The sequence below is a fragment of the Coturnix japonica genome, chromosome 21 (assembly GCF_054131305.1).
Source record: "Coturnix japonica strain WE chromosome 21, WE-NBRP24, whole genome shotgun sequence".
In the NCBI taxonomy this organism is placed as follows: Eukaryota; Metazoa; Chordata; class Aves; order Galliformes; family Phasianidae; genus Coturnix; species Coturnix japonica.
Window position 1 is genome coordinate 2341443 of NC_140683.1, and position 72089 is coordinate 2413531.

At 56.1% G+C, this 72089-nt stretch overlaps 1 long non-coding RNA gene across 1 annotated transcript; it reads right to left on the reverse strand.

The window, feature by feature from the left end:
- Nucleotides 1-29604: 29604 nt before the first annotated feature.
- LOC146757434 (uncharacterized) lies at nt 29605-31643 on the reverse strand. The gene is made up of 3 exons (XR_014936348.1): nt 31430-31643; nt 31005-31128; nt 29605-30096 (listed from the first exon to the last, which is right to left on the reverse strand). It is a non-coding gene; the product is annotated as an uncharacterized LOC146757434 (long non-coding RNA).
- Nucleotides 31644-72089: the final 40446 nt, after the last annotated feature.

Sequence of the window (72089 nt, forward strand, 5' to 3'; positions counted from 1 at the left end):
ACTTCCCACCCAGCAATTGCCACCCCCTGCCCCACAAGTGCCTCCTCCCACCCCACAAGTGCCAACCCTTACCCCACAAGTGCTAACTCCTGCCCCACATCATCCACCAACCGCCCCACAAGTGTCACCTCCTGCCCCACAACTTCCATCTCCCACTCCACAAGTGCATCCTACTGCACAACAAATACCATCTCCTGCCCCATAAGTGCCACCTCCTGCCCCACAACCGCTACCTCCTGCCTCATATCATTCACCTCCTGCCCCACAATTTCCACCTCCTCCTCAACTAGTGCCACGTGCTGCCCCACAAGTTCCATTTCCCGCCCCACAAGTGCCGCCTCCCGCCCCACAAGTGCTAAATCGTGCCGCACAACTTCCACCTCCCGCCCCACAACTGCCACCTCCCGCCTTAAAAGTGCCACCTCCCGACACACAAGTGCCGCCTCCTGTCCCACAGTTGTCACCTCCCGCTCCACAAGTTACACCTCACCCCCCACAAGTTCTACCACCCACCCCACAAGTGCCACCTGCAGCCCCAGAAGTGTCAAATCCTGCCACATAACTTCCACATCCAGCCCCACAAGTGCCACCTCCCACCCCACAACTTCCACTTCCCGCCCAACAACAGCCTCCTCCTGCCCCACAAGTGCCTCCTCCTGCCACACAAGTGCCTCCTCCTGCCACACAAGTGCCACCTCCTGCCCCACAAGTGCTACCTACTTCCCCACAAGTGCCACCTCCTGCCGCACAAGTGCCACCTCCTGCCCCACATCATCCACCTCCTGCCTCACAAATGCCTCCTCCTGACCCACAATTGCCACCTGCCGCCCCACAACTTCCACCTCACGCCCCACAAGTGCCACCTCCCGCCCCACAATTGCCACAACCCGCCCCACAAATCCAACTCCTGACCCACAAGTTCCACCTCCCGCCCCACAAGTTCCACCTCCCGCCCCACAAGTTCCACCTCCCGCCTCACAAGTACCACCTCCTGACCCACATGTGCCACCTCCCGACCCACATGTGCCAACTTCTGCCCCACAAGTGCCAGTTCCTGCCCCTCAAGTGTCACCTCTTCCCCACAAGTGCCACCTTCTGCTCCACAAGTGCCACTTCCTGCCGCACAAGTGATACCTCCAGCCCCACAACTGCCACCACCCGCCCCACAACTTCCACCTCCCGCCTCACAAGTGCAACCTCCAGGCCCACAAGTGCCACCTCCTGTTCCACAAGAATTAACTCCTGCCCCACAAGTTCCAGCTCCTGCCCTTCAAGAGCCACTTCTTGCCCCACAAGTAACATTTCCTGCCCCACAAGTGCCAACCTCTGCCCAACAAGTGCTATGACCCAGCCCACAAGTGCCAACTCCTGCCCCACTAGTGCCACCTCCCGCCCCACAAGTGCCACCACCCTCCCCACAACTTCAACCTCCTTCCCCAAAACATCCACCTCCCGCCCCACAGGTGTCATCATCTGCCCCACAACTGCCACATCCCGCCCCACAAGTGCCACCTCCTGCCCCACAAGTGCCACCTCCCGCCCCTCAAGTGCCACACACTGCCCCAGAAGTGCCGCCCCCAGCCCCGCAACTGCCACCCCTTGCCCCACAACTTCCACATCCTGCCCCACAAGTGCCACCTCCTGCCCCACATAATCCACGTCCTGCTCCAAAATTGCCACCTCCTGCCCCACAAGTGCCACCTCCCACCCCACAAGTGCCACCTCCAGCCCCACCAGTTCCACCGCCCGCCCCACAAGTACCACCTCCTGACCCATAAGTGCCACTACGTGACCCACAATTGCCACCTCCCGTCTCACAATTGCAACTCTCGCCCAACAAGTGCCACCTCCTGCCCCACAATTGCCACCACCCCCCCAACAAGTGCCACCTCCCGCCCCACAAGTACCACATCCCACCCCACAAGTGCAACCTCCTGCCCCACAAGTGCCAACTCTCGCCCCACAAGTGCCAACTCCTGCCCCACAACATCCACCTCACGCTCCAAAAGTGCCACCTCCTGCCCCACAAGTGCTACTTCCTGCCTTACAAGTGCCACTTCCCGCTGCACAAGTGACACCTCCAGCCCCACAGCTGCCACAACCCGCCCCACAACTTCCACATCCCACCTCACAACTGCAAGCTCCTGCCCCACAATTGCCACCTCCTACCACACAAGTGCCAACTCCTGCCCCACAAGTGCCACCTCATGTCCCTCAATTTTCACCTTATGCCCCAAAAGTGCCACCTCCCGCCCAACAAGTGCAACATCTCGCCCCACTAGTGCCACGTCCCGGCCCAAAATTGCTACCTCCTGCCCCACATCATCCACCTCCTGTTCCACAAATGTCACCTCCTGACCCACAACTTCCACCTCCTGCCCCACAAGTGCCACCTCCTGACCCACAAGTGCCACCTTCTGCCTCACAAGTGCCACCCCTTGCCCCACAAGTGCCACATCCCACCGCACAATTTCCACCTCTTGTTACACAAGTCCCACCTCCCGCCCAACAACAGCCTCCTCCTGCCCCACAAGTGCCACCTCCTGCCCCACAAGTGCCACCTCCAGCCCCACAAGTGCCACCCTCTGCCCCACAATTGCCACTTCTTGCCCCACAATTGCCAATTCTTGCCCCACAACTTCCACCTCCACCCCATAACTTCCACCTCCCGTCCCACAGCTTCCACATCCTGCCCCACAAGTGCCCGATCCTGCCCCAGAAGTACCACCACCTGACCCACAAGTGCCAACTCCTGCCCCACAAGTGCCACCTCGCATCCCACAAGCGCCACATCCCGCCCCACAAGTTCCACCTCCTGCCCCACAAGTGCCAATTCCTGCCCCACAAGTGCCACCTCCTGCCCCACAAGTGCCAACTCCTGCCCCACATGTTCCACCTACCACCCCACAAATTCCAACTCCTGCCCCACAAGTGCCAGCTCCTGCCCGACAAGAGCCACTTCCTGCCCCACAAGTACCTCTTCCCTCCCAACAAGTTCCAATTTCCACCCCACAAGTGCCACCTCCTGCCCCACAAATGCAACCTCCTGCCCCACAAGTGCCACATTTCACCTCACAAATGCCACCTCCCGCTCCACAACTTCCACCTCCTGCCCCACAAGTGCCAGCTGCTGCTCCACATCATCCAACTCCCGCCCCACAAGTGCCATGTCCAGCCCCACAACATCTGCCTCCTGCCCCAAAAGTGTCAACTCCTGCCCCATAAGTTCCATATCCCGCCCCACAAGTGCCACCTCCCACCCCTCAAGTGCCACCTCCTGCCCCACAAGTTCCAACTCTCGTCTAACAAGTGCCACCTCCTGCCCAACATTTACCACCTCCCGCTCCACAAGTGCCACCTCCTGCCCAACAAGTGCCATTTCTTACCCCACATGATCCAACTCCTGCCCCACAGGTGCCATTTCCTGCCCCACAAGTACCACCTCCTGTCCCACATTTACCAACTCCTGCCCCACATCTGTTGCATACCACCCCACAAATTCCACCTCCCGCCACACAAGTGCCACCTCCCGCTTCACAACTTCCACATCCTGCCCTACAAGTGCCACCTCCCGCCAGAAAATGCCACCTCCCGTCCCTCTATCACCACCTCCTGCCCCACAAGTTACACCCCCACCCCACAGATACAAACACCTGCCCCACAAGTACAACCTCCTGCAAACAAATGCCATTTCTTAAACCACAGGTCCAAACTCCTGCCCCACAAGTGCCACCTCCTGCCCCACAAGTGCCACCTCCTGTCCCACAAGTGCCACCTCCCGACCGACAAATGCCATCTTCCGCCAAACAACTGACACCTCCTGCCCCACAAGTGTCACCTCCTGCCCAACAAGTTCCACCTCTTGAACTATAAGTGCCAACTCCTGCCCCATAATTTTCACCTCTCGCCCAACAAATGCCACCACCTCCCCCAAAAGCGCCACCTCCTGCTCCACAAGTGCCAAATACTTCCCCATAACTTCCACCTTCTGCCCCACTAGTGCCAACTCCAATTCCACAAGTGCCACCTCCAGCCCTACAACTGCCACTTCCAGCCCCACAAGTGCCACCTCCCGCCCAACAACTTCAACATCCCACCACACAAGTGCCAACTCCTGCCCGTGTGCCACATCCTGCCCCACAAGTGCCAACTCCTGCCGCACAACTGACAATTCCTGCCCCAAAAGTGACAGCTCATGCTTCACAATTGCCAGCTCCTGCCCCACATCAACCACCTTCTGCCCCACAAGTGCCACCTCTCGCCCCACAAGTGCCACATCCCGCCCCACAAGTGCCACCTCCTGCCAAACTAGTGCAACCTCCTGCCCCACAAGTGCCATATCTCGCCAGACAATTTACAGCTCCTGCCCCACAAGTGCTACATCCTGCACCACAACTTCAACCTCCTTCCCCACAAGTGCCACGTTCTGCCCCACAAGTGTAGGCTCCTGCTTCACAAGTGCCAGCTCCTGCACCACAAGTGCCAATTCCTGCTTCACAAGTGCCAGATCCTGCCCCACAAGTGCCAGATCCTGCCCCACAAGAGCCACTTCATTCACCACAGGTACCCCATCCCACCCCACAAGTTTCAATTCCTGCCATACAAGTGCCACCTCCTTCCCCACAAGTGCCACCTCCTGCCCAACAAGTGCCAGTTCATGCCCCACAAGTGCAAGGTCGTGTCCCACATCATCCATCTTCTGCCCCACAAGTGCCACCTCCTGCCCCACAACGACCACCTCCTGCCCCACAACGACCACCTCCTGCCCCACAACATCCACCCCCTGCCCCACAAGTGCCACCTCCTGCCCCACATCATACACTCCTGCCCCACAAGTGCCACCTCCTGCCCCACAACGACCACCCCCTGCACCACAAGTGCCAATTCCTGCCCTACAAGTGCCAGCTCATTCCCCTGAAGTGCCAGCTCCTGCCCCACAAGTGCCACATTTTGCCACACCACTGCCACCTCCCCCCCAAATAATCCACCTCCTGCCCCACAAGTGTCACTGACCACCCAGCTTCCTCCTCCTGACACACAACTGCAACCTCCTGCCCAACAAGAGCCACTTCCTGCCCCACAAGTACTTCTTCCCTCCCAACAAGTTCCAATTTCTGCCCCACAAGTGCCACCTCCTGCCCCACAAGTGCCACCTCCCGCCCTACAACTTCCATCTCCTGGCCCACAAGTGCCACCTCCTGCCTCAAAAGAGCCACCTCCTGCCCCACGACTTCCACGTAACGCCCCATAAGTTCCACCTCCTGCCCAACAAGTGCCACCTCCCGCCCCACAAGTGCCACGTCCAGCCCCACAACTTCCACCTCCTGCCCCAAAAGTGTAAACTCCTGCCCCATAAGTTCCATATCCCGCCCCACAAGTGCCACTACCTGCCCCACTAGTGCCATCTCCATTTCCACAGGTGCCACCTCCCGCCCCACAACTTCCACGTAACGCCCCATAAGTTCCACCTCCTGCCCAACAAGTGCCACCTCTCGTCCCACAAGGACCACCTCCTGCCCCACAAGTGCCACCTCTTGCCCCACAAGTGCCACCTCTTGCCCCACAAGTGCCAAACACTTCCCCACAACTTCCACCTTCTGCCGCACTAGTGCCAACTCCAATTCCACAAGTGCCACATCCCGCACCTCAAGTGCCACCACCTGACCCACAAGTGCCAACTCCTGCCCCACAAGTGCCACCTCCTGCCCCACAAGTGCCATTTCCTGCCCTACAACTTCCGCCTCCTGCCCCACAAGAGCCAGTTCCAGCCCCACAAATGCCACCTCCCGCCCCACAACTTCAACATCCCTCCATACAAGTGCCACCTCCAGCCCCACAACTTCCACCTCCCGCCCCACAAGTGCCACCTCCTATCTCACAAGTGCAACCTCCCGCCCCACTACTTCCACAACCTGCCCCACAAGTGCCACCTCCCGTCACTCAACTTCCAATTCCCGCCCCACAAGTGCCACCTCCCGTCCTACAATTTCCACCTCCCGCACCACAACTTCCACCTCCTGCCTCACAAGTTCCACATCCCGCCCCACAACTTCATTCTCCCGCCCCACAACTTCCAACTCCTGGCCCACAAGTGCGACCTCCTGCCCCACCATTACCACCTCCTGCCCCACCATTACCACATCCTGCCCCACCATTACCACCTCCTGCCCCACAATTTCCACCTCCTGCCCCACAAGTGCCACCTGCCGCCCCACAAGTGCCACATCCTGCCCTACAAGTGCCACCTCCGGCCAAACAACTGACACCTCCTGCCCAATAGTGTCACCTCCTGCCCAACAAGTTCCACCTCTTGACCTACAAGTGCCACCTCCTGCCCCATAAGTTTCACCCCTCGCCCAACAAATGCCACCACCTCCCCCAAAAGCGCCACCTCCTGCCCCACAGGTGCCATTTCCTGCCCCACAACATCCACCTCCCACGCACAAGTGCATTCTACCGCCCCACAACTTCCACCTCCTGCCCCACAAGTGCCAACACCTGCCCCACAAGTGCCACCTCCTGCCCCGCCAGTGCCACCTGTCACCCTGCAAGTCCTGCTCCTGCCCCACAAGTGCCAGCTCATGCTTCACAAGTGCCAGCTCCTGCCCCACATCATCAACTACCTGCCCCGCAAGTGCCACCTCCAACACCACAAATACAGCCTCCTGCCCCACATCATCCACATCCCGCCCCACAAGTGCCACCTCCTGCCAAACTAGTGCAACCTCCTGCCTCACAAGTGCCATATCTCGCCAGACAATTTACAGCTCCTGCCCCACAAGTGCTACATCCTGCACCACAACTTCAGCCTCCTGCCCCACAAGTGCCACGTTCTGCCCGACAAGTGTAGGCTCCTGCCCCACAACTGCCAATTCCTGCCCCACATGTGCCAGCTCATGCTTCACAAGTGCCAGCTCCTGCACCACATCATCCACTTCCTGCCCACAAGTGCCAATTCCTGCCCCACAAGTGCCAGTTCATGCCCCACAAGTGCCAGCTCCTGCCCCACAAGTGCCAGCTCCTTCACCACAGGTACCCCATCCCACCCCACAAGTTTCAATTCCTGCCATACAAGTGCCACCTCCTGCCCCACAAGTGCCACCTCCTGCCCCACAAGTGCCACCTCCTGCCCCACATCATCAACTTCCTGCCCCACAAGTGCCACCTCCAACCCCACAAAGACAGCCTCCTGCCCCACATCATCTACCTCCTGCCCCACAAGTGCCAATTCCTGCCCCACAATTGCCACCTCATGCCCCACATGTGCCACCTCTTGCCCAACAGGTGCCACCTCCTGCCCCACAAGTGCCAATTCCTGCCCCACAAGTGCCAGCACCTGCCCCACAATTGCCACCTCTCGCCCAACATGTGCCACCTCCTGCCCCACAAATGCCAAATCCAGCCCTGCAACTTCCACCTCCTGCCCCACAAGTGCCAATTCCTGCCTCACAATGCCAGCTCATGCTTCACAAGTGCCACCTCCTGCCCCACATCATCCACCCCCTGCACCACAAGTGCCAATTCCTGCCCTACAAGTGCCAGCTCCTGCCCCACAAGTGCCACAGTTTGACACACCACTGCCACCTCCCCCCCAAATAATCCACCTCCTGACCCACAAGTGTCACTGACCGCCCAACTTCATCCTCCTGACACACAACTGCAACCTCCTGCCCCACAAGTGCCAGCTCCTGCCCGACAAGAGCCACTTCCTGCCCCACAAGTACCTCTTCCCTCCCAACAAGTTCCAATTTCCGCCCCACAAGTGCCACCTCCTGCCCTACAACTGCAACCTCCTGCCCCACAAATGCCACCTTTCGCCCCACAAATGCCACCTCCCGCTCCACAACTTCCACCTCCTGCCCCAGTAGTGCCACCTCCTGACGCACAAGCGCCACCTAACGCCCAACATCTACCACCTCCCATCCCACAAGTGCCACCTCCCGCCCTACAACTTCCACCTCCTGCCCCACAAGTGCCACCTCCTGCTCCACAAGTGTCAACTCATGCTCCACAAATGCCACCTCCTGCTCCACAAGTGCCAAATACTTCCCCACAACTTCCACCTTCTGCCCCACTAGTGCCAACTCCAATTCCACAAGTTTCACCTCCAGCCCTACAACTGCCACTTCCAGCCCCTCAAGTGCCACCTCCCACCCAACAACTTCAACATCCCACCACACAAGTGCCAACTCCTGCCCGTGTGCCACATCCTGCCCCACAAGTGCCAACTCCTGCCGCACAACTGACAATTCCTGCCCCAAAAGTGACAGCTCATGCTTCACAATTGCCAGCTCCTGCCCCACATCATCCACCTTCTGCCCCACAAGTGCCACCTCCTGCCCAACAAGTGCCACCTCTCGCCCCACAAGTGCCACCTCCTGCCCCACAAGTGCCACATCCCGCCCAACAATTGTGGCCACATGACAAACAAGTTCCACTTCCGCCCCACAAGTGCCACCTCCTGGCCAACAAGTGCCATTTCTTACCCCACAGGTTCCAAATCCTACCCCACTGGTGCCATTTCCTGCCCCACAAGTGCCATTGCCCCCCCCACATGTGCCAACTCCTGCCTTACAAGTTTCACCTACCACCCCACAAATTCCACCTCCCACCCCACAAGTTCCACCTCCTGCCCCAAAAGTGCCAATTCCTGCTTCACAAGTGCCAGCTCATGCTTCACAAATGCCAGCTCATGTCCCACATCATCAACTTCCTGCCCCACAAGTGCCAGCTCATGCCCCATAAGTGCCACCTCTTGCCCCACAGGTGCCACCTCCTACCCCACATCATCCACCTCCTGCCCCACATCATCCACCTCCTGCCCCACATCATCCACCTCCAAACCCATAAGTGCCACCTTCTGCCCAACAAGTGCCATTTCTTACCCCACAGGTTCCAAATCCTACCCCACTGGTGCCATTTCCTGCCCCACAAGTGCCATTTCCCCCCCCACATGTGCCAACTCCTGCCTTACAAGTTTCACCTACCACCCCACAAATTCCACCTCCCACCCCACAAGTTCCACCTCTTGCCCCAAAAGTGCAATTCCTGCTTCACAAGTGCCAGCACATGTTTCACAAATGCCAGCTCATGCCCCACATCATCAACTTCCTGCCCCACAAGTGCCACCTCTAACCCCACAAAGACAGCCTCCTGCCACACATCATCCACCTCCTGCCCCACAAGTGCCAATTCCTGCCCCACAAGTGCCAGCTCATGCCCCACAAGTGCCACCTCTTGCCCCACAGGTGCCACCTCCTACCCCACATCATCCACCTCCTGCCCCACATCATCCACCTCCTCCCCCAAAAGTGACAATACCTGTTCCACAAGTGCCACCTCCCGCCCCACAACTTCAACATCCCGCCACACAAGTGCCGACTCCTGGCAACGTGTGCCATATCCTGCCCCACAAGTGCCAGCTCCTGCCCCACATGTTCCACCTACCATCCCACAAATTCCACCTCATGCCCCACAAGTGCCAACTCCCAACCCACAAATGCCAAATCCTGCAATGCAACTTCCACCTCCTGCTCCACAAGTGCCACCTCCTGCCCCACATCGTCCACCTCCCACCCAACAAGTGCCACCACCTGCCCCACAAGTGCCAATTCCTGCCCCACAAGTGCCAGTTCATGCCCCACAAGTGCCACATTTGTCCACACCACTGCCACCTCCCCCCCCAAATAATCCACCTCCTGCCCCACAAGTGCCAGCTCCTGCCCCACAAGAGCCACTTCCTGCCCCACAAGTACCTCTTCCCTCCAAACAAGTTCCAATTTCCGCCCCACAAGTGCCACCTCCCGCACCACAAGTGCCACCTCCTGCCCCATAAGTGCCAATTTCTGCCCCACAAGTGCCACTTCCCGCCTTACAAATGCCACCTCCTGCCCCACAACTTTCACCTCCTGCCCCACTAGTGCAACCTCCCTGCCCACGAGTGACACAATCTGCCCAAGTGCCACCTCCTGCCTCACAACTTCCACCTCCCGCCCCACAAGTGCCACCTCCTGTCTCACAAGTGCAACCTCCCACCCCACAACTTCCACAACCTGCCCCACAAGTGCCACCTCCTGTCTCACAAGTGCAACCTCCCACCCCACAACTTCCACCTCCCGCCCCACAAGTGCCACCTCCTGTCTCACAAGTGCAACCTCCCGCCCCACAACTTCCACAACCTGCCCCACAAGTGCCACCTCCCGTCACTCAACTTCCAACTCCCGCCCCACAAGTGCCACCTCCCGCCCTACAACTTCCACCTCCCGCACCACAACTTCCACATCCTGCCTCACAAGTTCCACATCCCGCCCCACAACTTCCAACTCCTGGCCCACAAGTGCGACCTCCTGCCCCACCATTACCACCTCCTGCCCCACAATTTCCACCTCCTGCCCCACAAGTGCCACAACCTGCTCCACAATTTCAACGTCCTGCCTTACAAGTGCCACATTCTGCCCCACAAGTGTAGGCTCCTGCTCCACAAGTGCCACCTCCCGAACCACAACCTCAACCTCAGGCCCCGCAAGTGCCACCACCCGCCCCACAAGTGCCACCTTCTGTTCCACAACTTCCACCTCCTGCCCCACAAGTTATAACTCCTGCCCCACAAGTGTTGCATTTTGCCCCACAAGTGCCACCTCTCGCCCCACAAGTGCCACCTCCCGACCCAAAAGTGCCAACTCCTGCCCCGCAACTTCCATCTCCTGCTCCACAAGTGCCACCTCCCGCCTCACAAGTGCCACCTCCTGACCCACAAGTGCCAATTCCAGCCCCACAAGTGCCAGCTCATGCTTCTCAAGTGCCAGCTCCTGCCCCTCATCATCCACCTCCCGCCCCACATGTACCACCTCCTGCATCACAACTTCCACCTCCCGCCCCACATGTACCACCTCCTGCATCACAACTTCCACCTCCCGCCCCACATGTACCACCTCCTGCATCACAACTTCCACCTCCCGCCCCACATGTACCACCTCCTGCATCACAACTTCCACCTCCCGCCCCACATGTACCACCTCCTGCATAACAACTTCCACCTCCCGCCCCACATGTACCACCTCCTGCATCACAACTTCCACCTCCCGCCCCACATGTACCACCTCCTGCATCACAACTTCCACCTCCCGCCCCACATGTACCACCTCCTGCCCTACAACTGCCACCTCCCGCCACACAAGCGCCACCTCCCGCCCCTCTATAGCCACCTCCTGCCCCACAAGTTACACTTCTTGCCCCACAAGTTACACCTCTTGCCCCACAACGTCGACCCCTGCCCCACATGTGCCACCACCTGACCCACAAGTGCCAACTCCTGCCCCACAAGTGCCATTTCCTGCACCACATTTGCCGCGTTCTGCCCCACAAGTGCCGGCTCCTGGCCCACAAGTGCTACCTCTCGCCCTACAACCTCAACCTCCAGCCACACAAGTGCCACCTCCCGCCCCACAAGTGCCACCTCCCGCCCCACTACTTCCACGTCACACCCCAAATCTTCTTACCTTCCACCCCACAAGTGCCACCTCCTGCCCCAAACCTTCAACCTACTGCCCCACAACTGCCACTTCCCACCCAGCAATTGCCACCCCCCGCCCCACAAGTGCCTCCTCCCACCCCACAAGTGCCAACCCTTACCCCACAAGTGCCAACTCCTGCCCCACATCATCCACCAACCGCCCCACAAGTGCCACCTCCTGCACCACAAGTGCCACCTCCCGACCCACAACTTCCAGCTCCTGCCCCAATAGTGCCAGCTCCCGGCCCACAATTGCCACCACCTGCCCCACAACTTCCATCTCCCACTCCACAAGTGCTACCTACTGCACAACAAATACCATCTCCTGCCCCACAATTGCCATCTCCTGCTCCACAGGTGCCACCTACTGTTCCACATCATCCACCTCCTTCCCCACATCATCCACCTTCTGTTCCACAAATGTCACCTCCTAACCCTCAACTTCCACATCATGCCCCATAAGTGCCACCTCCTGCCCCACATAATCCACGTCCTGCTCCAAAATTGCCACCTCCTGCCCCACAAGTGCCTCCTCCTGCCACACAAGTGCCACCTCCTGCCCCACAAGTGCCACTTCCTGCCCCACAAGTGCTACCTACTTCCCCACAAGTGCCACCTCCTGCCCCACATCATCCAACTCCTGCCTCACAAATGCCTCCTCCTGACCAACAATTGCCACCTGCCGCCCCACAACTTCCACCTCCCGCCCCACAACTGCCACCTCCCGCCTTAAAAGTGCCACCTCCCGACCCACAAGTGCCTCCTCCTGTCCCACAGTTGTCACCTCCCGCTCCACAAGTTACACCTCACCCCCCACAAGTTCTACCACCCACCCCACAAGTGCCACCTGCAGCCCCAGAAGTGTCAAATCCTGCCACACAACTTCCACATCCAGCACCACAAGTGCCACCTCCCACCCCACAACTTCCACCTCCCGCCCCACAAGTGCCTCCTCCTGCCCCACAAGTGCCTCCTCCTGCCACACAAGTGCCTCCTCCTGCCCCACAAGTGCCTCCTCCTGCCACACAAGTGCCACCTCCTGCCCCACAAGTGCTACCTACTTCCCCACAAGTGCCACCTCCTGCCGCACTAGTGCCACCTCCTGCCCCACATCATCCACCTCCTGCCTCACAAATGCCTCCTCCTGACCCACAATTGCCACCTGCCACCCCACAACTTCCACCTCACACCCCACAAGTGCCACCTCCCGCCCCACAAGTGCCACAACCCGCCCCACAAATCCAACTCCTGACCCACAAGTGCCACCTCCCGCACCACAAGTTCCACCTCTCGCACCACAAGTGCCACCTCCCGACCCACATGTGCCAACTTCTGCCCCACAAGTTCCAGCTCCTGCCCCTCAAGTGTCACCTCTTCCCCACAAGTGACACCTTCTGCTCCACAAGTGCCACTTCCTGCCGCACAAGAGATACCTCCAGCCCCACAACTGCCACCACCCGCCCCACAACCTCCACCTCCCGCCTCACAAGTGCAACCTCCAGGCCCACAAGTGCCACCTCCCGATCCACAAGAATTATCCCCTGCCCCACAAGTGCCACCTCCTGCCCTTCAAGAGCCACTTCTTGCCCCACAAGTAACATTTCCTGCCCCACAAGTGCCAACCCCTGCCCAACAATTGCTATGACCCAGCCCACAAGTGCCAACTCCTGCCCCACTAGTGCCACCTCCCGCCCCACAAGTGCCACCACCCTCCCCACAACTTCAACCTCCTTCCCCAAAACATCCACCTCCCGCCCCACAGGTGTCATCATCTGCCCCACAACTGCCACATCCCGCCCCACAAGTGCCACCTCCCGCCCCTCAGGTGCCACACACTGCCCCACAAGTGCCGCCCCCAACCCCGCAACTGCCACCCCTTGCCCCACAATTTCCACCTCCCACCCCACAATTTTTACCTCCCGCCCCACAAGTGCCATCTCCTGCCCCACAGGTGCCACCTACTGTTCCACATCATCCACCTCCTTCCCCACATCATCCACCTCCTGTTCCGCAAATGTCACCTCCTGCCCCACAACTTCCACATCCTGCCCCACAAGTGCCACCTCCTGCCCCACATAATCCACGTCCTGCTCCAAAATTGCCACCTACTGCCCCACAAGTGCCACCTCCCACCCAACAAGTGCCACCTCCAGCCCCACCAGTTCCACCGCCCGCCCCACAAGTACCACCTCCTGACCCACAAGTGCCACTACGTGACCCACAATTGCCACCTCCCGTCTCACAATTGCAACTCTCGCCCAACAAGTGCCACCTCCTGCCCCACAATTGCCACCACCCCCCCAACAAGTGCCACCTCCCGCCCCACAAGTACCACATCCCGCCCCACAAGTGCCAACTCTCGCCCCACAAGTGCCAACTCTCGCCCCACAAGTGCCAACTCTCGCCCCACAAGTGCCACCTCCCACCCCACAAGTACCACATCCCGCCCCACAAGTACCACATCCCGCCCCACAAGTGCCACGTCCTTCCCAATTGCCACGTCCTGTCCCACAAGTGCCACCACCTGCCGTAGAAGTGCCACCCTCTGCCCCACAATTGCCACTTCTTGCCCCACAATTGCCAATTCTTGCCCCACAACTTCCACCTCCCACCCCATAACTTCCACCTCCCGTCCCACAGCTTCCACATCCTGCCCCACAAGTGCCCGATCCTGCCCCAGAAGTACCACCACCTGACCCACAAGTGCCAACTCCTGCCCCACAAGTGCCACCTCGCATCCCACAAGTGCCACATCCCGCCCAACAAGTTCCACCTCCTGCCCCACAAGTGCCAGCTCATGCCCCACAAGTGCCACCTCCTGCCCCACAAGTGCCACCTCCTGCCCCACAAGTGCCACCTCCTGCCCCACAAGTGCCACCTCCTGCCCCACATGTTCCACCTACCACCCCACAAATTCCAACTCCTGCCCCACAAGTGCCAGCTCCTGCCCGACAAGAGCCACTTCCTGCCCCACAAGTACCTCTTCCCTCCCAACAAGTTCCAATTTCCGCCCCACAAGTGCCACCTCCTGCCCCACAAATGCAACCTCCTGCCCCACAAGTGCCACATTTCACCCCACAAATGCCACCTCCCGCTCCACAACTTCCACCTCCTGCCTCACAAGTGCAAACTCCAGGCCCACAAGTGCCACCTCCTGTTCCACAAGAAATAACTCCTGCCCCACAAGTGCCACCTCCTGCCCTTCAAGAGCCACTTCTTGCCCCACAAGTGCCACCTCCTGCCCCACAAGTGCCACCTCCCACCCCACAAGTGCCACGTCCTTCCCAATTGCCAAGTCCTGTCCCACAAGTGCCACCTCCTGCCGTACAAGTGCCATCCTCTGCCCCACAATTGCCACTTCTTGCCCCACAATTGCCAATTCTTGCCCCACAACTTCCACCTCCCACCCCATAACTTCCACCTCCCATCCCACAGCTTCCACATCCTGCCCCACAAGTGCCCGATCCTGCCCCAGAAGTACCACCACCTGACCCACAAGTGCCAACTCCTGCCCCACAAGTGCCACATCCCGCCCCACAAGTGCTACCTCCTGCCTTACAAGTGCCAATTCCTGCCCTACAAGTGCCAGCTCATGCTTCACAAATGCCAGCTCCAGCCCCACATCATCAAATTCCTGCCCCACAAGTGCCACCTCCAACCCCACAAAGACAGCCTCCTGCCCCACATCATCCAGCTCCTGCCCCACAAGTGCCAGCTCCTGCCCCACATTTTCCACCTACCACCCCACAAATTACAACTCCTGCCCCACAAGTGCCACCTCCCAACCCCCAAATGCCACCTCCTGCCCTGCAACTTCCACCTCCTGCTCCACAAGGGCCATCTCCTGCCCCACATCGTCCACCTCCCACCCAACAAGTGCCAATTCCTGCCCCACAAGTGCCAGTTCATGCCCCACAAGTGCCAGTTCATGCCCCACAACGACCACCTCCTGCCCCACAACGACCACCTCCTGCCCCAGAAGTGCCAGCTCATTCCCCTGAAGTGCCAGCTCCTGCCCCACAAGTGCCACATTTTGCCACACCACTGCCACCTCCCCCCCAAATAATCCACCTCCTGCCCCACAAGTGCCACTGACCGCCCAACTTCCTCCTCCTGACGCACAACTGCAACCTCCTGCCCCACAAGTGCCAGCTCCTGTCCGACAAGAGCCACTTCCTGCCCCACAAGTACCACTTCCCTCCCAACAAGTTCCAATTTCCGCCCCACAAGTGCCACCTCCTGCCCCACAAGTGCAACCTCCTGCCCCACAAATGCCACCTTTCGCCCCACAAATGCCACCTCCCGCTCCACAACTTCCATCTCCTGGCCCACAAGTGCCACCTCCTGCCTCAAAAGAGCCACCTCCCGCCCCACAACTTCCACGTAACGCCCCATAAGTTCCACCTCCTGCCCCACAAGTTCCACCTCTTGCCCCACAAGTGCCAAATACTTCCCCACAACTTCCACCTTCTGCCCCACTAGTGCCAACTCCAATTCCACAAGTGCCACCTCCAGCCCTACAACTGCCACTTCCAGCCCCACAAGTGCCACCTCCCGCCCAACAACTTCAACATCCCACCACACAAGTGCCAACTCCTGCCCGTGTGCCACATCCTGCCCCACAAGTGCCAACTCCTGCCGCACAACTGACAGCTCATGCTTCACAATTGCCAGCTCCTGCCCCACATCATCCACCTTCTGCCCCACAAGTGCCACCTCCTGCCCCACAAGTGCCACATCCCGCCCCACAAGTGCCACCTCCTGCCAAACTAGTGCAACCTCCTGCCCCACAAGTGCCATATCTCGCCAGACAATTTACAGCTCCTGCCCCACAAGTGCTACATCCTGCACCACAACTTCAACCTCCTTCCCCACAAGTGCCACGTTCTGCCCCACAAGTGTAGGCTCCTGCCCCACAAGTGCCAGCTCCTGCCCCACATGTGCCAGCTCATGCTTCACAAGTGCCAGCTCCTGCACCACATCATCCACTTCCTGCCCACAAGTGCCAGTTCATGCCCCACAAGTGCCAGCTCCTGCCCCACAAGAGCCACTTCATTCACCACAGGTACCCCATCCCAACCCACAAGTTTCAATTCCTGCCATACAAGTGCCACCTCCTTCCCCACAGGTGCCACCTCCTGCCCCACAAGTGCCACCTCCTGCCCAACAAGTGCCAGTTCATGCCCCACAAGTGCAAGGTCGTGTCCCACATCATCCATCTTCTGCCCCACAAGTGCCACCTCCTGCCCCACAACGACCACCTCCTGCCCCACATCATCCACCCCCTGCCCCACAAGTGCCACCTCCTGCCCCACATCATCCACCCCTGCCCCACAAGTGCCACCTCCTGCCCCACAACGACCACCCCCTGCTAACACAAGTGCCAATTCCTGCCCTACAAGTGCCAGCTCATTCCCCTGAATTGCCAGCTCCTGCCCCACAAGTGCCACATTTTGCCACACCACTGCCACCTCCCCCCCAAAATAATCCACCTCCTGCCCCACAAGTGTCACTGACCGCCCAACTTCCTCCTCCTGACACACAACTGCAACCTCCTGCCCCACAAGTGCCAGATCCTGCCCGACAAGAGCCACTTCCTGCCCCACAAGTACCTCTTCCGTCCCAACAAGTTCCAATTTCCACCCCACAAGTGCCACCTCCTGCCCCACAAGTGCAACCTCCTGCCACACAAGTGTCACCTTTCGCCCCACAAATGCCACCTCCCACTCCACAACTTCCACCTCCAGCCCCACAACTTCCACCTCCCGACCCACAAGTGCCACCTCACGCCCAACATCTACCACCTCCCACCCCACAAGTGCCACCTCCCGCCCTACAACTTCCATCTCCTGGCTAACAAGTTCCACCTCCTGCCTCAAAAGAGCCAACTCCTGCACCACAACTTCCACATAACGCCCCATAAGTTCCACCTCCTGCCCAACAAGTGCCACCTCTCGTCCCACAAGGACCACCTCCTGCCCCACAAGTGCTACCTCCTGCCCAACAAGTGTCACCTCCTGCCCAACAAGTGCCACCACCCTCCCCACAAGTGCCACGTCCAGCCCCACAACTTCCACCTCCTGCCCCAAAAGTGTCAACTCCTGCCCCATAAGTTCCATATCCCACCCCACAAGTGCCACTACCTGCCCCACTAGTGCCATCTCCATTTCCACATGTGCCACCTCCCGCCCCACAACTTCCACGTAACGCCCCATAAGTTCCACCTCCTGCCCAACAAGTGCCACCTCTCGTCCCACAAGGACCACCTCCTGCCCCACAAGTTCCACCTCTTGCCCCACAAGTGCCAAATACTTCCCCACAACTTCCACCTTCTGCCGCACTAGTGCCAACTCCAATTCCACAAGTGCCACCTCCCGCACAAGTGCCACCACCTGACCCACAAGTGCCAACTCCTGCCCCACAAGTGCCATTTCTTGCCACACAAGTGCCACCTCCTGCCCCACAAGTGCCATTTCCTGCCCTACAACTTCCACCTCCTGCCCCACAAGAGCCAGTTCCAGCCCCACAAATGCCACCTCCCGCCCCACAACTTCAACAACCCGCCATACAAGTGCCAACTCCTGCCCAACGTGTGCCACATCCTGCCCCACAAGTTCCAAATCCTGCCCCACAAGTGCCACCTCCCACCCCACAAGTGCCAAATCCTGCCACGCAACGTCCACATCCTGCTCCACAAGTGCCACCTCGAACCGCACAATTGTCACCTCCTTCCTCATATCAACCACCTCCCATCCAACAAGTGCCACCTCCTGCCGCACAAGTGCCACATCATAACATTATGTGCAGTGTGGATCATTAGAAGCTTCATACTCCAGTTCCATGGAATAACAACGTTCCAAATACTCATCTCTCAGAAGAAAACTACATATCCCAGAGGACTTCGCGGCCAAAGGTAAGTCATGGGAGGTGGACATATGTATAATCTCCTCCCAGGCTGGAGCTCTCTTTTTTGGGCTCGGGACCCTACAGGGCAGCTGCCCCCTGTCATTCGCAAAGGTAAATCTAGGTAACCTGTGACAGATTTTGGTGGAGATGGCGGGCATAAGCTGCTGCTTTTTAGCTTTTAGAACAAATCTCTCTTTGCTCTCAGAGAGCTTCGTTAGGGATGTGATATCTTTTCATAGCTGCTCACTGAGAACGTGACCTTGAAAGTCCAGGCAAACTGTCAAAATTCAGGGGTAGCTGTAAACTCTGAGCATTGTTATCTTGCTTTTGTAAAGAAAACAAAGGGATTTCTTTCTCTCCCAGAGCACAGCTAGCTAGCTCTGACTTTTACAGTGCCTGCCAGCTACTGCCAGCTATGAGTCTGCTCTTTATTTTAGGAGCACTGCATAGGGGATTCAAAGCCATCATGTTCTTTGAAACTTACTGGCCCCTCTTAATTTATTGATTTCTTGTTATAGAATATATGCATTATACGACCAAGTAAGGGCCTGGTACTTCTACGCAATGTGGTATGATGTGAATTTTGACACTTGCATCCCAGATGAAATAGTTAATTTTAGAATGACTAATTTCACAATTGCTAATTTCACAGCAGCTAGTTTTACAAACACCACGATGTTCAATCCGGTTTCCAGGCTGCCTTATCAGATTGCCGCACAGTTTTTGAAAACCGAGTTAGTGTTCATCCTTGTGTTCATACTCATGTTCATGTTATCAGTATCAATATATATGAATGTACTCCTCTCCATTCGTTCTATGCGGAAGTCCCCTCCAAAACCAGAAAATGCTGACTGGCAGGGAATATGGAAAGGTTTAGGAAAAATCTTAGAAGCGTGGGGACCCGCAGTGTCATGGGATTTCACTCTTGAACACCTGAGGGACCCTGAGAAATTGAGTATTTGAGTCAGAGATCTAAGGAGGTAAACCACACTTGGGGTTTGGCTTATGCTTACCGTGCTCTATATACTACTACCCTGGAGAGGGAGAGTTTCCGATCTGAGGTTCAAGCCTCAAAAAAAAAAAAAATCCCCAAGTCAACTCTGATCAGTCACAGGAGGCACCAGTAACAATATCAGTTGCCCCTGTGGAAGGAAGAAATGGAAACAGGCGTCCTTGTGTCTAGGATGAGAAGAAGGAGAAGCAGAGGAGGAGGCAGCAGAAGATCCAGGTAGGGGGTCTGGATTGGCACTGAGAAATGCAAAAAAAAAAAAACAAAAAAAAAACAAAAAAAAAAAACTAAGAGGCATGAAGAAGAGAGTGATGAGGAGGAAATCTCTATTACCATTCATCAATCTCTGAAGATGAATGAATTCCAAGGCTCAAGAAAGGAGTTTACATGGCATCAAAATGAAGGTCTCTTGCCTGATTGATTTGCTGCTGGGACAACGGGGCCAACAGCCTGTCTCTAGCTGGTAATGAATCTCACCAACTAGGAAGCATTGCCAGAGACCCAGCTATCGACAGAGAGATTAGCAGATGTTTGGATGGAGCTGGCACCCTCTGGACTGTTAACAGCCGTGAGGGAAATGTAACCCTTCAAGGATGCTTTGAAGCCTCAGACTATTAAGTGGGATACCATCGAAAAAGGTATCCAGTACCTGAGGGAAATGACCGTGGTGGAAATGTTGTATGACCCTGATCCACAAGACCGTGATCCTGAGAGAGTGAGGACCAAGCCTAGCATGTGGCAGAAACTCACAAGTACAGCACCAGAAAGATATGCACAGACACTGGCAACAACATTTGGAAGATCTGAGGAACAAGAGAGAAGACCCCGAGTTTTTGAACTGATTATGACACTTCAAAACTATGAAGAGCAGCTCCCCCCAGTACGCACCGCAGTTTCTGCCATCTCACGAGTAGAAGACTGATAGATGAAATGCACAAGAAACTATTTCCATCGACTAATTGTGATGGTCGAGTAGTAGTATCAGAAACGACTGATGAAGGTCAGTCTCCATACGGGTCACCAGGTCTAGTGAAGGACCTGATCAAAATATTCCAATCCTACTCTTCACCTGTATCATCAAAAGTTTCAGCTATTAGACACACGTGCTTTCCAGCTCAAGCAAGGAACAACAGTAAGATTGCACAGCGTGTTTCCATGTGGTGCTACCTACGGGACCACAGAGAAGACATGAGGAAGTGGCACGACCAGCCTACTCCTGTACTACGAGCACGGGTGAGAGAACTACAAAACAGACCAACCACCAGTGGAGTTGCTCCATTCATCACAGGTAACCCATAGAGGGGCCCTGCCCTCAGTCTTGGCGGGGAGAGGGATAATAAGAGTTTATTGGACTGTGTGGATTAAATGGTCTGGCACAACAGAACCACAGAACCACTGCTGGATACCGGTGCAAAGTGCACTCTAATGCCCTCGAATCACAAAGGGACAGAATCAATCAAACAGAATCAATGGAGTGACTGGGGGCTCTCAAGAATTGACTGTGTTGGAGGCCGAAATAAGCCTCACTGGTAAACACTGGCAAAAACATCCTATTGTGACTGGCCCAGTGGCTCCGTGTGTCCACAAGTGCCACCTCCCGCCCCACAAGTGCCAAATCCTGCCCTTCAACTTCCACCTCCTGCTCCACAAGTGCCACCTCCTGCCCCAAACCTTCAACCTACTGCCCCACAACTGCCACTTCCCACCCAGCAATTGCCACCCCCCGCTCCACAAGTGCCTCCTCCCACCCCACAAGTGCCAACCCTTACCCCACAAGTGCTAACTCCTGCCCCACATCATCTACCAACTGCCCCACAAGTGTCACCTCCTGCCCCACAACTTCCATCTCCCACTCCACAAGTGCCACCTACTGCACAACAAATACCATCTCCTGCCCCATAAGTGCCACCTCCTGCCCCACAACCGCTACCTCCTGCCTCATATCATTCACCTCCCGCCCCACAATTTCCACCTCCTGCTCAACTAGTGCCACGTGCTGCCCCACAAGTTCCATTTCCCGCCCCACAAGTGCCACCTCCCGCCCCACAAGTGCCGCCTCCAGTCACACAACTTCCACCTCCCGCCCCACAACTGCCACCTCCCGCCTTAAAAGTGCCACCTCCCGACCCACAAGTGCCTCCTCCTGTCCCACAGTTGTCACCTCCCGCTCCACAAGTTACACCTCACCCCCCACAAGTTCTACCACCCACCCCACAAGTGCCACCTGCAGCCCCAGAAGTGTCAAATCCTGCCACACAACTTCCACATCCAGCCCCACAAGTGCCACCTCCCACCCCACAACTTCCACTTCCCGCCCAACAACAGCCTCCTCCTGCCCCACAAGTGCCTCCTCCTGCCCCACAAGTGCCTCCTCCTGCCCCACAAGTGCCTCCTCCTGCCCCACAAGTGCCCCCTCCTGCCCCACAAGTGCCCCCTCCTGCCCCACAAGTGCCTCCTCCTGCCCCACAAGTGCCACTTCCTGCCCCACAAGTGCTACCTACTTCCCCACAAGTGCCACCTCCTGCCGCACAAGTGCCACCTCCTGCCCCACATCATCCACCTCCTGCCTCACAAGTGCCTCCTCCTGACCCACAATTGCCACCTGCCGCCCCACAACTTCCACCTCACGCCCCACAAGTGCCACCTCCCGCCCCACAAGTGCCACAACCCGCCCCACAAATCCAACTCCTGACCCACAAGTGCCACCTCCCGCACCACAAGTTCCACCTTCCGCACCACAAGTGCCACCTCCTGCCCCACAAGTGCCACCTCCCGCCCCACAAGTGCCACCTCCCGCCCCACAAGTGCCAGCTCCTGCCCCTCAAGTGTCACCTCTTCCCCACAAGTGCCACCTTCTGCTCCACAAGTGCCACTTCCTGCCGCACAAGTGATACCTCCAGCCCCACAACTGCGACCACCCGCCCCACAACTTCCACCTCCCGCCTCACAAGTGCAAACTCCAGGCCCACAAGTGCCACCTCCAGTAACACAAGAATTAACCCCTTGCCCCACGAGTGCCACCTCCTGCCCCACAAGTGCCACCTCCCACCCCACAAGTGCCACGTCCTTCCCAATTGCCACGTCCTGTCCCACAAGTGCCACCTCCTGCCGTACAAGTGCCACCCTCTGCCCCACAATTGCCACTTCTTGCCCCACAATTGCCAATTCTTGCCCCACAACTTCCACCTCCCACCCCATAACTTCCACCTCCCGTCCCACAGCTTCCACATCCTGCCCCACAAGTGCCCGATCCTGCCCCAGAAGTACCACCACCTGACCCACAAGTGCCACCTCCTGCCCCACAAGTGCCACCTCGCATCCCGCAAGTGCCACATCCCGCCCCACAAGTGCCACCTCCTGCCTTACAAGTGCCAATTCCTGCTTCACAAGTGCCAGCTCATGCTTCGCAAATGCCAGCTCCAGCCGCACATCATCAACTTCCTGCCCCACAAGTGCCACCTCCAACCCCACAAAGACAGCCTCCTGCCCCACATCATCCACCTCCTGCCCCACAAGTGCCAATTCCTGCCCCACAAGTGCCACCTCCTGCCCCACAAGTGCCACCTCCTGCCCCACAAAGACCACCTCCTGCCCCACAAGTGCCAACTCCTGCCCCACAAGTGCCAACTCCTGCCCCACATTTTCCACCTACCACCCCACAAATTCCAACTCCTGCCCCACAAGTGCCACCTCCCACCCCACAAATGCCACCTCCTGCCCTGCAACTTCCACCTCCTGCTCCACAAGGGCCATCTCCTGCCCCACATCGTCCACCTCCCACCCAACAAGTGCCACCTCCAACCCAACAAGTGCCAATTCCTGCCCCACAAGTGCCAGTTCATGCCCCACATCATCCACCTCCTGCTCCACAAGTGCCACCTCCTGCCCCACAACGACCACCTCCTGCCCCACAAGTGCCAATTCCTGCCCTACAAGTGCCAGCTCATTCCCCTGAAGTGCCAGCTCCTGCCCCACAAGTGCCACAGTTTGACACACCACTGCCACCTCCCCCCCAAATAATCCACCTCCTGCCCCACAAGTGTCACTGACCGCCCAACTTCCTCCTCCTGACGCACAAGTGCAACCTCCTGCCCCACAAGTGCCAGCTCCTGCCCCACAAGAGCCACTTCCTGCCCCACAAGTACCTCTTCCCTCCCAACAAGTTCCAATTTCCGCCCCACAAGTGCCACCTCCTGCCCCACAAATGCAACCTCCTGCCCCACAAGTGCCACCTTTCGCCCCACAAATGCCACCTCCCGCTCCACAACTTCCACCTCCTGCCCCACAAGTGCCACCTCCCGCCCTACAACTTCCATCTCCTGGCCCACAAGTGCCACCTCCTGCCTCAAAAGAGCCACCTCCCGCCCCACAACTTCCACGTAACGCCCCATAAGTTCCACCTCCTGCCCCACAAGTGCCACCTCTCGTCCCACAAGGACCACCTCCTGCCCCACAAGTGCCACCTAACGCCCAACATCTACCACCTCCCACCCCACAAGTGCCACCTCCCGCCCTACAACTTCCACCTCCTGCCCCACAAGTGCTACCTCCTGCCCCACAAGTGTCAACTCATTCTCCACAAATGCCACCTCCTGCTCCACAAGTTTCACCTCTTGCCCCACAAGTGCCAAATACTTCCCCACAACTTCCACCTTCTGCCCCACTAGTGCCAACTCCAATTCCACAAGTGCCACCTCCAGCCCTACAACTGCCACTTCCAGCCCCACAAGTGCCACCTCCCGACCAACAACTTCAACATCCCACCACACAAGTGCCAACTCCTGCCCGTGTGCCACATCCTGCCCCACAAGTGCCACCTCCTGCCCCACAAGTGCCACCTCCTGCCCCACAAGTGCCACCTCCTGCCCTACAAGTGACACCTCCCACCAAACAACTGACACCTCCTGCCCCACAAGTGTCACCTCCTGCCCAACAAGTTCCACCTCTTGACCTACAAGTGCCACCTCCTGCCCCATAAGTTTCACCCCTCGCCCAACAAATGCCACCACCTTCCCCAAAAGCGCCACCTCCTGCCCCACAGGTGCCATTTCCTGCCCCACAACATCCACCTCCCACGCACAAGTGCAACCTACCGCCCCACAACTTCCACCTCCTGCCCCACAAGTGCCAACACCTGCCCCACAAGTGCCAACTCCTGCCCCACAAGCGCCACATCCTGCCCCACAAGCGCCACCTCCTGCCCCACAGGTACCCCATCCCACCACACAAGTTTCAATTCCTGCCATACAAGTGCCACCTCCTGCCCCACAAGTGCCACCTCCTGCCCCACAAGTGCCACCTCCTGCCCCACAAGTGCCACCTCCTGCCCCACATCATCAACTTCCTGCCCCACAAGTGCCACCTCCAACCCCACAAAGACAGCCTCCTGCCCCACATCATCTACCTCCTGCCCCACAAGTGCCAATTCCTGCCCCACAATTGCCACCTCATGACCCACAAGTGCCACCTCTTGCCCAACAGGTGCCACCTCCTGCCCCACAAGTGCCATTTCCTGCCCCACAAGTGCCAGCACCTGCCCCACAAGTGCCACCTCTTGCCCAACAGGTGCCACCTCCTGCCCCACAAATGCCAAATCCAGCCCTGCAATTTCCATCTCCTGCCCCACAAGTGCCAATTCCTGCCTCACAAGTGCCAGCTCATGCTTCACACATGCCAGCTCCTGCCCCACATCATCCACCCCCTGCTCCACAAGTGCCAATTCCTGCCCTACAAGTGCCAGCTCATTCCCCTGAAGTGCCAGCTCCTGCCCCACAAGTGCCACATTTTGCCACACCACTGCCACCTTCCCCCCAAATAATCCACCTCCTGCCCCACAAGTGTCACTGACCGCCCAACTTCCTCCTACTGACACACAAGTGCAACCTCCTGCCCCACAAGTGCCAGCTCCTGCCCGACAAGAGCCACTTCCTGCCCCACAAGTACCTCTTCCCTCCCAACAAGTTCCAATTTCCGCCCCACAAGTGCCACCTCCTGCCCCACAAGTGCAACCTCCTGCCCCACAAGTGCCACATTTCACCCCACAAATGCCACCTCCCGCTCCACAACTTCCACCTCCCACCCCACAATTGCCACCTCCTGCCCAACATCTACCACCTCCCACCCCACAAGTGCCACCTCCCACCCTACCACTTCCATCTCCTGGCCCACAAGTGCCACTTCCTGCCTCAAAAGAGCCACCTGCCGCCTCACAACTTCCACGTAACGCCCCATAAGTTCCACCTCCTGCCCCACAAGTGCCACCTCCTTCCCCACAAGTGCCAGCTGCTGCTCCACATCATCCAACTCCCGCCCCACAAGTGCCATGTCCAGCCCAACAACTTCCGCCTCCTGCCCCAAAAGTGTCAACTCCTGCCCCATAAGTTCCATATCCCGCCCCACAAGTGCCACTACCTGCCCCACTAGTGCCATCTCCATTTCCACAAGTGCCACCTCCCGCCCCACAAGTGCCACCTCCTGCCCCACAAGTTCCAACTCTCGCCTAACAAGTGCCACCTCCTGCCCAACATTTACCACCTCCCGCTCCACAAGTGCCACCTCCTGCCCAACAAGTGCCATTTCTTACTCCACAGGTTCCAACTCCTGCCCCACAGGTGCCATTTCCTGCCCCACTAGTACCACCTCCTGTCCCACATTTACCAACTCCTGCCCCACAAGTGCCATTTCCTGCCCCACATCTGGTGCATACCACCCCACAAATTCCACCTCCCGCCACACAACTTCCACATCCTGCCCCACAAGTGCCACCTCTGGCCCCACAACTTCAACCTCCCGCCACACAAGTTCCAACTCTTGCCCAACGTGTGCCACATCCTGCCCCACAAGTTCCACCTACCACCAAACAAATTCCACCTCCTGCCCCACAAGTGCCACCTCCCGCTTCACAACTTCCACATCCTGCCCTACAAGTGCCACCTCCCGCCATAAAATGCCACCTCCCGTCCCTCTATCACCACCTCCTGCCCCACAAGTTACACCCCCACCCCACAGGTACCACCACCTGCCCCACAAGTACCACCTCCTGCAAACAAATGCCGTTTCTTAAACCACAGGTCCAAACTCCTGCCCCACAGGTGCCATTCCCTGCCCCACAAGTGCCACCTCCTGCCCCACAACTTCAACCTCCCGTCAAACAAGTGCCAACTCCTGCCCAATGTGTGCCACATCCTGCCCCACAAGTGCCAACTCCTGCCCCACAAGTTCTACCTACCACCCAACAAATTCCACTTCCTGCCCCACAAGTGCCACCTCCCACCCCACAACTGCCATCTCCCGCTTCACAACTTCCACATCCTGCCCCAGAAGTGCCACCTCCCGCCCCACAAGTGCCAATTCCTGCCCCAAAAGTGCCAGCTCATGCTTCACAATTGCCAGCTCACGTTTCACAACTGCCACCTCCCGCCCCACAAGTGCCACCTCCCGCCCCACAAGTGCCACCACCTGCCCAACAAGTGCCATTTCTTACCCCACAGGTTCCAACTCCTTCCCCACAGGTGCCATTTCCTGCCCCATAAGTGCCACCTCCTGTGCCACATGTGCCAACTCCTGCCCCACAAGTGCCATTTCCTGCCCCACATTAGCCACCTACCACTCCACAAATTCAACCTCTTGCCCCACAAGTGCCAAACCCTGACCCGCAACATCCACCTCCTGCTCCACAATTGCCACCTCCTGCCCCACCTCCCACCCAAGTGCCAACTCCTGCCCCACATCATCCACCTCCTGCCCCACAAGTGCCAATTTCTGCCCCACAAGTGCCAGTTCATGCCCCACAAGTGCCACATTTTGCCACACAACTGCCACCTCCTGCCCCAAATCATCCACCTCCCGCCCCACAAGTGTCATTAACTGCCCAACATCCTCCTCATGACCCACAAGTGCAACCTCCTGCCCCACAAGTGCCACCTCCTCCCATCCACCCCCCACAAGTTCTACCTCCTGCCCCACAAGTGCCACCTCCTGTTTTACAAATGCCACCTCCCGACCCACAACTTCAACCTCCAGCCCCACAAGTGCCACAAGCAGCCCCACATCATCCACATCCTGCTCCACAAGCGCCACCTCCCACCCCACTAGTACCAGCTCCCACCCCACAAGTGCCACCTCCTGCCCCACATCATCCACCTCCCGGCCCACAAGTGCCACCTCCTGCCCCACAACTTCCACCTCCCGCTCCACAAACGCCACCACCAGCCCCACAAGTGCCATCTCCTGCCCCACCAGTTCCACATCCCGCACTGCAATGCCAATTCCTGCCCCACATCTTCCACCTCCTGCCCCTCAAGTGCCACCTCCTGCCCCACAAGTGCCACCTCCCTCCACACAAGTGTCCCACCTCCTGCCACACAAGTGCCGCCTCCCAACCCACAAGTGCTATTTCCCGCCTTACAACTTCCACCTCCCGCCCCACAACTTCCACCTCCCGCCCCACAACTTCCACCTCCCGCCCCACAACTTCCACCTCCTGCCCCACAACTTCCACCTCCTTCCCCCAACTTTTACCTCCCACCTCACAACTTCCACCTCCTGACCCACAAATGCCACCACCTGTTCCACAAGTGCCATTTCCTGCTCAAGAACTTCCACATCCTACCCCACAAGTGCCACCTCCTGCTTCACAAGTGCCACCCCCTGCCCCACAACTTCCATTTTCCTCCCCACAAGTGCCACCTTGACCTGCTGTCCATGCTCTTTTTAATACACCCCAGTATTCCATCGGCTTTTTTGGCTACAAGGGCACACTGCTGGCTCATGGTCAATCTGTCGTCCACCAGGACACCCAGGTTCCTCTCTTCAGAGCTCCTCTCCAGCAGCTCTTCCCCCAGCCTGTACTGGTGCATGCAATTACTGCTCCCTAGGTGCAAGACTCTACACTTGCTTTTGTTAAACCTCATCCGGTTTCTTGCTGCCCAGCTCTCCCGCCTGTCCAGGTCTCGCTGAATGGCAGCACAGCCTTCAGGCGTGTCAGCCAGTCCTCCCAACTTTGTGTCATCACAAACTTGCTGAGGGTGGTCACTATCTCCTCATCAAGGTCGTTGATGAAGATATTGAACAAGACCGGACCCAGCACTGACCCCTGGGGGACGCCGCTAGTTACAGGTCTCCACCTGGATTCTGCACTGCCAACAACGTCTCTCTGTGCTCTGCCAGTCAGCCACTTCTCAACCCACCTCTCTGTCCACTCATCTATCCCACGCTTGCTCAGCTTGTTATAAGGATGTCCTGGGAGACAGTACCAGATGCCTTGCTGAAATCATGGTAAACTACATCCACCGCCCTATCCAAAACTATCTTGCAGGTTCTTAGTTCTTTACCACTGTTTCCTTTCCCACGCCTTACAACTACAAGCAGCTAGAACAATGTTCTCTGAAGATATCCAGGACAGAAGAGTCCCGGTAGATCAGTATCAAGCCCAGCTCACGGGAGGCCAATGCCCACTGTTTCCTGCCTGATAAACGCAGATCTCTGGCAGCATTCAATTGTCTTCCCTGTACAACCACCCAGCCCCCCTCGTCATCATCAAAACCAGTATCATTTTAAAGTCAATGAATCTTGCCTGTAAAAGCACATCTAGCCTCCTACAGAAATTCATTGGTTTGGGGGACTGAAATTGAGAACACATCTGTAGGCAAACACTCCCATCAACTTCCATACGTCTGAATGTGCAGCCCCTCCTCATGCAGTGACCCTCCTTCCACAATTGCAGACGGTTTCATTCCCCACAGCAACTTCACAGTGGCAGAAGGGACAGACAGCTCCCTGTAACCAGAAGGAAACAACAAAGGAAAATAAAGGGACGCCCGCAACCTCTCCAGCCTGTCCCGGTCCCTCTGGTTGGCTTCCCTCCCCTACAATATATTGACTGCACTGCTCAGTTTGTATCGTCTGCAAACCTGCCATCATCTATGTCACTGACGAAGGAAGATGCTGAAGAGCAACGGTTTATATGGGTTAATACCTTGGGAGCCCCTCTCTTCAAGGAGCTAGTTCTGCAAGTCTGAGTCCCACAAAGGGTGGTCTCCATAGACGTTCAAATTCGTGCTGCACAACCCTACTTAATTTTCTGTATTCATTTCTGTATTGATCTCATGTGGATCAAAATAACACAGTCAGTATCTGCAACGAGTCTAGGCCGAGCAAAACTTTAGATGGAGGGAGCAAAGAGATCAAGACAAGATGATGTAGTGCAATGCAGTCAAAGCAGCTGGCCAAGCAAAAGCTATGTGCATGCATTTCCAAGCTGAGCACGCACCTGGAGCTGGGACTGTATCACTCATTGTCAGAAGAATTCCTGAGTACCCTCATAAAGAAAGCTATACACCAGTGTGACTGGAGTCCATTTACACCAATTAGACCTCTTTACATTTTAATAAGCACCATTTACTACTCCAAAGTTGCACTTCCCTTTGCCTTTCCATCTGAAGGGCTTTGAAAAAGTCTCTGAAATAGAAATTCTGTGATTGCTGTAATACACTTGGGTAGGTATCTGGACTTCCATCTTGAGACATCCAGCGCCTTTTACAGAAATAAAGAATACTCAAGGACTTAGGCCACCAAATTCCAACTCAGTTTTACACCACTGGTTTTTGATCTGATAGGCAGGAGACAGCGAAAGGCAGCTGCTCAGCAATCCCAGGAAGACAGCTGGGCTCTAGGGAGACAAGAAGGGCAGTAAGGTGACAAACAAAGTGATTATAAGGTTTTATTTAACAGCTCTGTATGGGACGATTCAACTACTTCAAGCTCCAGCAAGCTGCTAGAGACTGATAAAGCAAGACACCTCAGCGACCTCAAAAGCTGACAGCCTTTCAAAAGATAAACTGAACATACCATCTCAAAAAGCATACAATCAATCCATAGAAGTTAATCCAGCAAGCAGTCCTATGGTCAAATTGTGTGCTGCCAGTAAAGCCTTTTCATGAGCATTAAGAACATTTCTGGTTAGAGAGTTATCACAACATGGGCAGAAAATACCTAGGAGAATAGGAAAAAGAAAAAAGCAACCTACCCTTACCCTTACCCTACCCTTATCCAACTCCTCTCCCACATTTAGAATTGAAACAAGTTCAAATGCCATAAAAAATTGGGGGAATAAAACCATCTGGTATTTCCCAGGCAAACCACCAAGACCACAGAACCACAGTATAGCCCAAGTTGTAAAGGAACCACGAGGATTATCAAGTCCAACCCGATGCTCCAGGAAGGACAACCTAAACTCAAACGGCCTTTAAGCTGCAGCAGCTCAGGGCCAGGCCCACAGCCTCAGGGAGCATGTTCCATGACCGCTGGTATCAGACACAGCAAGCACAGGGAGCAGGCAGGTAGGCACAGCAAAGCAGCAAGCAAAGCCCAATTTCTCAGAGGGGGCCTGCTAACAGGAAGACCAGACACTGTCCTCCCAAAAAAACTCCACCATTTTGACAGCCAAAACAGAAACTACATTTTCGGTTCTCATGACTCTTCCCTGTGCTCCCAAATAAATAGTTTCGTGACATCCTCTATCACACTGCAACTGCTCAGAAGTAATAATCAAAATTATATCACTCATAAGAAACTCACTTTTGCATGGTGGTAACGAGAGTCCATTCCCATTGTGTCCCTCCGTGTTATGAACACTGCAATTGGCCTTCTGACAGCCTCCTGAATGAATCCACCAAAAGCAAGGAAGCACCCTGCCCTTACTCTGAAGAGAGAAAGAAAGCAAGGTTCATGGAAACAGGCACACAAGGCTCGCAACCAGACACGGTGCTCCAGGCTCCTGATCATGCCAGAGATAGGACTACCACAGTGCCAGAACATGATTTACCACTAAAGGAAACATCTGGGAGCACAATCACAACTTCAGCACAAGCTGTAACGGCTCAGCATATTTAGCTTTCGTATCATACAGCTGGAGAACGAGACACTCCCAAGCATCAGTCAGCAAGCACTCGGATGAGCCAGCCCTTTGGTTTTAATGATGACTGCCACCTTTGACACCTTACCAGAAGATACTTCCATTTATTAGCCTGGACTTCGTTTCTTCCATCAGCAGCTGCTCCTAAACTGCCCTTGATTCATACAGCGATACCATCGACTTCTAGCACGAGCTGACCTGCAAGACAGAGAAAAGAAAGCAGGATGACAACAAACACAGACGTAGCATCCTTTAATTATCTTGAACAACAGCAACAACAAAAACAGGAGATAAGTGCTGCTGTGGATGCACCCCAGTTTATAAAGAAATGGAAAACCAGCCCGGCCTCAGCAGCCCAACCTCCCACCCCATACGTTCCACCTTCCGCCCCACAAGTGCCACCTCACACCCCAACAGTGTCAACTTCCGCCCCACAAGTGACACCTTCCGCCCCACAAGTGCCACCTTCCACCCCACAAGTGCCACCTCACACCCCAACAGTGTCAACTTCCGCCCCACAAGTGACACCTCACGCCCCACAACTTCCACATCCCGCCCCACAAGTGCCACCACCTGACCCACAAGTGCCAACTCCTGCCCCACTAATGCAACTACCTGCCCCACAAGTGCCAACTCGCGCCCCACAAGTGCCAACTCCTGCCCCACAAGTTCTACCTCCTGCCTTACAAGTGCCACCCCCTGCCTCACAGCTTCCACCTCCCGCCCCACAAATGCCACCTCCTGCCCTACAAGTGCCATATCAGGCCCCACAAGTGCCCCCTCCCGCTCCACAAGTGCCACGTCCTGCCCCACAAGTGCCAACTCCCGCCCCACAAGGGCCAAATCCTGCCACGCAACTTCCACCTCCTGCCCCACATCATCCACCTCCCACCCCACAAGTGCCACCTCCTGTGGCAAAAGTGCCAATTCCAGCCCTAAAAGTGCCAGCTCATGCTTCACAATTGCCAGCTCCTGCCCCACAAGTGCCACCTCCTATCCCACATGTGCCAACTCCTGCCCCACAAGTGCCATTTCCTGCACAACATTTGCCACCTCCTGCCCCACAAGTGCCACCTCCTTCCCCACAAGTGCCACCTCCCGCCCCACAAGTTTAACCTCCAGACACACAAGTGCCACGTCCTGCCCCACAAGTGCCATCTCCCGCCCCACAAGTGCCAAATCCTGACGCGCAACTTCCACCTCCTGCTCCACAAGTGCCATCTCCTGCCCCACAAGTGCCACCTCCCGCCCCTCTATGGCCACCTCTTGCCCCACAAGTTACACCTCTTGCCCCACAACGTCGACCCCCACCCCACATGTGCCACCACCTGACCCACAAGTGCCAACTCCTGCCCCACAAGTGCCGGCTCCCGCCCCACAAGTGTTACCTCTCGCCCCACAGCTTCAACCTCCAGCCACACAAGTGCCAACTCCTGCCCAACAAGTGCCACCTCCCGCCCCACAAGTGCCACCTCCCGCCCCAAACCTTCAACCTACTGCCCCACAACTGCCACTTCCCACCCAGCAATTGCCACCCCCCGCCCCACAAGTGCCTCCTCCCACCCCACAAGTGCCAACCCTTACCCTACAAGTGCCAACTCCTGCCCCACATCATCCACCAACCGCCCCACAAGTGTCACCTCCTGCACCACAAGTGCCACCTCCCGACCCACAACTTCCAGCTCCCGCCCCAATAGTGCCAGCTCCCGGCCCACAGTTGCCAACTCCTGCCCCACAACTTCCATCTCCCACTCCACAAGTGCCACCTACTGCACAACAAATACCATCTCCTGCCCCATAAGTGCCACCTCCTGCCCCACAACCGCTACCTCCTGCCTCATATCATTCACCTCCCGCCCCACAATTTCCACCTCCTGCTCAACTAGTGCCACGTGCTGCCCCACAAGTTCCATTTCCCGCCCCACAAGTGCCACCTCCCGCCCCACAAGTGCCGCCTCCAGCCACACAAGTGCTAAATCGCACCGCACAACTTCCACCTCCCGCCTTAAAAGTGCCACCTCCCGACCCACAAGTGCCTCCTCCTGCCCCACAAGTGCCTCCTCCTGCCCCACAAGTGCCACCTCCTGCCCCACAAGTGCCACCTCCTGCCCCACAAGTGCCTCCTCCTGCCCCACAAGTGCCTCCTCCTGCCCCACAAGTGCCACCTCCTGCCCCACAAGTGCTACCTACTTCCCCACAAGTTCCACCTCCTGCCCCACATCATCCACCTCCTGCCCCACATCATCCACCTCCTGCCTCACAAATGCCTCCTCCTGACCCACAATTGCCACCTGCCGCCCCACAACTTCCACCTCACGCCCCACAAGTGCCACCTCCCGACCCACATGTGCCACAACCCGCCCCACAAATCCAACTCCTGCCCCACAAGTGCCACCTCCCGACCCACATGTGCCAACTTCTGCCCCACAAGTGCCAGCTCCTGCCCCTCAAGTGTCACGTCTTCCCCACAAGTGCCACCTTTTGCTCCACAAGTGCCACTTCCTGCCACACAAGTGATACCTCCAGCCCCACAACTGCCACCACCCGCCCCACAACTTCCACCTACCGCCTCACAAGTGCAACCTCCAGGCCCACAAGTGCCACCTCCAGATCCACAAGAATTAACTCCTGCCCCACAAGTGCCACCTCCTGCCCTTCAAGAGCCACTTCTTGCCCCACAAGTAACATTTCCTGCCCCACAAGTGCCAACCTCTGCCCAACAAGTGCTATGACCCAGCCCACAAGTGCCACCTCCTGCCCCACAAGTGCCACCACCCTCCCCACAACTTCAACCTCCTTCCCCAAAACATCCACCTCCCGCCCCACAGGTGTCATCATCTGCCCCACAACTGCCACATCCCGCCCCACAAGTGCCACCTCCTGCCCCACAAGTGCCACCTCCCTCCCCTCAAGTGCCACACACTGCCCCACAAGTGCCGCCCCCAGCCCCGCAACTGCCACCACTCGCCCCACAATTTCCACCTCCCACCCCACAATTTTTACCTCCCGCCCCACAAGTGCCATCTCCTGCCCCACAGGTGCCACCTACTGTTCCACATCATCCACCTCCTTCCCCACATCATCTACCTCCTGTTCCACAAATGTCACCTCCTGACCCACAACTTCCACATCCTGCCCCACAAGTGCCACCTCCTGCCCCACATAATCCACGTCCTGCTCCAAAATTGCCACCTCCTGCCCCACAAGTGCCACCTCCCACCCCACAAGTGCCACCTCCAGCCCCACCAGTTCCACCTCCCGCCCCACAAGTACCACCTCCCACCCCACAAGTACCACCTCCTGCCCCACAAGTGCTACTTCCTGCCTTACAAGTGCCACTTCCCGCTGCACAAGTGACACCTCCAGCCCCACAGCTGCCACAACCCGCCCCACAACTTCCACATCCCGCCTCACAACTGCAAGCTCCTGCCCCACAATTGCCACCTCCTACCACACAAGTGCCAACTCCTGCCCCACAAGTGCCACCTCATGTCCCTCAATTTTCACCTTATGCCCCAAAAGTGCCACCTCCCGCCCAACAAGTGCAACATCTCGCCCCACTAGTGCCACGTCCCGGCCCAAAATAGCTACCTCCTGCCCCACATCATCCACCTACGGTTCCACAAATGTCACCTCCTGACCCACAACTTCCACCTCCTGCCCCACAAGTGCCACCTCCTGACCCACAACTTCCACATCCTGCCCCACAAGTGCCACCTCCTGACCCACATAATCCACGTTTTGCTCCAAAATTGCCACCTCCTTCCCCACAAGTGCCACCTCCTGCCCCACAAGTGCCACCTCCTGCCCCACATGTTCCACCTACCACCCCACAAATTCCAACTCCTGCCCCACAAGTGCCACCTCCCACCCCACAAATGCCACCTCCTGCCCTGCAACTTCCACCTCCTGCTCCACAAGTGCCATCTCCTGCCCCACATCGTCCACCTCCCACCCAACAAGTGCCACCTCCTGCCCCACAAATGCCAGTTCATGCCCCACAAGTGCCAGTTCATGCCCCACATCATCCACCTTCTGCCCCACAAGTGCCACCTCCTGCCCCACAAGTGCCACCTCCTGCCCCACATCATCCACCCCCTGCCCCACAAGTGCCACCTCCGGCCCCACAACGACCACCCCCTGCACCACAAGTGCCAATTCCTGCCCTACAAGTGCCAGCTCATTCCTCTGAAGTGCCAGCTCCTGCCCCACAAGTGCCACAGTTTGACACACCACTGCCACCTCCCCACCAAATAATCCACCTCCTGCCCCACAAGTGTCACTGACTGACCAACTTCCTCCTCCTGACCCACAAGTGCCAGCTCCTGCCCCACAAGTGCCAGCTCCTGCCCGACAAGAGCCACTTCCTGCCCCACAAGTACCTCTTCCCTCCCAACAAGTTCCAATTTCCACCCCACAAGTGCCACCTCCTGCCCCACAAGTGCAACCTCCTGCCCCACATCTTCCACCTCCCACCAAACAAGTGCCACCACCGGCCCCACAAGTGCCAATTCCTGACCCACAAGTGCCAGCTCCTGCCCGACAAGAGCCACTTCCTGCCCCACAAGAACCTCTTCCCTCCCAACAAGTTCCAATTTCCGCCCCACAAGTGCCACCTCCTGCCCCACATCATCCACCTCCCGCCCCACAATTGCCACCTCCTGCCCCACAAGTGCCACCTCCCGCCCAACAATTGTGGCCACATGACAAACAAGTTCCACTTCCGCCCCACAAGTGCCACCTCCTGCCCAACAAGTGCCATTTCTTACCCCACAGGTTCCAAATCCTACCCCACTGGTGCCATTTCCTGCCCCACAAGTGCCACCTCCTGCCCCACATGTGCCAACTCCTGCCTTACAAGTTTCACCTACCACCCCACAAATTCCACCTCCCACCCCACAAGTTCCACCTCCTGCCCCAAAAGTGCCAATTCCTGCTTCACAAGTGCCAGCTCATGCTTCACAAATGCCAGCTCATGCCCCACATCATCAACTTCCTGCCCCACAAGTGCCACCTCTAACCCCACAAAGACAGCCTCCTGCCCCACATCATCCACCTCCTGCCCCACAAGTGCCAATTCCTGCCCCACAAGTGCCAGCTCCTGCCCCACAGGTGCCACCTCCTGCCCCACAGGTGCCACCTCCTGCCCCACAGGTGCCACCTCCTGCCCCACAAGTGACAATACCTGTTCCACAAGTGCCACCTCCCGCCCCACAACTTCAACATCCCGCCACACAAGTGCCGACTCCTGGCAACGTGTGCCACATCCTGCCCCACAAGTGCCAGCTCCTGCCCCACATGTTCCACCTACCACCCCACAAATTCCACCTCATGCCCCACAAGTGCCAACTCCCAACCCACAAATGCCAAATCCTGCAATGCAACTTCCACCTCCTGCTCCACAAGTGCCACCTCCTGCCCCACATCATCCACCTCCCACCCAACAAGTGCCACCACCTGCCCTACAAGTGCCAATTCCTGCCCCACAAGTGCCAGTTCATGCCCCACAAGTGCCACATTTGTCCACACCACTGCCACCTCCCCCCCCAAATAATCCACCTCCTGCCCCACAAGTGTCACTGACTGACCAACTTCCTCCTCCTGACCCACAAGTTCAACCTCCTGCCCCACAAGTGCCAGCTCCTGCCCCACAAGAGCCACTTCCTGCCCCACAAGTACCTCTTCCCTCCCAACAAGTTCCAATTTCCGCCCCACAAGTGCCACCTCCTGCCCCACATCATCCACCTCCCACCCCACAAGTGCCACCTCCCGCCCCACAAGTGCCACCTCCTGCCCCACAAGTGCCACCTCCTGCCCCACATCGTCCACCTCCCACCCAACAATGCCACCACCTGCCCCATAAGTGCCAATTTCTGCCCCACAAGTGCCAGCTCATTCCCCTGAAGTGCCACATTTGTCCACACCACTGCCTCCTCCCCCCCAAATAATCCACCTCCTGCCCCACAAGTGTCACTGACTGACCAACTTCCTCCTCCTGCCCCACAAGTGCCAGCTCCTGCCCCACAAGTGCCAGCTCCTGCCCCACAAGTGCCACTTCCTGCCCCACAAGTACCTCTTCCCTCCCAACAAGTTCCAATTTCCGCCCAACAAGTACCACCTCCTTCTGCACAAGTTCCACCTCCTGCCCTACAACTTCCACCTCCTGGCCCACAAGTGCCACCTCCCGCCCTACAACTGCCAAACCCTGCCCCAAAACTTCCACCTCCTGCCCAACAATTTCCAACTCGTGCCCCACAATTGCCACCTCCTGCCACACAAATGCCACCTTCTGCCTCAAAATGCCACCTCCTGCCCAACAACTCCAACCTCCCGCCCCACAAGTACCACCTCCTCCTCCACAAGTTCCACCTCCTGCCCCATAAGTTCCACCTTACGCCCCACAAGTGCCATCTCCTGCCCCAAAAGCTCAATTTCCTGCCCCATCAGTGCCACCTCCCGCACCACAAGTGCCACCTCCTGCCCCATAAGTGCCAATTTCTGCCCCACAAGTGCCACTTCCCGCCTTACAAATGCCACCTCCTGCCCCACAACTTTCACCTCCTGCCCCACAAGTGCAACCTCCCTGCCCACGAGTGACACAATCTGCCCAAGTGCCACCTCCTGCCTCACAACTTCCACCTCCCGCCCCACAAGTGCTACCTCCAGTCACTCAACTTCCACCTCCCGCCCCGCAAGTTCCAACTCCTCCCCACAAGTGCCACCTCTAGCCCCACAAACTCCACCTCCCACGCACAAGTGCCACCTTCCGCCCCGCAAGTGCCACCTCACACCCCAACAGTGTCAACTTCCGCCTCACAAGTGCCACCTCACGCCCCACAACTTTCACATCCCGCCCCACAAGTGCCACCACCTGACCCACAAGTGCCACCACCTGACCCACTAATGCAACTACCTGCCCCACAAGTGCCAACTCGTGCCCCACAACTGCCACCTCCTGCCCTACAAGTGCCACCTCAGGCCCCACAAGTGCCCCCTCCCGCTCCACAAGTGCCACGTCCTTCCCCACAAGTGCCACCTCCCGCCCAACAAGTGTCAACTCCTGCCCCACATCATCCACCAACCGCCCTACAAGTGTCACCTCCTGCCCCACAACTTCCATCTCCCACTCCACAAGTGCCACCTACTGCACAACAAATACCATCTCCTGCCCCATAAGTGCCACCTCCTGCCCCACAACCGCTACCTCCTGCCTCATATCATTCACCTCCCGCCCCACAATTTCCACCTCCTGCTCAACTAGTGCCACGTGCTGCCCCACAAGTTCCATTTCCCGCCCCACAAGTGCCGCCTCCAGCCACACAAGTGCTAAATCGTGCCGCACAACTTCCACCTCCCGCCCCACAACTGCCACCTCCCGCCTTAAAAGTGCCACCTCCCGACCCACAAGTGCCACCTCCTGCCCCACAAGTGCTACCTACTTCCCCACAAGTGCCACCTCCTGCCACACATCATCCACCTCCTGCCTCACAAATGCCTCCTCCTGACCCACAATTGCCACCTGCCGCCCCACAACTTCCACCTCACGCCCCACAAGTGCCACCTCCCGCCCCAGAAGTGCCACAACCTGCCCCACAAATCCAACTCCTGACCCACAAGTGCCACCTCCCGCACCACAAGTTCCACCTCCCGCACCACAAGTGCCACCTCCTGCCCCACAAGTGCCACCTCCCGACCCACATGTGCCAACTTCTGCCCCACAAGTGCCACTTCCTGCCGCACAAGTGATACCTCCAGCCCCACAACTGCGACCACCCGCCCCACAACTTCCACCTCCCGCCTCACAAGTGCAAACTCCAGGCCCACAAGTGCCACCTCCAGTTCCACAAGAATTAACTCCTGCCCCACAAGTGCCACCTCCTGCCCCACAAGTGCCACCTCCCACCCCACAAGTGCCACGTCCTTCCCAATTGCCACGTCCTGTCCCACAAGTGCCACCTCCTGCCGTACAAGTGCCACCCTCTGCCCAACAATTGCCAATTCTTGCCCCACAATTGCCAATTCTTGCCCCACAACTTCCACCTCCCGCCCCACAAGTGCCACCTCCTGTCTCACAAGTGCAACCTCCCGCCCCACAACTTCCACAACCTGCCCCACAAGTGCCACCTCCCGTCACTCAACTTCCAACTCCCGCCCCACAAGTGCCACCTCCCGCCCTACAACTTCCACCTCCCACACCACAACTTCCACCTCCTGCCTCACAAGTTCCACATCCCGCCCCACAACTTCCAACTCCTGGCCCACAAGTGCGATCTCCTGCCCCACCATTACCACCTCCTGCCCCACAATTTCCACCTCCTGCCCCACAAGTGCCACAACCTGCTCCACAATTTCAATGTCCTGCCTTACAAGTGCCACATTCTGCCCCACAAGTGTAGGCTCCTGCTCCACAAGTGCCACCTCCTGAACCACAACCTCAACCTCTGGCCCCACAAGTCCCACCTCCCGCCCCACAAGTGCCACATCCCGCCCCACAAGTGCCACCACCCGCCCCACAAGTGCCAACTTCTGTTCCACAACTTCCACCTCCTGCCCCACAAGTGCCACCTCCTGCCCCACAAGTGCCAATTCCTGCCCCACAAGTGCCACCTCCCGTCACTCAACTTCCAACTCCCGCCCCACAAGTGCCACCTCCCACCCTACAACTTCCACCTCCCGCACCACAACTTCCACCTCCTGCATCACAACTTCCACATCCCGCCCCACATGTACCACCTCCTGCCCTACAAGTGCCACCTCCTGCATCACAACTTCCACCTCCCGCCCCACATGTACCACCACCAGCATCACAACTTCCACCACCTCCCCACAAGTGCCACCTCCCGCCCCACAAGCGCCACCTCCCTCTCCACAAACTCCACCTCCCACGCACAAGTGCCACATCCTGCCCCACAAGTGCCACCTCATGCCTCACAAGTGCCACCCCCCCCACAAGTGCCACCTCCCACCCCACAAGTGCCACCTCCCACCCCACAAGTGCCACATCCTGCCCCACAAGTGTCACCTCCTGCCCACAAGTGCCACCTTCCGCCCTACAAGTGCCACCTCACACCCAAACAGTGTCAACTTCCGCCCCACAAGTGCCACATCACGCCCCACAACTTCCACATCCCGCCCCACAAGTGCCACCACCTGACCCAAAAGTGCCACCACCTGACCCACTAATGCAACTACCTGCCCCACAAGTGCCAACTCGTGCCCCACAAGTGCCAACTCCTGCCCCACAAGTTCTACCTCCTGCCTTACAAGTGCCACCCCCTGAAACACAACTTCCACATCCCTCCCCACAAATGCCACCTCCTGCCCTACAAGTGCCACCTCAGGCCCCACAAGTGCCCCCTCCCGCTCCACAAGTGCCACGTCCTGCCCCACAAGTGCCATCTCCCGCCCCACAACGGCCAAAATTTTGCCACGCAACATCCACCTCCTGCCCCACATCATCCACCTCCCACCCCACAAGTGCCACCTCCTGTGGCACAAGTGCCAATTCCAGCCCTAAAAGTGCCAGCTCATGCTTCACAATTGCCAGCTCCTGCCCCACATCATCCACCTCCTGCCCCACAAGTGCCACCTCCTATCCCACATGTGCCAACTCCTGCCCCACAAGTGCCATTTCCTGCACCACATTTGCCACCTCCTTCCCCACAAGTGCCACCTCCCACCCCACAAGTTTAACCTCCAGACACACAAGTACCATCTCCCGCCCCACAAGTGCCATCTCCTGCCCCACAAGTGCCATCTCCTGCCCCACAAGTGCCATCTCCTGACGTGCATCTTCCACCTCCTGCTCCACAATTGCCATCTCCTGCCCCACAAGTGCCACCTCCCGCCACACAAGTGCCACCTCCCGCCCCCTATAGCCACCTCCTGCCCCACAAGTTACACGTCTTGCCCCACAAGTTCCACCTCTTGCCCCACAACGTCGACCCCCGCCCCACATGTGCCACCACCTGACCCACAAGTGCCAACTCCTGCCCCACAAGTGCCATTTCCTGCACCACATTTGCCGCGTCCTGCCCCACAAGTGCCGGCTCCTGCCCCACAAGTAATACCTCTCGCCCCACAACCTCAACCTCCAGCCACACAAGTGCCACCTCCCGCCCCACTACTTCCACGTCACACCCCAAATCTTCTTACCTTCCACCCCACAAGTGCCACCTCCTGCCCCAAACCTTCAACCTACTGCCCCACAACTGCCACTTCCCACCCAGCAATTGCCACCCCCCGCCCCACAAGTGCCTCCTCCCACCCCACAAGTGCCAACCCTTACCCCACAAGTGCCAAGTCCTGCCCCACATCATCCACCAACCGCCCCACAAGTGTCACCTCCTGCACCACAAGTGCCACCTCCCGCCCCACAACTTCCAGCTCCCGCCCCAATAGTGCCAGCTCCCGGCCCACAAGTGCCACCTCCTGCCCCACAACTTCCATCTCCCACTCCACAAGTGCCACCTACTGCACAACAAATACCATCTCCTGCCCCATAAGTGCCACCTCCTGCCCCACAACCGCTACCTCCTGCCTCATATCATTCACCTCCCGCCCCACAATTTCCACCTCCTGCTCAACTAGTGCCACGTGCTGCCCCACAAGTTCCATTTCCCGCCCCACAAGTGCCACCTCCCGCCCCACAAGTGCTAAATCGTGCCGCACAACTTCCACCTCCCGCCCCACAACTGCCACCTCCCGCCTTAAAAGTGCCACCTCCCGACCCACAAGTGCCTCCTCCTGTCCCACAGTTGTCACCTCCCGCTCCACAAGTTACACCTCACCCCCCACAAGTTCTACCACCCACCCCACAAGTGCCACCTGCAGCCCCAGAAGTGTCAAATCCTGCCACACAACTTCCACATCCAGCCCCACAAGTGCCACCTCTAACCCCACAACTTCCACTTCCCGCCCAACAACAGCCTCCTCCTGCCCCACAAGTGCCTCCTCCTGCCCCACAAGTGCCACCTCCTGCCCCACAAGTGCCACCTCCTGCCCCACAAGTGCCACCTCCTGCCCCACAAGTGCCACCTCCTGCCCCACATCATCCACCTCCTGCCTCACAAATGCCTCCTCCTGACCCACAATTCCCACCTGCCGCCCCACAACTTCCACCTCTTGCCCCACATGTGCCACCTCCCGACCCAAATGTGCCAACTTCCCGACCCACAAGTGCCAGCTCCTGCCCCTCAAGTGTCACCTCTTCCCCACAAGTGCCACCTTCTGCTCCACAAGTGCCACTTCCTGCCGCACAAGTGATACCTCCAGCCCCACAATTGCCACCTCCTGCCCCACAACTTCCATCTCCCACTCCACAAGTGCCACCTACTGCACAACAAATACCATCTCCTGCCCCATAAGTGCCACCTCCTGCCCCACAACCGCTACCTCCTGCCTCATATCATTCACCTCCCGCCCCACAATTTCCACCTCCTGCTCAACTAGTGCCACGTGCTGCCCCACAAGTTCCATTTCCCGCCCCACAAGTTCCATTTCCCGCCCCACAAGTGCTAAATCGTGCCGCACAACTTCCACCTCCCGCCCCACAACTGCCACCTCCCGCCTTAAAAGTGCCACCTCCCGACCCACAAGTGCCTCCTCCTGTCCCACAGTAGTCACCTCCCGCTCCACAAGTTACACCTCACCCCCCACAAGTTCTACCACCCACCCCACAAGTGCCACCTGCAGCCCCAGAAGTGTCAAATCCTGCCACACAACTTCCACATCCAGCCCCACAAGTGCCACCTCCCACCCCACAACTTTCACTTCCCGCCCAACAACAGCCTCCTCCTGCCCCACAAGTGCCTCCTCCTGCCACACAAGTGCCACCTCCTGCCCCACAAGTGCCACTTCCTGCCCCACAAGTGCTACCTACTTCCCCACAAGTGCCACCTCCTGCCGCACAAGTGCCACCTCCTGCCCCACATCATCCACCTCCTGCCTCACAAATGCCTCCTCCTGACCCACAATTGCCACCTGCCGCCCCACAACTTCCACCTCCTGCCCCACAAGTGCCACCTTCTGCCCCACAAGTGCCACCTCCTGCCCTTCAAGAGCCACTTCTTGCCCCACAAGTAACATTTCCTGCCCCACAAGTGCCAACCCCTGCCCAACAAGTGCTATGACCCAGCCCACAAGTGCCAACTCCTGCCCCACTAGTGCCACCTCCCGCCCCACAAGTGCCACCACCCTCCCCACAACTTCAACCTCCTTCCCCAAAACATCCACCTCCCGCCCCACAGGTGTCATCATCTGCCCCACAACTGCCACATCCCGCCCCACAAGTGCCACCTCCTGCCCCACAAGTGCCACCTCCCGCCCCTCAAGTGCCACACACTGCCCCACAAGTGCCGCCCCCAGCCCCGCAACTGCCACCCCTTGCCCCACAATTTCCACCTCCCACCCCACAATTTTTACCTCCCGCCCCACAAGTGCCATCTCCTGCCCCACAGGTGCCACCTACTGTTCCACATCATCCACCTCCTTCCCCACATCATCCACCTCCTGTTCCACAAATGTCACCTCCTGACCCACAACTTCCACCTCCTGCCCCACATAATCCACGTCCTGCTCCAAAATTGCCACCTCCTGCCCCACAAGTGCCACCTCCCACCCAACAAGTGCCACCTCCAGCCCCACCAGTTCCACCGCCCGCCCCACAAGTACCACCTCCTGACCCACAAGTGCCACTACGTGACCCACAATTGCCACCTCCCGTCTCACAATTGCAACTCTCGCCCAACAAGTGCCACCTCCTGCCCCACAATTGCCACCACCCCCCCAACAAGTGCCACCTCCCGCCCCACAAGTACCACATCCCACCCCACAAGTGCAACCTCCTGCCCCACAAGTGCCAACTCCTGCCCCACAACATCCACCTCACGCTCCAAAAGTGCCACCTCCTGCCCCACAAGTGCTACTTCCTGCCTTACAAGTGCCACTTCCCGCTGCACAAGTGACACCTCCAGCCCCACAGCTGCCACAACCCGCCCCACAACTTCCACATCCCGCCTCACAACTGCAAGCTCCTGCCCCACAATTGCCACCTCCTACCACACAAGTGCCAACTCCTGCCCCACAAGTGCCACCTCATGTCCCTCAATTTTCACCTTATGCCCCAAAAGTGCCACCACCCGCCCAACAAGTGCAACATCTCGCCCCACTAGTGCCACGTCCCGGCCCAAAATTGCTACCTCCTGCCCCACATCATCCACCTCCTGTTCCACAAATGTCACCTCCTGACCCACAACTTCCACCTCCTGCCCCACAAGTGCCACCTTCTGCCTCACAAGTGCCACATCCCACCACACAATTTCCACCTCTTGTTACACAAGTCCCACCTCCCGCCCAACAACAGCCTCCTCCTGCCCCACAAGTGCCTCCTCCTGCCCCACAAGTGCCCGATCCTGCCCCAGAAGTACCACCACCTGACCCACAAGTGCCAGCTCCTGCCCCACAAGTGCCAGCTCCTGCCCCACAAGTGCCAGCTCCTGCCCCACAAGTGCCAGCTCCTGCCCCACAAGTGCCAGCTCCTGCCCCACAAATTCCAACTCCTGCCCCACAAGTGCCACCTCCCACCCCACAAATGCCAAATCCTGCAATGCAACTTCCACCTCCTGCTCCACAAGTGCCATCTCCTGCCCCACATCGTCCACCTCCCACCCAACAAGTGCCACCTCCTGCCCCACAACGACCACCTCCTGCCCCACAAATGCCAGTTCATGCCCCACAAGTGCCAGTTCATGCCCCACATCATCCACCTTCTGCCCCACAAGTGCCACCTTCTGCCCCACAAGGGCCACCTCCTGCCCCACAAGGGCCACCTCCTACCCCACATCATCCACCCCCTGCACCACAAATGCCAGCTCATTCCCCTGAAGTGCCAGCTCTTGCCCCACAAGTGCCAGCTCCTGCCCGACAAGAGCCACTTCCTGCCCCACAAATACCTCTTCCCTCCCAACAAGTTCCAATTTCCGCCCCACAAGTGCCACCTCCTGCCCCAAGTGCAACCTCCTGCCCCACAAATGCCAACTTTCTCCCCACAAGTGCCACCTCCTGCCCCACAAATGCCACCTTTCGCCCCACAAATGCCACCTCCCGCTCCACAACTTCCACCTCCTGCCCCACAAGTGCCACCTCCTGCCCCACAAGTGTCAACTCATGCTCCACAAATGCCACCTCCTGCTCCACAAGTTCCACCTCTTGCCCCACAAGTGCCAAATACTTCCCCACAACTTCCACCTTCTGCCCCACTAGTGCCAACTCCAATTCCACAAGTGCCACCTCCAGCCCTACAACTGCCACTTCCAGCCCCACAAGTGCCACCTCCCGCCCAACAACTTCAACATCCCACCACACAAGTGCCAACTCCTGCCCCACAAGTGCCATATCTCGCCAGACAATTTACAGTTCCTGCCCCACAAGTGCTACATCCTGCACCACAACTTCAACCTCCTGCCCAACAAGTGCCACGTTCTGCCCCACAAGTGCCAATTCCTGCCCCACATGTGCCAGCTCATGCTTCACAAGTGCCAGCTCCTGCACCACATCATCCACTTCCTGCCCACAAGTGCCAATTCCTGCCCCACAAGTGCCAGTTCATGCCCCACAAGTGCCACATTCTGCCCCACAAGTTTCAATTCCTGCCCCACAAGTGCCACCTCCTTCCCCACAAGTGCCACCTCCCGACCAACAAATGTCACCTCCCGCCAAACAACTGACACTTCCTGCCCCACAAGTGCCACCTCCTGCCCTACAAGTGCCACCTCCCGCTAAACAACTGACACCTCCTGCCCAACAAGTGCCACCTCCTGCCCTACAAGTGCCACCTCCCGCTAAACAACTGACACCTCCTGCCCCACAAGTGTCACCTCCTGCCCAACAAGTTCCACCTCTTGACCTACAAGTGCCACCTCCTGCCCCATAAGTTTCACCTCTCGCCCAACAAATGCCACCACCTCCCCCAAAAGCGTCACCTTCTGCCCCACAAGTGCCACCTCCTCCCCCACAAGTGCCACCTCCCGCCCCACAAGTGCCACCTCCTGCCCCACAAGTGCCATATCTCGCCAGACAATTTACAGCTCCTGCCCCACAAGTGCTACATCCTGCACCACAACTTCAACATCCTGCCCAACAAGTGCCACGTTCTGCCCCACAAGTGTAGGCTCCTGCCCCACAAGTGCCAATTCCTGCCCCACATGTGCCAGCTCATGCTTCACAAGTGCCAGCTCCTGCACCACATCATCCACTTCCTGCCCACAAGTGCCAGTTCATGCCCCACAAGTGCCAGCTCCTGCCCCACAAGAGCCACTTCCTTCACCATAGGTACCCCATCCCACCCCACAAGTTTCAATTCCTGCCATACAAGTGCCACCTCCTTCCCCACAAGTGCCACCTCCTTCCCCACAAGTGCCACCTCCTGCCCAACAAGTGCCAGTTCATGCCCCACAAGTGCAAGGTCGTGTCCCACATCATCCATCTTCTGCACCACAAGTGCCACCTCCTGCCCCACAACGACCACCTCCTGCCCCACATCATCCACCCCCTGCCCCACAAGTGCCACCTCCTGCCCCACAACAACCATCCCCTGCACCACAAGTGCCAATTCCTGCCCCACAAGTGCCACATTTTGCCACACCACTGCCACCTCCCCCCCAAAATAATCCACCTCCTGCCCCACAAGTGTCACTGACCGCCCAACTTCCACCTCCTGACCCACAAGTGCAACCTCCTGCCCCACAAGTGCCAGATCCTGCCCCACATGTTCCACCTACCACCCCAAAAATTCCAACTCCTGCCCCACAAGTGCCAGCTCCTGCCCGACAAGAGCCACTTCCTGCCCCACAAGTACCTCTTCCCTCCCAACAAGTTCCAATTTCCGCCCCACAAGTGCCACCTCCTGCCCCACAAGTGCAACCTCCTGCCCCACAAATGCCACCTTTCGCCCCACAAGTGCCACCTCCTGCCCCACAAGTGCAACCTCCTGCCCCACAAGTGTCACCTTTCGCCCCACAAATGCCACCTCCCACTCCACAACTTCCACCTCCTGCCCCACAACTTTCACCTCCCGACCCACAAGTGCCACCTCACGCCCAACATCTACCACCTCCCACCCCACAAGTGCCACCTCCCACCCTACAACTTCCATCTCCTGGCCCACAAGTGCCACCTCCTGCCTCAAAAGAGCCACCTCCTGCCCCACAACTTCCACGTAACGCCCCATAAGTTCCACCTCCCGCCCAACAAGTGCCACCTCTCGTCCCACAAGGACCACCTCCTGCCCCTCAAGTTCCACCTCTTGCCCCACAAGTGCCAACTCCTGCCCCACAAGTGCCATTTCTTGCCCCACAAGTGCCACCTCCTGCCCCACAAGTGCCATTTCCTACCCCACAACTTCCACCTCCCACCCTACAAGTGCCAATTCCTGCCCCACAAGTGCCAGCTCATGCTTCACAAGTGCCAGCTCATGCTTCTCAAGTGCCAGCTCCTGCCCCTCATCATCCACCTCCTGCCCCACAAGTGCCACTTCCTGCCAAACAAGTGTTACCTCCCGCCCCAAAAGTGCCACTTCCTGCCCCTCTACCGCCACCTCCTGCCCCAGAAGTTCCACTTCCTGCACCACAAGTTACACCTACAGCCCCACAATTTCCACCTCCTGTTTTACAAGTTCCACTTCCGCCCCACAAGTGCCACCTCCTGCCCAACAAGTGCCAGTTCATGCCCCACAAGTGCAAGGTCCTGTCCTTCAACTTCCACCTCCTGCCCCACAACTTCCACCTCCTGCCCCACAACGACCACCTCCTGCCCCACAACGACCACCTCCTGCCCCACAACGACCACCTCCTGCCCTACAAGTGCCAGCTCATTCCCCTGAAGTGCCAGCTCCTGCCCCACAAGTGACACATTTTGTTGCACCACTGCCACCTCCCCCCCCAAATAATCCACCTCCTGCCTTACAAGTGTCACTGACCGCCCAACTTCCTCCTCCTGACACACAAGTGCAACCTCCTGCCCCACAAGTGCCAGCTCCTGCCCGACAAGAGCCACTTCCTGCCCCACAAGTACCTCTTCCCTCCCAACAAGTTCCAATTTCCGCCCCACAACTTCCACCTCCTGCCCCACAACTTCCACCTCCCGCCCCACAATTGCCATTTCCTGCCCCATAAGTGCCACCTCCCGCCCAACAATTGTGGCCACATGACAAACAAGTTCCACTTCCGCCCCACAAGTGCCACCTCCTGCCCAACAAGTGCCATTTCTTACCCCACAGGTTCCAAATCCTACCCCACTGGTGCCATTTCCTGCCCCACAAGTGCCATTTCCCCCCCCACATGTGCCAACTCCTGCCTTACAAGTTTCATCTACCACCCCACAAATTCCACCTCCCACCCCACAAGTTCCACCTCCTGCCCCAAAAGTGCCAATTCCTGCTTCACAAGTGCCAGCTCATGCTTCACAAATGCCAGCTCATGCCCCACATCATCAACTTCCTGCCCCACAAGTGCCACCTCTAACCCCACAAAGACAGCCCCCTGCCCCACATCATCCACCTCCTGCCCCACAAGTGCCAATTCCTGCCCCACAAGTGCCAGCTCATGCCCCAGAAGTGCCACCTCCTGCTCCACAAGTGCCACCTCCTGCCCCACATCGTCCACCTCCCACCCAACAATGCCAATTCCTGCCCCACAAGTGCCAATTCCTGCCCCACATGTGCCAGCTCATGCTTCACAAGTGCCAGCTCCTGCACTACATCATGCTCTTCCTGCTCACAAGTGCCACCTCCTGACCGACAAAGACATCCTCCTGCCCCATAAGTGCCAATTTCTGCCCCAAAAGTGCCAGCTCATTCCCCTGAAGTGCCACATTTGTCCACACCACTGCCTCCTCCCCCCCAAATAATCCACCTCCTGCCCCACAAGTGTCACTGACTGACCAACTTCCTCCTCCTGCCCCACAAGTGCAACCTCCTGCCCCACAAGTGCCAGCTCCTGCCCCACAAGAGCCACTTCCTGCCCCACAAGAGCCACTTCCCTCCCAACAAGTTCCAATTTCCGCCCAACAAGTACCACCTCCTTCTGCACAAGTTCCACCTCCTGCCCTAAAAGCTCCATTTCCTGCCCCACAAGTGCCACCTCCTGCCCTACAACTTCCACCTCCTGGCCCACAAGTGCCACCTCCCGCCCTACAACTGCCAAACCCTGCCCCAGAACTTCCACCTCCTGCCCAACAATTTCCAACTCGTGCCCCACAATTGCCACCTCCTGCCACACAAATGCCACCTTCTGCCTCAAAATGCCACCTCCTGCCCAACAACTCCAACCTCCCGCCCCACAAGTACCACCTCCTGCTCCACAAGTTCCACCTCCTGCCCCATAAGTTCCACCTTACGCCCCACAAGTGCCATCTCCTGCCCCAAAAGCTCAATTTCCTGCCCCATCAGTGCCACCTCCTGCACCACAAGTGCCACCTCCTGCCCCATAAGTGCCAATTTCTGCCCCACAAGTGCCACTTCCCGCCTTACAAATTCCACCTCCTGCCCCACAAATTCCACCTCCCACCCCACATGTTCCACCTCCTGCCCCAAAAGTGCCAATTCCTGCTTCACAAGTGCCAGCTCATGCTTCACAAATGCCAGCTCCAGCCCCACATCATCAACTTCCTGCCCCACAAGTGCAACCTCTAACCCCACAAAGACAGCCTCCTGCCCCACATCATCCACCTCCTGCCCCACAAGTGCCAATTCCTGCCCCACAAGTGCCAGCTCATGCCCCACAACTTCCACCTCTTGCCCCACAACTTCCACCTCTTGCCCCACAAAGACCACCTCCTGCCCCACATCATCCACCTCCTCCCCCACAAGTGACAATACCTGTTCCACAAGTGCCACCTCCCGCCCCACAACTTCAACATCCCGCCACACAAGTGCCGACTCCTGGCAACGTGTGCCACATCCTGCCCCACAAGTGCCAGCTCCTGCCCCACATGTTCCACCTACCATCCCACAAATTCCACCTCATGCCCCACAAGTGCCAACTCCCAACCCACAAATGCCAAATCCTGCAATGCAACTTCCACCTCCTGCTCCACAAGTGCCACCTCCTGCCCCATAAGTGCCAATTTCTGCCCCACAAGTGCCACTACCCGCCTTACAAATGTCACCTCCTGCCCCACAAGTGCCACCTCCCGCCCCACAACTTCCACCCCCTCCCCTCAAGTTACATCTCCTGCCCCACAAGTGCCAACACCTGACCCACAAGTGCCACCTCCTGCCCCACAAGTGCCACCTCCCGCCCCACAACTGCCACCCCCTCCCCTCATGTTACATCTCCTGCCCCACAACTTTACATTCCGCCCCACAATTTCCACCTCCTGTCTTACAAGTTCCACTTCCTGCCCCACAAGTGCCAGCTCAGGCTTCACAAGTGCCAGCTCCTGCACCACATCATCCACTTCCCGCCCCACAAGTGCCACCTCCTGCCCAACAATTGCCATTTCTTACCCCACAGTTTCCAACTCCTGCCCCACAGGTGCCATTTCCTGCCTCACAAGTGCCACCTCCTGTCCCACATGTGCCAACTCCTGCCCCACAAGTGCCATTTCCTGCCCCACAACTTCCACCTCCCGCCCCAGAAGTGCCAGTTCCTGTCCCACAAGTGCCACCTACCACGCCACAAATTCCACCTCCTGCCCCACAAGTTCCACCTCCTGCCCCACAACGACCACCCCCTGCACCACAAGTGCCAATTCCTGCCCTACAAGTGCCAGCTCATTCCCCTGAAGTGCCAGCTCCTGCCCCACAAGTGCCACATTTTGCCGCACCACTGCCACCTCCCCCCCCAAATAATCCACCTCCTGCCCCACAAGTGTCACTGACCGCCCAACTTCCTCCTCCTGACACACAAGTGCAACCTCCTGCCCCACAAGTGCCAGCTCCTGCCCGACAAGAGCCACTTCCTGCCCCACAAGTACCTCTTCCCTCCCAACAAGTTCCAATTTCCGCCTCACAAGTGCCACCTCCTGCCCCACAAGTGTCACTGACCGCCCAACTTCCTCCTCCTGACCCACAAGTGCAACCTCCTGCCCCACAACTTCAACATCCCGCCACACAAGTGCCGACTCCTGCCCAACGTGTGCCACATCCTGCCCCACAAGTGCCAACTCCTGCCCCACATCGTCCACCTCCCACCCAACAAGTGCCACCTCCTGCCCCACAAGTGCCAATTCCTGCCCCACATGTGCCAGCTCATGCCCCACAAGTGCCAGGTCCTGTCCCACATCATCCACCTACTGTCCCACAAGTGCCACCTCCTGCCCCACAACGACCACCTCCTGCCCCACATCATCCACCCCCTGCACCACAAGTGCCAATTCATGCCCTACAAGTGCCAGCTCACTCCCCTGAAGTGCCAGCTCCTGCCCCACAAGTGCCACCTCCTGTCCCACATGTGCTAACTCCTGCCCCACAAGTGCCATTTTCTGCCCCACAACTTCTACCTCACGGCCCACAAGAGCCAGTTCGAGCCCCACAAATGCCACCTCCCGCCCCACAACTTCAACATCCCGCCACACAAGTGCCACCTCCTGCCCCACAAGTGCCAAATCCTGTTCTGCAACTTCCGACTCCTGCTCCACAAGTTCCACCTCCTGCCCCACATCATCTACCTCCCCCCCCACAGGTGCCACCTCCTGCCCCACATCATCCACCTCCTCCCCCAAAAGTGACAATACCTGTTCCACAAATGCCACCTCCCGCCCCACAACTTCAACATCCCGCCACACAAGTGCCGACTCCTGGCAACGTGTGCCACATCCTGCCCCACAAGTGCCAGCTCCTGCCCCACATGTTCCACCTACCATCCCACAAATTCCACCTCATGCCCCACAAGTGCCAACTCCCAACCCACAAATGCCAAATCCTGCAATGCAACTTCCACCTCCTGCTCCACAAGTGCCACCTCCTGCCCCACATCGTCCACCTCCCACCCAACAAGTGCCACCACCTGCCCCACAAGTGCCAATTCCTGCCCCACATGTGCCAGCTCATGCTTCACAAGTGCCAGCTCCTGCACTACGTCATCCACTTCCTGCTCACAAGTGCCACCTCCTGACCGACAAAGACATCCTCCTGCCCCATAAGTGCCAATTTCTGCCCCACAAGCGCCAGCTCATTCCCCTGAAGTGCCACATTTGTCCACACCACTGCCTCCTCCCCCCAAATAATCCACCTCCTGCCCCACAAGTGTCACTGACTGACCAACTTCCTCCTCCTGCCCCACAAGTGCCAGCTCCTGCCCGACAAGAGCCACTTCATGCCCCACAAGTACCTCTTCCCTCCCAACAAGTTCCAATTTCCACCCCACAAGTGCCACCTCCTGCCCCACAAGTGCAACCTCCTGCCCCACATCGTCCACCTCCCACCCAACAAGTGCCACCTCCTGCCCCACAAGTGCCACCACCTGCCCCACAAGTGCCACATTTGTCCACACTACTGCCACCTCCCCCCCCAAATAATCCACCTCCTGCCCCACAAGTGTCACTGACTGACCAACTTCCTCCTCCTGACCCACAAGTGCCAGCTCCTGCCCCACAAGAGCCACTTCCTGCCCCACAAGAGCCACTTCCCTCCCAACAAGTTCCAATTTCCACCCCACAAGTGCCACCTCCTGCCCCACAAGTGCAACCTCCTGCCCCACAAGTGCAACCTCCTGCCCCACATCTTCCACCTCCCACCCAACAAGTGCCAGTTCATGCCCCACAAGTGCCAGCTCCTGCCCCACAAGTGCCACATCCTGCCCCACAAGAGCCACTTCCTTCACCACAGGTACCCCATCCCACCCCACAAGTTTCAATTCCTGCCATACAAGTGCCACCTCCTTCCCCACAGGTGCCACCTCCTGCCCCACAATTGCCACCTCCTGCCCCACAAGTGCCACCTCCCGCCCAACAATTGTGGCCACATGACAAACAAGTTCCACTTCCGCCCCACAAGTGCCACCTCCTGCCCAACAAGTGCCATTTCTTACCCCACAGGTTCCAAATCCTACCCCACTGGTGCCATTTCCTGCCCCACAAGTGCCATTTCCCCCCCCACATGTGCCAACTCCTGCCTTACAAGTTTCACCTACCACCCCACAAATTCCACCTCCCACCCCACAAGTTCCACCTCCTGCCCCAAAAGTGCCAATTCCTGCTTCACAAGTGCCAGCTCATGCTTCACAAATGCCAGCTCATGCCCCACATCATCAACTTCCTGCCCCACAAGTGCCACCTCTAACCCCACAAAGACAGCCTCCTGCCCCACATCATCCACCTCCTCCCCCACAAGTGACAATACCTGTTAGACAAGTGCAACCTCCAGCCCCACAACTTCAACATCCCGCCACACAAGTGCCGACTCCTGGCAACGTGTGCCACATCCTGCCCCACAAGTGCCACCTCCTGACCCACAACATCAATCTCCAGCCCCACAAGAGCCGCCTCCTGCCCGACAAGTTACACCTGCTACAAGTTCCACAAGTGCCACCTCCCTGCTCACGAGTGCCACATCCCGCCCCACATGTACCACCTCCTGCATCACAACTTCCACCTCCCGCCCCACATGTACCACCTCCTGCATCACAACTTCCACCTCCCGCCCCATATGTACCACCTCCTGCATCACAACTTCCACCTCCCGCCCCACATGTACCACCTCCTGCATCACAACTTCCACCTCCCGCCCCACATGTACCACCTCCTGCATCACAACTTACAACTCCCACCCCAAGAATGCCACATCCTGCCCCACAAGTGCCACATCCTGCCCCACAAGTGCCACCCCCCCCCCACAAGTGCCACCTCCCGCCCCACAAGTTCCACCTCCCACGCACAAGTGCCACATCCTGCCCCACAAGTGCCACCTCCCACACACAAGTGCCACTACCTGCCCCACAAGTGCCAACTCGAGCCCCACAAGTGCCAACTCCTGCCCCACAAGTTCTATGTGCCTCTGTGGGGTCTCTTATGTGTATCTCTGGACCCAAATGTATTCCTATGGGTACCTATGGGTTTCAATGTGGTCCCTATGTGCCTCTATGGGGTCTCTTATGGGTCTCAGCAGTGTCCCTATGTGTCTCTATGGGTCTCACTGTCCCCCACTGTAATTCATTGGATCCCTATGTGTCCCAATGTCCCCCTATGGGTCACTATGTGTCCCTATGTGTCCCAATGTCCCCTCTATGGGTTTCTATGTGCCACTATGGGGTCTCTATGGGGTCTCTATGGGGTCTCATGGATATCTCTGGGCTCAAATGTCTTCTTATGGGTGACTATGGGTTTCAATGCAGTCCCTATGTGCTTCTATGGGGTCTCTTATGGGTCTCACCGAGGTCCCTATGTGTCTCTGTGGGTCTCACTGTCCCCCACTGAAATCCATGGGGTCCCTATGTGTCCCAATGTCCCCCTATTGGTCCCAGTGTCAGCCTATGTGTCACAATGTGTCCCTATGTGTCCCAATGTCCCTCCTATGTGTTGCTAAGTGTCTCCATGGGGTCTCTTATGAGTATCTCTGGGCCAAAATATCTACCTATTGGTATCCATAGGTTACATTAGGTCCCTATGTGCCTCTATGGGGTCTCTTAAGGGTTACAGCGTCAGTGGTTACAATGTCACCCTATGGGTCACTATGTGTCCCTATGTGTCCCAATGTCCCCCCTATGGGTTGCTATGTGCCTCTATGGGTTCTCTATGGGGCTCTATGGGGTGCCTATGGAGCTCTATGGGGTTCTATGGGGCGTTCTGAGGTTTCTATGGGGTGTCTATGGAACGCTATGGTGTGTCTATGTGGCAAAATGAGTTTCTATGGGTGGCTATGGGAGCTCTATGGGGCACAATGGGTTGCCTACGGGGCTCTATGGGAGGTCTATGGGGCTCTATGGCGCGGCTATATGTCCTTATGTGGTGTCTATGTGGCACTATGTTGTGCTATGGGGTGCTGTGAGGCACTATGGGGTGCTATGGGGCTCTATGGAGCAGTATAGGGTGTCTATGGGTCCCTATGGGGTGCAATGGGGCGCTGTGGGGCACAAGGGAGTGTCTATGAGGCTCCATGGGCTGCTATGGGGCACTATGGAGTAGCTATGGGGTGATATGGGGTCTCTTTGGGCCCCTATGAGTCACTATGGGGTTCCTATGGGGCTCTATGGGGTATCTTTGTGTTCCTATGGGGCGCTATGGGTGACTATGGGGTCGCTATGGGTTTCTTTGAGGCACTATGGGTCTCAATGGGGTCTCTATGGGTCTCAATTTATCCTTATGGCTCCCAATGACTGTCTATGGGTCTCTATGTGTCCCTATGGGTCCCAGTGTCTCTCTATGGGTCCCAATGTCTTCCTCTGGATCTCTATGGGTCCCTAGGGGTCCCAGTGTCTCTCTATGTCCCCCTGTCTAGGTGGTAACTATACAGATGGTAACAAAGATGGTAACAAATGTACAGAGGTTCTAAGCGAGAGAGAAACTCACCAGTGGTGATGCCTTCGCTGAGGAAGCTGGGGCGGTCTTCACTGCAGAGCGATGTCCAAGAGATGCTGCCTCACAGAATCACAGAATTCTCAAGGTTGGAAAAGGGCTGCCAGCTTTTGTAGGAGAATAGCATGGGAGACAGTTGTGAAGGCTTTGCTGAAGTCCAAGTAGAGCACATCAACAGCCTTTCTTTCTTTCCTTCATCCATCAGATGGGTCACAGGATCGTAGAAGGAGATCAGATTGGTCAAGCAGGAGCTGCCCTTCACGAACCCATGCTGGCTAGGTCTGATCTCCTGCTCATCCCACACCTGCCGCATCTGTCATCTCCCTCAAGACAATTCGTTCCATTCCCTTCCCTGGCACCGAGGTCAGGCTAACAGGCCTGGAGTTGCCCGGATCCTCCTGACAACCTTGCTTGGAAATGGGAGTCACGTTGGCAAGCCTCCAGTCTTCTGGGACCTCACCCGGTAACAGGGAGCTCGGAAAGATAATGGAAAGCGGCTCGAGTGAGGGTCAGCCCTTAAATGAGGTCTCAGAGGAGGTGGAGTCGAGCTCCAGCCCTCCCGGGAGCACAGCTCCATTACTCTCACCTGTGCTCCCGCAGCTGACCCCACACTTGCCTCAGCTGATTAATCAGAGGTTCAGGCTGTGATTACCAATCTCCCATACAGCCCCTATGGGTCCCACTAATGAGTCACTATGTGTCCCAACGTCTCCCCTATGGGTTGCGATGTGCCTCTGTGGGGTCTCTTATGGGTATCTCTGGACCCAAATGTATTCCTATGGGTACCTATGGGTTTCAATGTGGTCCCTATGTGCCTCTATGGGGTCTCTATGGGTCTCAGCAGTGTCCCTATGTGTCTCTATGGGTCTCACTGTCCCCCACTGTAATCCATGGGATCCCTATGTGTCCCAATGTCCCCCTATGGGTCACTATGTGTCCCTATGTGTCCCAATGTCCCCCCTATGGGTTGCTATGTGCCACTATGGGGTCTCTATGTGGTCTCATGGATATCTCTGGGCCCAAATGTCTTCCTATGGGTATCTATGGGTTTCAATGCAGTCCCTATGTGCCTCTATGGGGTCTCTTATGGGTCTCAGCGAGGTCCCTATGTGTCTCTATGGGTCTCACTGTCCCCCACTGAAATCCATGGGGTCCCTATGTGTCCCAATATCCCCCTATTGGTCCCAGTGTCAGCCTATTGGTCACAATGTGTCCCTATGTTTCCCAATATCCCTCTTATGTGTTGCTAAGTGTCTCCATGGGGTCTCTTACGAGTATCTCTGGGCCAAAATATCTACCTATTGGTATCCATAGGTTACATTACGTCCCTATGTGCCTCTATGGGGTCTCTTAAGGGTTACAGCGGAGTCCCTATGTGTCTCTATGGGTCTCACTGTACCCCATTATGTTCCATGGGGTCCCTATGTGTCCCAATATACCCCTATGGGTCCCAGTGTCTCCCTATGGGTCACTATTTGTTCCTAAGTGCCGAATGTCGCCCCTATGTGTCCCAATGGCTCCCTTTGGGGTTTCTATGGGGACTCTTATTGGTATCTCTGGGCCCAAATGTCTTCCTATGTGTATCTATGGGTTTCAATGATGTCCCTATGTGCCTCTATGGGGTCTCTTATGGGTATCAGTGGAGCCCCTATGTTTGTCTACGGGTCTCACTGTTCCCCACTGTAATCCATGGGGTCCCTCTGTGTCCCAATGTCCACACTATGGGTTGCTATGTACCTGTATGGGGTCTCTATGTGGTCTCTTATGGGTATCTCTGGGCCCAAATGTCTTCCTATGGGTATCTATGGGTTTCAATGTGGTCCCTATGTGCTTCTATGGGTCTCACTGTCCCCCACCTTAATCCATGGGGTCTCTATGTGTCCCAATGTCCCCCTATGGGTCCCAGTGTCTCCCTATGGGTCACTATGTGTCCCTATGTGTCCCAATATCCCCCCTATGGGTAGCTATGTGCCTCTATGTGGTCTCTTATTTGTATCTATGGGCTTAAATGTCCTCCTATGGGTATCTATGGGTTTCAATGTGGTCCCTATGTGCCTCTATGGGGTCTCTTATGGGTCTCAGCAGAGTCTCTATGTGTCATTACGGGTATCACTGTCCCCCACTGTAATCCATGGTGTCCCTATGTGTCCCAATGTCACCCTATGGGTCACTATGTGTCCCTATGTGTCCCAATGTCCCCCCTATGGGTAGCTATGTGCCTCTATGGGGACTCTATGGGGACTCTTATGTGTATCTCTGGGCACAAATATCTTCCTATGGGTATCTATGGGTTTCAGAGTGGTCCCTGTGTGCCTCTATGGTGTCTCTTATGGGTCTCAGCGGGGTCCCTATCTGTCTCTATGGTTCTCACTGTCCCGCACTGTAATCCATGGGGTCCCTATGTGTCCTAATATCCTCATTTGCGTCCCAGTGTCTCCCTATGGATAAATAAGTGTCTCTGTGTATCACAATGTCCCCCCTATGGGTTGCTATGTGCCTCTATGGGGTCTTTATGGGGTCTCTTATAGGTATCTCTGGGCCCGAATGTCTACCTAATTGTCTCTATGTGTTTCAAAGTCGTCCTATGTGTCCCTATGGGTCTCAATGGCTCCTAATGTGTCCCTAGGATTCTGTATGAGGACTCTGTAGGTCCTAATGGGTCTCTATGTGTTCCTATGTGTATATATGGAGTCTCTATGTGGTTTCTATGGGTCTTGGTGTCCTTCTATGTGTCACTTTGGGCCTCTATGGGGTCTCCATGGGTTTCTATGGGGTCTCCATGTCTCTCTTTGGGTCCCTATTGGTCCCAATGGGTCCCTATGAGTCTCTATGATGTCTCCCTTTGTCCCCATATGGGTCCCAGTGTCTTTCTATGGGTCTCTATGGTACTCAGTGTGTCACTATGATGTTTCAATGGGTGTCTATGGAATTTCTATGGGTCCCAGTGTTCCCCTATGGGGTCTCTATGGGGTCCATATGTCTGTCTATGGGTCTCTATGGGTCCCAGTGTCCCCCTGTGTGTCCCAATGTCTCCCTATGGGTGTCTATGTGCATCTATGGGGTCTCTATGTTGTGTCTATGGGGTGCTATGGGTCTTTATGGGTCCCTATGGGTTTCTACGGGATGCTAAGGGTGTCTATGGTGCTCTATGGGGTAGTATGGGGTGTTGTGGACTGGCTATGGGGCACTGTAGGGTGCCTATGGGTCTCTATGGAGCATTATGGGGTGTCTATGGGGCTCTATGAGGTCTGTATGGGGATCAATGGGGCACTGTGTGTCGATGTGGGGCACTATGGGGTGGCTATTGGGTGCCTATTGGGCTCTATGGTGTTCTGAGGGTGGCTATGGGTTCTCTATGGGGCTCTATGGGGTTCTATCGGGCGTTCTGAGGTTTCTATGGAGTTTCTATGGGGCGCTATGGTGTGTCTATGGGGATCTAAGGGGCACTATGCATGGCTATTGTGTGTCTATGGGGCAAAATGAGTTTCTATGTGTGGCTATGGGATCTCTATGGGGCAAAATGGGTTGCCTATGGGGTTCTATGGGATGTCTATGGGGTTCTATGGGGTGTCTATGGGGCTCTATGGCGTTCTATGGGGTCTCTATGGGGCGGCTATAGGTCCTCATTTGGTGTCTATGAGGCACTATGTTGTGCTATCGAGTGCTCTGAGGCACTATTGGGTGCTATGGGCCTCTATGGAGCAGTACAGGGTGTCTATGGGTCCCTATGGGGTGCAATGAGGTGCTGTGGGGCACAAGGAATTGTCTATGAGGCTCCACGGGCACTGTGGAGTAGCTATGGGATGATTTGGGGTCTCTTTGTGCCCTTATGGGGAGCTATGGGTCACTATGTGGTGTCTATGGGGCTCAATGGGGTGGCTATGGAGTGCTGTAGGGTGGCTATGCGGTGCTTTGAGGTATCCTTGGGTTCCTCTGGGGCGCTATGGGTGACTATGGGGTGCTATGCGGAAGAATGGGTTCGCTATGGGGCACTATGGGGGGTCTATGGTGTGGTATGTGGTGCCTATTGGGCTCTATGGTGTTCAGTGGGTGGCTATGGGTTCTTTATGGGGATCTATGGGGTGTCTATGGAGCACTATGGGTTCCTATGGGGCTCTATGGGGCACTATGGGGTGTCTATGGGGCTCTCAGGGGTCTGCATGGGGTCTGTATGGGGTTTAGTGGGTCTCTATGGGGCTCTATGGGGTGTCTACAGGCACTATGGGGCGATATGGGGTGTCTATGTGATTCAATTGGGCTCTATGGTGTGGCTGTAGTGCCTTATGTGGTGTCTATGGGGCACTGTGGGCTGCTATGGGGTGCTGTGGGGAACTATGGGGTGTCTATGGGGCTCTATGGAGCAGTATAGGGTGTCTATGGGTCCCTATGGGGTGCAATGTGGTACTGTGGGGCACAATGGAGTGTCTATTAGGCTCCATGGGCTGCTATGGGGCACTATGGAGTAGCTATGGGGTGATATGGGGTCTCTTTGGGCCCCTATGGGTCACTATGGGGTTCCTATGGGGCTCTATGGGGTATCTTTGTGTTCCTATGGGGCGCTATGGGTGACTATGGGGTCGCTATGGGTTTCTTTGAGGCACTATGGGTCTCAATGGGGTCTCTATGGGTCTCAATTTATCCTTATGGCTCCCAATGACTGTCTATGGGTCTCTATGTGTCCCTATGGGTCCCAGTGTCTCTCTATGGGTCCCAATGTCTTCCTCTGGATCTCTATGGGTCCCTAGGGGTCCCAGTGTCTCTCTATGTCCCCCTGTCTAGGTGGTAACTATACAGATGGTAACAAAGATGGTAACAAATGTACAGAGGTTCTAAGCGAGAGAGAAACTCACCAGTGGTGATGCCTTCGCTGAGGAAGCTGGGGCGGTCTTCACTGCAGAGCGATGTCCAAGAGATGCTGCCTCACAGAATCACAGAATTCTCAAGGTTGGAAAAGGGCTGCCAGCTTTTGTAGGAGAATAGCATGGGAGACAGTTGTGAAGGCTTTGCTGAAGTCCAAGTAGAGCACATCAACAGCCTTTCTTTCTTTCCTTCATCCATCAGATGGGTCACAGGATCGTAGAAGGAGATCAGATTGGTCAAGCAGGAGCTGCCCTTCACGAACCCATGCTGGCTAGGTCTGATCTCCTGCTCATCCCACACCTGCCGCATCTGTCATCTCCCTCAAGACAATTCGTTCCATTCCCTTCCCTGGCACCGAGGTCAGGCTAACAGGCCTGGAGTTGCCCGGATCCTCCTGACAACCTTGCTTGGAAATGGGAGTCACGTTGGCAAGCCTCCAGTCTTCTGGGACCTCACCCGGTAACAGGGAGCTCGGAAAGATAATGGAAAGCGGCTCGAGTGAGGGTCAGCCCTTAAATGAGGTCTCAGAGGAGGTGGAGTCGAGCTCCAGCCCTCCCGGGAGCACAGCTCCATTACTCTCACCTGTGCTCCCGCAGCTGACCCCACACTTGCCTCAGCTGATTAATCAGAGGTTCAGGCTGTGATTACCAATCTCCCATACAGCCCCTATGGGTCCCAATATTTCCCTATGGGTCTCTGGGTGTCCCTATAGGACTCTATGGGGTTATTATGCCTCTAAATGGGTCCCTATATGTCTCTATGTCTCTCTATGGGGTCCCTCTATGTCCCAATGTCCCCACTATGGTTTGCTATGTGCCTCTATGGGGTCTCTATGGGGTCTTTTATGGGTAACTATCGTCCCAAATGTATTCCTAAGGGTATCTATGGGTTTCAATGTGGTCCCTATGTGCCTCTATGGGGTCTCTTATGGGTCTCAGCAAGGTCCCTATGTGTCTCTATGGGTCTCACTGTCCCCCACTGTAATCCATGTGGTCCCTATGTGTCCCAATGTCCCCCCTATGGGTTGCTATGTGCCTCAATGGGCTCTCTTATGGATAGCTCTGGGCCCAAATGTCTCCCTGTGGGTATCTATGGGTTACATTAGGTCCCTATGTGCCTCTATGGGGTCTCTTATGGGTCTCAGCGGGTTCCCTATGTGTCTCTATGGGTCTCACTGTCCCCCACTGTAATCCATGGGGTCCCTATGTGTCCCATTGTCCCCCTATGGGTTCCAGTGTCTCCTCATGGGTCACGGTGTGTCCCTATGTGTCCCTATGTCCCCCCTATGGGTTGCTATGTGCCTCTATGGGGTCTCTTATGGGTCTCAGCAGGGTCCCTATGTGTCTTGATGGATCTGACTGTCCCCCACTTTAATCCATGGGGTCACTATGTTTCCCAATGTCCCCCTATGGGTCCCAGTGTCTCCCTATGGGTCACTATGTGTCCCAATGTCCCCCCTATGAGTTGCTATGTGCTTGTATGTGGTTTCTTATGGGTATCTCTGGGCCCAAATATCTTCCTATAGCTATCTATGGGTTTCAATGTGGTCCCTATGTGCCTCTATGGGGTCTCTTATGGGTCTCAGCGGGGTTTCTATGTGTCTCTATGGGTCTGGCTGTCCCCCACTGTAATCCAAGGGGTCCCTATGTGTCCCAATGTCCCCGTATGGGTCCCAGTGTCTCCCTATGGGTCACTATGTTTCCCTACATGTCCTAATGTCCCCACTATGGGTTGCTATGTGCCTCTATGGGGTCTCTGTGGGGTCTCTTATGGATATCTCTGGGCCCAAATGTCTTCCTACAAGTATCTATGGATTTCAATTTGGTCCCTAGGTGCCTCTATGGGGTCTCTTACGGGTCTCAGCGGGGTCCTTATGTATCTCTATGGGTCTCACTGTCCCCCGCTGTAATTCATTGGGTCCCTATGTGTCCCAATGTACCCCTATGGATCCCAGTGTCTTCCTACGCATCACAATGTGTACCTATGTGTCCCAATGTCCCCCCTATGGGTTGCTATGTGCCCCTATGGGGTCTCTATGGGGTCTCTTATGGTTATCTCTGGGCCCAAATGTCTTCCTTTGGGTATCTATAAGTTTCAAAGTCATCCTATGTGTCCCTTTTGGTCTTAATGGCTCCTAATGTGTCCCTATGAGTCTATATGTGGTCTCACTGTCCCAGTGGGTCTCTATGTGTTCCTATGTGTCTATATGGAGTCTCTATCTGGTTTCTATGGGTCTTGGTGTCCCTCTATGTGTCACTTTGTGCCTCTATGGGGTCTCCATGGGTTTCTATGGGGTCTCTATGTCTCTCTTTGGGTCCCTATTGGTCCCAATGGGTCCCTATGAGTCTCTATGATGTCTCCCTTTGTCCCCATATGGGTCCCAGTGTCTTTCTATGGGTCTCTATGGTACTCAGTGTGTCACTATGAGGTTTCAGTGGGTCTCTATGGAATTTCTATGGGTCCCAGTGTTCCCCTATGGGGTCTCTATTGGTCTCTATGGGGTCCATATGTCTGTCTATGGGTCTCTTTGGGTCCCAGTGTCCCCCTAAGTGTCCCAATGTCTCCCTATAGGTGTCTATGTCTATGGGGTCTCTATGGGGTGTCTATGAGGTGCTATGGGTCTTTATGGGTCTCTATGGGTTTCTATGGGATGCTGTGGGTGTCTATGGTGCTCTATGGGGTAGTATGGGGTGCTGTGGACTGGCTATGGGGCACTGTAGGGTGCCTATGGGGCTCTATGGAGTAGTATGGGGTGTCTATGGGGCTCTATGAGGTCTGTATGGGGTTGAATTGGGCACTGTGTGTCGATGTGGGGCACTATAAGGGTCTATGTGATGTCTGTGGGGCACTTTGGGGTGGCTATTGGGTGCCTATTGGGCTCTGTGGTGTTCTGTGGGTAGCTATTGGGCTCTATGGGGTGCCTATTGAGTTCTATGGGGTTCTATGGGGCATTCTGAGGTTTCTATGGAATGTCTATGGGGCGCTATGGTGTGTCTAAGGGGCTCTAAGGGGCACTATGCATGGCTATTGTGTGTCTATGGGGCAAAATGAGTTTCTGTGGGTGGCTATGGGATCTCTATGGGGCACTGTAGGGTTGCCTATGGGGCTCTATGGGATGTCTATGGGGTTCTATGGGGTGTCTATGGGGCTCTATGGCATTCTATGGGGTCTCTATGGGGCGGCTATAGGTCCTTATGTGGTGTCTATGTGGCACTATGTTGTGCTATGGGGTGCTGTGAGGCACTATGGGGTGCTATGGGGCTCTATGGAGCAGTATAGGGTGTCTGTGGGACCCTATGGGGTAGAATGGGGTGCTGTGGGGCACAAGAGTGTGTCTATGAGGCTCCTTGGGCTGCTATGGGGCACTGTGGAGTAGCTATGGGATGATTTGGGGTCTCTTTGTGCCCCTATGGGGAGCTATGGGTCACTATGTGGTGTCTATGGGGCTCTATGGGGAGGCTATGGGGTGCTGCAGGGTGGCTATGCGATGCTTTGAGGTATCCTTGGGTTCCTATGCGGCGCTTTGGGGCACTATGCGGTAGAATGGGGTCTCTATGAAGCACTATGGTGTGTCTATGGTGTGCTAGAGGGTGTCTATTGTGTGTTATGTGGTGCCTATTGGGCTCTATGGTGTTCTGTGGGTGGCTATGGGTTCTCTATGCGGAAGAATGGGGTCTCTATGGGGCGCTACGAGGTCCCTATGGGGCTCTATGGGGAGTCTATGGGGTGTCTTTGGGGATCTATGGGTTGTCTGTGGGGCTCTATGGGGTCTGCATGGGGTCTGTATGGGGTTCAGTGGGTCTCTATGGGGCTCTATGGGGTGTCTACAGGCACTATGGGGCGATATGGGGTGTCTATGTGGTTCAATTGGGCTCTATGGTGTGGCTGTAGGGCCTTATGTGGTGTCTATGGGGCACTGTGGGCTGCTATGGGGTGCTGTGGGGAACTATGGGGTGTCTATGGGGCTCTATGGAGCAGTATGCTGTGTCTATGGGTCCCTATGGGGTGCAATGGGGTGCTGTGGGGCAAAATGGAGTGTCTATGAGGCTCCATGGGCTGCTACGGGGCACTATGGAGTAGCTATGGGGTGCTATGGGGTTCCTATGGGGCCCCTATGGGTCACTATGGGGTGTCTATGGGGCTCTATGGGGTATCTTTGTGTTCCTATGGGGCGCTATGGGTGACTATGGGGTCGCTATGGGTTCCTTTGTGGCACTATGGGGCACTATGGGTCTCAATTTATCCTTATGGCTCCCAATGACTGTCTATGGGTCTCTTTGTGTCCCTATGGGTCCCAGTGTCTCTCTATGTCCCCCTGTCTAGGTGGTAACTATACAGATGGTAACAAAGATGGTAACAAATGTACAGAGGTTCTAAGCGAGAGAGAAACTCACCAGTGGTGATGCCTTCGCTGAGGAAGCTGGGGCGGTCTTCACTGCAGAGCGATGTCCAAGAGATGCTGCCTCACAGAATCACAGAATTCTCAAGGTTGGAAAAGGGCTGCCAGCTTTTGTAGGAGAATAGCATGGGAGACAGTTGTGAAGGCTTTGCTGAAGTCCAAGTAGAGCACATCAACAGCCTTTCTTTCTTTCCTTCATCCATCAGATGGGTCACAGGATCATAGAAGGAGATCAGATTGGTCAAGCAGGAGCTGCCCTTCACGAACCCATGCTGGCTAGGTCTGATCTCCTGCTCATCCCACACCTGCCGCATCTGTCATCTCCCTCAAGACAATTCGTTCCATTCCCTTCCCTGGCACCGAGGTCAGGCTAACAGGCCTGGAGTTGCCCGGATCCTCCTGACAACCTTGCTTGGAAATGGGAGTCACGTTGGCAAGCCTCCAGTCTTCTGGGACCTCACCCGGTAACAGGGAGCTCGGAAAGATAATGGAAAGCGGCTCGAGTGAGGGTCAGCCCTTAAATGAGGTCTCAGAGGAGGTGGAGTCGAGCTCCAGCCCTCCCGGGAGCACAGCTCCATTACTCTCACCTGTGCTCCCGCAGCTGACCCCACACTTGCCTCAGCTGATTAATCAGAGGTTCAGGCTGTGATTACCAATCTCCCATACAGCCCCTATGGGTCCCAATGTTTCCCTATGGGTCTCTAGCTGTCCCTATAGGTCTCTATGGGGTTATTATTATGCCTCTAAATGGGTCCCTATGTGTCTCTATGTCTCTCTATGGGGTCCCTATGTGTCCCAATGTCCCCCTTTGGATCTCTATGTATCCATATGGGTCCCAGTGACTCCCTATGGGTCACTATGTGTCCCTATGTGTCCCAATATCCCCCCTATGGGTAGCTATGTGCCTCTATGTGGTCTCTTATTTGTATCTATGGGCTTAAATGTCCTCCTATGGGTACCTATGGGTTTCAATGTGGTCCCTATGTGCCTCTATGGGGTCTCTATGGGTCTCAGCAGTGTCCCTATGTGTCTCTATGGGTCTCACTGTCCCCCACTGTAATCCATGGGATCCCTATGTGTCCCAATGTCCCCCTATGGGTCCCAGTGTCTCCCTATGGGTCACTATGTGTCCCTATGTGTCCCAATATCCCCCCTATGGGTAGCTATGTGCCTCTATGGGGTCTCTTATTTGTATCTATGGGCTTAAATGTCCTCCTATGGGTATCTATGGGTTTCAATGTGGTCCCTATGTGCCTCTAAGGGTTCTCTTATGGGTCTCAACGGGGTCCCTATGTGCCTCTAATGGGTCTCACTGTCCCCGACTGTGAACCATGGGGTCCCTATGTGTCCCATTGTCCCCATAGGGGTCCCAGTGTCTCCCTTTGGGTCACTATATGTCCCCATATCACAGAATCACAGAATCACACAGAATCACAGAATTACCCGGGTTTGAAGGGACCTCAAGGATCATGTAGTTCCAACCCCCCTGCCTAGCAGGGCCACCAAACATACACATTTACTAGATCAGGTTTCCCAGGGCCCCGTCCAACCTGGTCTTGAACACCTCCAAGGACGGGGCATCCACAACCTCCCTGGGCAGCCTGTTCCAGGACCTCACCACTCTTCTAGTAAAGAGCTTTCCCCTAACATCCAACCTAAATCTTCCCTCCTTCAACTTAAAACCATTTCCCCTAGTCCTGCTATTATCAGCCCTTTCGAAGAGTTTACTCCCCTCCTGGGAGTAAGTTCCCTTCAGGTACTGAAAGGCTGCAATGAGGTCACCCCGCAACCTTCTCTTCTCCAGGCTGAACAAACCCAACTCCCTCAGCCTGTCCTCATAGGGGAGGTGCTCCAGCCCCCTGATCATCTTTGTGGCCCTCCTCTGGACCCTTTCCAAAATCTCCATATCTTTTTTGTACTGAGGGCTCCACACCTGGACACAGTACTCCAGATGGGGCCTCACAAGAGCAGAGTAGAGAGGGACGATCACCTCCCTATCCCTGCTGACCACCCCTCTCCTGATGGAGCCCAGGATCCCATTTGCTTTCCGGGCTGCCAGAGCGCACTGCTGGCTCATGTTAAGTTTCTCATCTATCAGGACCCCTAGGTCTTTTTCTGCCGAGCTGTTCTCAAGGACAACTCCTCCCAGCCTGTACAGGTGCCTGGGGTTCTTCCGGCCCAAGTGCAAAACCTTGCACTTTGCCGTGTTGAACCTCATTAGGTTCACCCGAGCCCAGCTTTCCAGCCTGTCAAGGTCCCTCTGAATGGCATCCGTTCCCTCCACCGTATCGACTGCACCACTCAGCTTGGTGTCATCAGCAAACTTGCTGAGGGTGCACTTAATTGCCTCATCGATGTCATTTTTAAAGATGTTAAAGAGCACCGGTCCCAAGACAGACCCTTGAGGGACACCGCTCGTTACCGGCCTCCACCTGGACATAGAGCCATTGACCACCACCCTCTGTCTGCGGCCTTTCAACCAATTGCTTATCCATCTAGTTGTCCACCCATCAAATCCACCTCCCTCCAATTTGGAGATGAGGATGTGATGGGGGACCATGTCAAAGGCCTTGCTCAGGTCCAGGTAAATGACATCGGTCGCCTTCCCTTCATCCACCAACGCCGTCACTCCATCATAGAAGGCCACAAGATTAGTTAAGCATGACCTTCCCCCTGGTGAAGCCATGCTGGCTGTCTCAGATCACATTCTCGTTCTTTATGTGATCAAGCGTGTTGTCCAGGAGGATCTGTTCCATAATCTTCCCAGGCACAGAGGTGAGACTCACCAGCCTGTAGTTACCCGGGTCCTCCCTGCTCCCCTTCTTGTAAATGGGAGTGACGTGACCCTTCCTCCAATTATCCGGGACCTCACCTGACAGCCACGACTTCTCAAATATGATGGAGAGCGGCTCAGCAACCACCTCAGCCAGCTCCTTCAGGACCCTGGGATGCACGCCATCTAGCCCCATAGACTTATATTCATTCAGTCTAAGGAGGCACTCTCGGACTTGCTCTACCCTTACAGTGGGGAGGGATTTACCTCCTTGGTCCCCACATAGAGGTATGGGGGTGACTTAGGGACGTGAAAAAGACTAGAATCCTGGCCACCAGAGAAGACCGAGGTGAAGAACTCATTCAGCACCTCAGCTTTCTCTTCATCTGTTGAAGCCATTTCTCCTTTTAAATTTACCAGAGTAGGTACGCCCATTTTGGCCTGTCTCTTCTGGCCAATGTACCTGTAGAAGGTTTTCTTATTGTTTTTCACGTCCCTCGCCAAGTTCAGTTCTGCCTGCACCTTGGCTTTCCTGATCCCACGTCTGCAAGTCCGGATGGCATCCCTGTATTCTTCCCAGATGACACAGCCTTGTTTCCAGAGCTTGTACACCCCTTTCTTCACCCTCAGTTCTCTTAGCAGGTCCTTGCTGAGCCATGCCGGTTTTCTACCTCTCCTGCCCACTTTCTTATTCAGGGGAATGGAGACCTCTTGTGCTGCCAGGAGGGCATCCTTGAACAGTAGCCAGCTCTCCTCAACGTCCTTATCTTTGAGGGCAGCGCGCCAGGGGATCTTGGCCAGCATTCCATTGAGTAGCTTGAAGTCTGCTCTTCTAAAGTTGAGCATCCTGGTCCTGCTCTTTGCCAGGCCCACATCGCTTGAGATCACAAACTCAACCAGGGCATGATCGCTGGAGCCCAGGCAGCCTCCAACCTTGACGCCTTTGATGATCTCCTCAGCGTTGGTGAGCAGCAGGTCCAGCAACGCTTGACCTCTGGTTGGTCTGTCCAATACCTGAACCAGAAAGCTATCATCAATGGATTCCAAGAGCCTTCTGGAGCTCTTGCAGCTCGCCATGTGGTTTTCCCAACAGATGTCCGGATGGTTGAAGTCACCCACCAGGACAAGAGCCCATGAGCCAGACGCCTCACGCATCTGGAGCAAGAAAGCCTCATCAGCAGCCTCCCCTTGATCAGGTGGCCTGTAGTATACCCCTAATACCAGCTGACCTTTATTAGTCCCGTCTCTAATCCTAACCCACAGGCTCTCAACCTGTTCTTGACTGTTTCTCATAGGGAGCTCCTCACAGTTGATCCAATCTCTGACATAAAGAGCGACTCCCCTAACCTTCCTACCTCGCCTATCTCTCCTAAAGAGCCTATAGCCATCGATGGTAGTATCCCAATTGTGGGAGTCATCCCACCATGTTTCTGTGATAGCAACAATGTCATAATTTTCAGAGTGCATAACAGTTTCCAGTTCCTCCTGCTTGTTACTCAGGCTCCGTGCATTAGTATAAAGGCACTTCAGCTGGGCTGTCCGTCTCACCACCTTCATAAGCGATCCAGGATCCGCTAGAACAGCGGCATCCCCAGCATCCCCCTGCCCTACTTCCTCCTTTTGCACTCTGCAATCTTTGCCCACGGAGTTTGGTACAATCCCTCGAATGCACCATTCAACCCCAGTAGCCTTTATTTTGCCCCCTTCCCCCTTCGTTCCTACTTTAAAGACCTATCAATGAGTCCCGCTAATTCTTCAGCTAATACCCTCTTACCCCTCAGGGACAGGCTGCTTGCATCAGCAGCCATCATTCCAGGTGCAGTGTAGATTGCTCCATGGTCAAAATAGCCGAAATTCTTGTGTCTGCACCAGCTCTTAAGCCATCTGTTTAAGAGATGGGTTTTTTGGATCCTCCCTGTACCTTTTCCTGACACCACGGGCATAGAAGAAAAGATCACCTGCACCCCAGCTCATTCAAGTATTTGCCCATTCCCCTGAAGTCTTTCTTTATGGACCTCAGGCTTTCCTGGAACAGGCTGCCCAGGGAGGTTGTGGATGCCCCGTCCTTGGAGGTGTTCAAGACCAGGTTGGACGGGGCCCTGGGAAACCTGATCAAGTAAATGTGTATGTTTGGTGGCCCTACTAGGCAGGGGGGTTGGAACTACATGATCCTTGAGGTCCCTTCAAACCCGGGTAATTCCGTGATTCTGTGATTCTGTGATTCTGTGATTCTGTGATTCTGTGAAAAGCGGGGTTAGAGCGAAGGAAATCCAAGAAAAGTGAACTCAGAGCAGCGCAAAACCAAGAAAAGCAGGGTTAGAGTGGAGGAAAACCAAGAAAAGCGGGGTTAGAGCGGAGGAAAACCAAGAAAAGCGAAGTTAGAGCGGAGGAAAACCAAGAAAAGCGGGGTTAGAGCGAAGGAAAACCAAGAAAACCGAAGTTAGAGCGGAGTAAAACCAAGAAAAGCAAGGTTAGAGCAAAGGAAAACCTAGACTAGCAAAGTTAGAACGGAGGAACACAAGTAAAAGCGAAGTAAGAGCGGAGGAAAACCAAGAAAAGAGTGGTTAGATCAAAGAAAATCCAAGAAAAGGAAAGTTAGAGCGGAGGAAAACCAAGAAAAGCGGGGTTAGAGAGGATGAAAACGCAGAAAAGCAAGGTTAGAGAGGAGGAAAACCAAGAAAAGCGAAGTTAGAGCAGAGGAAAACCCAGAAAAGCAAGGTTAGAGCAGAGGAAAACCAAGAAAAGCGAAGTTAGAGCGGAGGAAAACAAAGAAAAGCGAAGATAGAGCAGAGGAAAACAAAGAAAAGCAGGGTTAGAGCGGAGGAAAACCAAGAAAAAGCGGGGCAAGAGCAGAAGAAAACCAATAAAAGCGGGGTATAGAGCGGAGGAAAACCAAGAAAAGTTCAGATAGAGCAGAGGAAAACCAAGAAAAGTGGGGTTAGAGTGGAGGAAAACCAAGAAAAGCGGAGTTAGAGCGAAAGAAAACCAAGAAAAGCCGGGTTAGAGCGGAGGAAAACCAAGAAAAGCGAGGTTAGAGCGGAGGAAAACCAAGTAAAGCGAAGATAGAGCGGAGGAAAACCAAGAAAAGCGGGGTTAGAGCAGAGGAAAACCAAGAAAAGCGGGGTTAGAGCGGAGGAAAACCAAGAGAAGCGAAGTTAGAGCGGAGGAAAACCAAGAAAAACGGGGTTAGAGTGGTGGAAAACAAAGAAAAGCTAAGTTAGAGTAAAGGAAAATTTAGAAAAGCGTTGTTAGAGCAGAGGAAACCCAAGAAAAGCGAAGTTAGAGCGGAGGAAAACCAAGAAAAGAGTAGTTAGAGTGCAGGAAAACCACGAAAAGAGAAGTTAGAACAGACTAAAACCAAGAAAAGCGGGGTTAGACCGGAGGAAAACGAAGAACAGCGAAGTTAGAGCAGAGGAAAGCCATGAAAAGCAGGGTTAGAGCGGAGGAAAACCAAGAAAAGCAGGCTTAGAGCAAAGGAAAACAAAGAAAAGCAAAGTTAGAGCAGAGAAAAACCAAGAAAAGCGGGGTTAGAGCGGAGGAAAACCAAGAAAAGCAAAGTTAGAGCGAAGGAAAACCAAGAAAAGCAGGGTTAGAGCGGAGGAAAACCAAGAAAAGTGGGGTTAGAGCGGAGGAAAACCAAGAAAAGTGGGGTTAGAGCGGAGGAAAACCAAGAAAAGCGAAGTTAGATCGGAGGAAAACCAAGAGAAGCGAAGTTAGAGCGGAGGAAAACCAAGAAAACGGGGTTAATGCATACGAAAAAACAAAAAAAGCGGGGTTAAAGCGGAGGAAATCCAAGAAAAGCAAGGTTAGAGTGGAGGAAAACCAAGAAAAGCGGGGTTAGAGCGGAGGAAAACCAAGAAAAGCGAAGTTAGAGCGGAGTAAAACCAAGAAAAGTGAAGTTAGAGCAGAGGAAACGAAGAAAAATGAAGGTAGAGTTGAGAAAAACCAAGAAAAGCGGGGTTAGCGCGGATAAAAACCAAGAAAAGCGGGGTTAGAGCGGAGGAAATCCAAGAAAAGCGGGGTTAGAGCGGAGGAAAAGAAAAAAAAGTTAAGTTAGCGTGGAGGAAAACGAAGAAAAACGAAGTTAGAGCAGAGGAAAACCAAGAAAATCGGGGTTAGAGTAGAGGAAAACCAAGAAAATCGGGGTTAGAGCAGAGGAAAACCAAGAAAATCGGGGTTAGAGCAGAGGAAAACCAAGAAACGCCT